We start from the raw sequence: 57,996 nt of genomic DNA on the forward strand, positions 1-57,996 counted from the left end.
AAAAAAATCAAATGAAAGGGTTACAAAAAGGGTTAAACAAATCAATCGAATATACGAGCGAGATAAATGAAAGGTGTTTTCGTTTTTCTGATAATATTTAAATCTGAGATCATCTTTTCGGACAAATGCTCCCCAAACGCTAACTATTTGGTTCTAAATTAGACAACCCCACCCCTACTTCCTATACAGAACTCATATCTTGAGTTCATTCTTATTTTTCGTCTTGCACTCCTGTAAAAAGTTTTTATTTTGATCTGTTGACTGTGTGGTGACCTGCCGTGGTTGACTTGTTAATAATTGCATATTCACTTTTAAAAACTATTGACATACTTGAGACTTGTCACAATGGGTGGCAGCGTGTGACAGTTAAAGGGCAATTCCACCGTTTTTCGACGTAGACCTAATATTCTCAACTTTTCTGCGTGTGATTGATCCTCTCTGACCAAATTCGTATCAAAACCGTCCAGTGGCCTTGGCCCTAAAACATTTAGAATGAGTGTAACTGGCTTCTTTCCATTAATAAAACAGGAAGAACAGTTACTCCAATGTTCAAAAGAATTGTAGTCAACACTCAAGAATTTTGTTTTCGCCTGCGAATGGTGTGGGTGTGCGGAAGTGGTCGCAATTCATAGTTCTGGCAAGTGTGCTTCACAACTAATACAAGACAGCCATATCTTAGAGATCTATATGTAACATTGCGGAATGATTTGACATGTTACGGGCCATTTTTGGATCATTTTGTGTTTTTTTGTGGAGATTCAGTCACTATGAATGGAAGCTTTTTTGTTATTGTTTGGTCCGATGCGGTGCTATGGTTGGGAAATAAAACTGCCAGATTTATCATTCAAAGATATAGGACCACTGTTTTGAGGGTCAAGGGTGTTTACTTATTTTGCCTAAGATTTAGAGTCTTTCCAAACACAGCAGGAAAACACAACTCTAATTTTAATGATATAGTGTTAATTAACAGTAGTCACCCTCTTCAATTTTATTTCATGACACCAAATGATAAGTCCAAACGAATACATATATTCTACGAGTTATCTTTTTTTAATGTATTCTTGTATCAAAAGTATTTGGGGAGTAGGTAGAATAACTAGGCTGCGATCAAAGAGTTTGTGAGTGTTTATGAAGTGTTTAAGGATTTCTATAGGGGGGGGGGGGGGGTGAGAGTTAAGCAATAAACTATTCAGTACATCATATGATTAGTCATTGAAGGGGCACATGGAACATCCAACCAGACCCTAAGCGTACAATTCAATTCAGGACATACATTTTTTCTCTCAGAACTGGCTTGGCCAAACTCACTCACCAACTTATCAGCTGTCCTATGATAAACATCAACACAAAACTTGAAAGGACATATGCAAGTGTAATACATGCAGTTCTAGGGATCAGTGATTGACTTATATAGAACTGAAAATATATTATTCTACCCAAAAATAAAAAAATAACAATGCTGAAGAGCTCTTGACTGAACAAAGTTTTTTTATGGTTCACAGTAGATGGACATTATGAGTCATGCTTAATATTTTCCAAAACCAAACAGAAGCGCTGCAGTGTAGCCAACCACACAGAGCGTTACCCACACACTTTCAACCTAGAGAGATGTGATTTAGTCAACAAACTTGACTTGAATTTAGCGCTTTAAGGTACGAATACCTTTTAAGTGTGAAATGTTTAAAAGATTCTACAAAATAAACATTGTTTAAAAAATTTGCAGGGTTTCAAAATCCAGTTGTCCACCAGAAACCTGATAGCAGATCAGAAAGAAAAAAAAAAAAAGTACTAGTGGTCACCGTAACCTTATTTTTTTGTCAAGTGATTACAGCGAGCATATTCCATCACCCTATTAGGCCACAGATATGTTCTGAATATGTGCTTCTGCATTTCCTATTTATCGAAAAACATTGGAGGGGTGGTGGGGTTTCCATGCCTTGGCAACTACTGCCCTAGTGCCATTGAGTTAGTCCTCAAAAGTACCCTCAAAGAGCTCCTAAACCAACAACTTAGTGCTGCAGCTCTGGAGTCAGCTGCGGTCATTTGAACCCAAAACCTGTGACGCCACAAGTACCTCTCAGAGCTGAAGATTGAAGGTCTTCGTTAATATGCCAGGTTAAAGTAGGAATTTATCCCTAAATTCTAATGTGGCTAAATCGCAGTACTGTATTTTTAAATACGAGTCGTACTTCAAACTTTTTTTTTTTTTTTTTTTTAAAGCATGCCTAGTGTGGTATTGGGGTGACCCGACATGACATGACTCGAAACTTTCAAACAGGAAGCTATGACTCGAGAAAAGAAGGACAAACCAGGCCAAAAAGGAGAAGACAAGGAAGATAATTAATCCCGTTTGTCCTGTTGAGTAACGTGCCGACGTTACTCAACAGGACCTTTTGTCAAAACTTCCCGGGGTGTGGGCCGTCACGTGACGTTTTCTTGTGTGAAAAGATACATAGAGGGTGGGAGGTATAATTATTATTGCGATTATCAACCGCCTGAAGAGGGGGAAAAAAAACGTCAGAATTATTAGCTTTGCATCCGCTTGTTTCTATCTGGGCGGAAGGGGGGGAAAAAAACCAAACAAACAAAAAAAAAATAAAAAAAAAACAGGTTGAAGAGTTTCAGATGAAAAGTGCTTTTGAGGACGACAGACTCCTGTTTTTGTTGTTTCGGTGGCGCTTATACGCACAGTCGTATGCACCTACAGTAGAAACAGGACAGACACAGACAGTCGTTTATTTACACCGTTATTAGCGTTTTATTCTCCGTTCCTCCATCGAAACGAGTGTCCAACAGTCTCTGAGCTGTTTCCTGCTCGGGTCCCGCCTCTTCCCCCCCCATCCCCCCGGCACCTCTCCACACACACTTCTAGGTCGTTACTGGTAGGAGGGGCTCGAAAAAGGCCTAATGTTATTGGGTCAGTGACACGCGAGGTTGGGAAGGGGAGGGGATGGGGAGGAAGGGCGGAGTCGTGCGGCGCAGTTTTTTCAGCCAACGGCGTCATGTCTCCGGGAGCTGGTTGATGTCGGTCAGGTTGGTGTCGTTGAGGATGGTTTTAATGCGCTCTAAGGAGTCCGCCTGCCGTATCCTCTCCAGCTGCACCTGAGGCCAAAAGATTTGTTTCAGTTAGTTAGTTCATCTTAAATAGATTGTTTGGACTCTTAAGACGGATTGTTCGATAGATTTGTCCAAAATATCAGCTTTGAAAGTAATTGCGAGAAGCAAACAGATTGACCGTTGCATCTCTCAAACGTTGGGACTTCCAATGTGCCCAAGTTACCCTGTTCAGCTTTTACAGAGCAACTATCAGGTTAAATCTTTGAATTAATTTACAATTTTGGGCTTATGGAGAAGATGGTTTGAAAAAAACAAAACAAGCAAAAAAAAAACAAAAAAACTTCACAGGCAGCAAGGGAACGATTTTCCTTGGGAAAACTGTGTGTCAGAACGTCTTCGTTTTTGTACATCTCAGCCGCTGACGTCACACAAGGCAAACAGTCTCACTGACTGCCACAGCAGAGTAGCAGGGTGGTAGTCAGTCAGCTTCACAGCTATACTCTAGCTTTAATAATGGAAAATAAAACGTTTTTTGTTTTTTTTTAAAGATCGCTCCGTCTCCTCTCTTTTTCTTCTTTTAAAATCATTTTAAAATTGAATTGCAACATATTTCCCCACACATTATATCACTGGTGGTGCAACCTGCAAGTTTCTCTCTAGGGGCCAGTTCCAGCCAATTTTCACTTCCTGCTTTCCCCAAAATTTAAGCGGAAAACGTTGGTAGCTAAGCCCACAATAAAAATGCCATGGCAACCCATGATAAACAAAATAACCATAAACACTCGACCACTAGATAGTTTCAATAGTAAAGAGTGATGGTAAATGAAGCGACAAACTAAAGTTTTGAGGTGGAGGACTTGCCGCCAATGGACTTGCCGCCAAAAGGATGTAGTTGCCCAATCACAAAGAGGCAGAACGAGTGTAAAGACATTTATTCCAAGTTGAGTGGAAGCGAGGATAATCATACCCAAGTTGAAAAAGGGCTTCAAATGTTTGACTTTTGGTGCTAAAATCAGTTATTCGTCACAAACGTACTTCTGTCGTCGTCTCAACTCATCAGTTAGACCTACTTAACTCGCAACTTAACCCGACAGAAACACCGGGTAGTCGGGAAACGTTGTCACGGCGGTCTGATCGTTTACCTGTAGCGTCTGAGACAGCTTGACAAAGTCCTTCTGCACCTGCTCGCTGACGTCCAGCTCCGTCTGCAGCCGCTGGGCCTTGTCCCTCTCATCCAGAGCCTGGCTTTCCAGCGAGCTCTGGAGCAACACACACACACACACACACACACACACACACACACACACACACACACACACACACACACACACACACACACACACACACACACACACACACACACACACACATCAGAGCTAGCACCAAATGTGTGCGTTTGGAGTCAGTGTTCCAACGAGTCAAACCTTTGTTTCTCCAAGCTCCTTGAGTTGCTGCTCCAGCACAGCATGAAGGCCCTGCACGCTCTCCAAGGTCTCACTCCTCTCCGCCAGGCTGTGCTGCAGCTGCAGGCGGCAGACGCCGGCACAGATGTGGAAATGACAAAAATGGAATGAATAAAAAAAAATGGAAGTGGATTTTCCTTGTGTATATTTTCAAAGGAAGTTCTTTACTTTTACTCATTTTTGTGATTTTACTCACGCCATTTCCAAAATGTGCTTTTTTTCCTTTTCTTTTAACTGCAGTTACTGTTCACGTAGAAATAAAGCTTGTCCCCCACTTTTGATTGTTTGTTGTGAATGGTATCTGGGTGAAAGCCGCATTACACACTACAAAGTAAACAATGCTCTTACCTGCTCCTTTTGTGCCTTTACGCGCTCCAACTCAGCCTTCAAACTGGAACAGGACGCTGAAGAATGGTGAGATTATGGGATTGTTTACACAATTTGGTCAGAATGTCAAAGCTCAGCGAAGCTTTTCTGGCATATAAATGCGCAATTTGTGCTTGTGTGTGCGGGTGGTATAATTCAGGTGAGACAAAGTACTTTAGTTAAAAGTCCTAACGTGTACACGTCTGTGTGTGTGTGTGTGTGTGTGTGTGTGTGTGTTGAGTTTGAATGAGGCATGAAGAAAACTATTCTGTAACATTAAAAAGCTGTTAGACTTGACACATGAAGCTGTTAAAAAAATACAAAGATGCAACATGGAGAAGTCTCTACATCCGTGACAACGTTTAGCTTCAGCTTAACTGGTTAAGGTTAGAGCGTCTGATCCCACATACACACACAGCTGCCTGCCAAATAAATCTTCTATCAATATGAAACACCAGCAACTGCGGATTAAGTCTAATCTTTAAGCAACCCTCCAGGTCCAATTTTTTTGTTAAATACTATTAAATTAGTAGTTGGACACTATTATAATGTACACATACAGCTAGACAGTTAAAAGTCTATTTACGCCAAGTGCTCATCCTTCATTTAGTCCTCCAGTAATTATTTTCAGGTTGTGAGTCGATTGACAGTGACTCCCGAGTCATTTCAACAATTTGTTCACTTTAAATGATGCAGTTATGTCATAATAGTCTGTGATGCAAGTCTTGCATCTCTGACTATTAGTAGGCCAGAATAATAAGCACAGTTATACATGTTTTTGATGTTTTTAGTGAAATAAAATTAATAAATATTAGTCGGGTGCCGTGGGATTATTTCATTGTAAAAAGTAAAAGAAAAGTAGATATTATTGCCAGGTCCCAACAGGAAACATAATTTCCTCAAAGTATAATCGTCTTATCTACGATGTTAGAGGGAAATTTGTGTTTTTTTTCTCATTATTATTATTTTTTTTTCTTTTCCTCATTTGGAAGGTGTGGTACAGAATTTCAATGAGCTTAATTTTATGGAGATTTCTTATTGGACTGAATATTTGTAACCCACAGAAGACAATCAACAAATGTGTACCATGATCACAAATATCTAACTATCCACAAACATGTATTATGTTTTGGTTGTAAAGTCATATCCACAAAAATACAGAGCAGTTTGCAAATATGCATAACTTACTCTGTAAACACATATGTTAATTTTACATAAAATGTTATAATTTTACAAATGTAAATAGTTTTACCACAACAAATACATGTAAAGTCATATTTACGCATTTGTGGATCCATTTGTAAATGTCCAACAGGTTTTGCACAATTGTTGATGGCTAACTGTCAGTTTGTGGGTCACGTGACATTTTTGACTTGCCTCTTATTTATTTGTAGAATTTTGTCCAATTTGTACCTCAGCAGATCTGCAGAACAAATCCAAAAATGTAAGGTGCAGTTACTAGCTACATCAGCAGGTGGTGATCTCACACACACACACACACACACACACACACACACACACACACACACACACACACACACACACACACACACACACACACACACACACACACACACACACACACACACACACACACACAACTTTTAGTAGTCTTGTATGAACAAATGATAATCAAAATTATCATAAACTTCTACTTAAGTTGTAGAGTATACATTTATTTATATTTAATATATGTTACACTTTCCTGTTGTAAAGTTTTTCAAGAAAGCTTTGTAAAAGTATATAGTCTATTAAGTATAAATTAAGTATATTAACTTACAACATAGTTTGATGTAAAATGATTTAAGCATTCTTAAAACAAATGCACCTTTTGGTATTTAACATAAAATACAGTTGTAATGAACACATTAAATTGCAACTCAAATACTAGCCTACTGCATATTGAATTATTTTTTATGAGTGCAAATAAATACTAATGATTAGAATTTACATTAAGTTCATTTATACAGTGCATTTAATAGTGTATCACAATAAATTCAAAGTGCACTAATGTTGTATTTATTTACATTTTCACATGAATTCCATAAAGCCCACTTCAGAAAACTGAATTCCAGTTTCCTTATACTGTAGCCATTAAAGTATACGTAATGGTATTGCCCTTGTACACTTTTTTGGTATTAAAAAGTAATACACTCTTTAATGAATACATTAAAGTATAAAGGTAATGCATATTAATGTACTTATTATAAGAGTATTTAAATACTATTACTCTTCAAGACAGTACATTAAAACACAAAAGTGATTACACATTTTTTCATATTTAAATGTAATACAAAAAGTAATTATGTGCTTTAAATGCATTTATTGCTGTTTTTTTTACACTTTTAAGTACACTAAAGTGTATTATATTTTTTGCTCAGGCAAAGCTGAGGAAGAGTCAACTATGTGTGTGTGTGTGTGTGTGTGTGTGTGTGTGTGTGTGTGTGTGTGTGTGTGTGTGTGTGTGTGTGTGTGTGTGTGTGTGTGTGTGTGTGTGTGTGTGTGTGTGTGTGCATGCATCACCACCTGCTGGTATAGCTAGTAACTGCATCTCACATTTGTGGATTTGTTCTGCAGATCTGATGCAGTTAGCATATTTGTAGATTGTTATCTGTGGGTTACAAATATTAAAGTCCAATAAAAATCTCCAAAGAATGAACACACACACGCACACGCACACGCACACGCGCACACGCACACCCCCCTCTATTAACATCATAGATGACACGATTACTACTTTTCTTTTACTTTTAACAATGAAATAATCCCACGGCACCCCACTAATATTTATTAATTTTATTTCACTAAAAACGTCAAAAACATGTATAACTTTGCTTATTATTCTGGCCTACTAATAGTCATAGACTTAATAATAGTCATAGACTTTTATGACATGACTATCATTTGGAGTGAAAAAAAAATTTATGAAATGACTCCGGAGTCACTGTCAATAGACTCACAAACTGAAAATAATTACTGGAGGACCAAATGATGGATGATGGACCGTAATTCATATTGAATGTGACTGATTTACACTTTGCATTCCGCCAGTTCTAATTAAAAATTTCTCCGTTCCACACCTAGCAAGCTCTCATGGCACACTAGTGTGCGACGACACAGTATACTGTCCTAGAACACACTTTTATAGTCTTTCCCTAACAAGGACGATGATAGGACATGAATGACTGGGAAACAAAAATAAGTAAATAAACAGCCCGATCAATGTGGGGGACTCACCAATCTCCTCCTTGCAGCTCTCTATCTCCAGCTGGAGCGTCTCCTCCAGGTTCTCCTTCAGGCACTGCTCGGCCTGGATCTGCTCCTTCAGGAACAGGATCTCCGCCTTCAGTTTCTCCTCCAGGTGGTCGGCGGCCGTGCGGGCTGCCACCGTGTCCTCTCGCAGCCGCAGAACCAGAGGTTGGAGCTCCTGTATAGTTTGCCGAACGGGGTCAAAAAACGGACACGATTGAAGAATCTTTCAATTGTTTATCGTGGGGGTTTTTTTTGTTTTTTTTTCTCCTCCACGCAGTGAAATGATTGATAATGGATTTGGGGTTTGTATATTATGGAAAAGTACAGAAGAAAAACTTTCCATCCACATGCTGCTTTCTCAGTAAGTTTTATTTGAGTTGACAATCAGACGCTGTTTTCCACACTGATTTCCAGTTTGACATTGTACTCTAGGGTTGCACTCTCGGATTTGCCTCGGCTTAGTTTTGAGCCAAGTTGATCACAGATCTTTGGGGTAAATAAATAAATGATGCCATAGATGAGAAGACAGTCCCATTCCCTGTTCTGATGGGTATACTAGTTGAAATCAGCCGGTGCAGTGTGGCATCATACTTGCACAGTGACGGGCATCCTGAAGTCCTCTTGCTGCTGCAGCTCTGTGTGCAGCCGGTGTTTTCCCTGCAGACTGTCGTTGTCCCGCTGCAGTCGGCTCAGCTCGTCTGCCACCCGCTCCCTGGACTGCAACAGCACTGCCTACACGCACGCACGCACGCACGCACGCACACACACGCACGCACGCACACACTTTTTAAGTAACTCATGGATGGAAAATAAATAAAAATAAATCGGGTCACTTGTGGAATGAGTGGCCTCTTTGGAGGGTGAGTCACAAAGGAAGAAGCGTACAACAGCATCCTGTTTGTGGGGGTGTGGGCCTCTGGGGGGTGCGCCACTTACCATCTGTTCCTGTACGTTCCTCTTAGTGTGGCTAAACGCCTGCTGAAGTGTGCCGAGGAGCGCTTCCGACTCCTGGACCCGCTGCACTAGAGCAGACACCTTGAACGGCAAAGACAGAAACCACGCTCTATTTAGATCAATAAAAAATAATAATACACCAACAGTGAAACATGGAGCCAGCCCTTAGTAAGTACCCAAGGACCAATTACTTACTCTATGGAGTGTGCAAATAAATAATTTAAAATGAGGTGCACTACATGCGTTTTTTGTATGCTAAAACTTTGGCACACAATATAAATATCTCAAAATTATTTAGAATGCTGCAAGCACACCATAAGTCACTTGACATGAGGTAATCAAACGGCCACACAGGTCTCTCAAATCGCTCGCTTTCATTTTACAACTCTGCAACAAACATCATGACTTATACGTTTGTCCTACTGTCCCTGCACGACGCAAGGCATTAAGTAAAACCGGCTAATTGCGGCGACGGAACAGTCTGGGTAAAAGAGAGGAAATGCAAAAAAAAACATGTAAATGTTCCGTCATGCTCCAACTACTCTGCGGCTTCTCTTGAATTGACTGTTTATTATTGACCAATTAAATGTGTGGTGTATTTTTAAGCGTTAGCTTTAAGGATAACCAAGCCTTATAAAACTTTGGTTCATTTACTGCTGCTCAAAGTACAACCTGCTGAAGTTTCTCTCTGTGCATAAACGCACTCAAACGGGGCAAATGTAAAAAAATATATATACAGTGGGGCAAAAAAGTATTTAGTCAGCCACCAATTGTGCAAGTTTTCCCACTTAAAAAGATGAGAGAGGCCTGTCATTTTGATCATAGGTACACTTCGACTATGAGAGACAGAATGGGGGGAAAGAATCCAGGAAATCACATTGTAGGATTTTTAATGAATTGGTAAATTCCTCAGTAAAATAAGTATTTGGTCACCTACAAACAAGCAAGATTTCTGGCTTTCACAGACCTGTAACTTTTTCTTTAAGAGGCTCCTCTGTCCTCCACTCGTTACCTATACAAATGGCACCTGTTTGAACTCGTTATCAGTATAAAAGACACCTGTCCACAACCTCAAACAGTCACACGCCAAACTCCACTATGGCCAAGACCAAAGAGCTGTCAAAGGACACCAGAAACATAATTGTAGACCTGCACCAGGCTGGGAAGACTGAATCTGCAATAGGTAAGCAGCTTGTTGTGAAGAAATCAACTGTGGGAGCAATTATTAGAAAATGGAAGACATACAAGACCACTGATAATCTCCCTCGATCTGGGGCTCCACGCAAGATCTCACCCCGTGGGGTCAAAATGATCACAAGAACCGTGAGCAAACATCCCAGAACCACACGGGGGGATCTAGTGAATGACCTGCAGAGAGCTGGGACCAAAGTAACAAAGGCTACCATCAGTAACACACTACACCGCCAGGGACTCAAATCCTGCAGTGCCAGACGTGTCCCCCTGCTCAAGCCAGTACATGTCCAGGCCCGTCTGAAGTTTGCTAGAGAGCATTTGGATGATCCAGAAGAGGATTGGGAGAATGTCATATGGTCAGATGAAACCAAAATTGAACTTTTTGGTAAAAACTGAACTTGTCGTGTTTGGAGGAGAAAGAAAGCTGAGTTGCATCCAAAGAACACCATACCTACTGTGAAGCATAGGGGTGGAAACGTCATGCTTTGGGGCTGTTTTTCTGCAAAGGGACCAGGACGACTGATCCGTGTAAAGGAGAGAATGAATAGGGCCATGTATCGTGAGATTTTGAGTGAAAACCTCCTTCCATCAGCAAGGGCATTGAAGATGAAACGTGGCTGGGTCTTTCAGCATGACAATGATCCCAAACACACCGCCCGGGCAACGAAGGAGTGGCTTCGTAAGAAGCATTTCAAGGTCCTGGAGTGGCCGAGCCAGTCTCCAGATCTCAACCCCATAGAAAATCTTTGGAGGGAGTTGAAAGTCTGTGTTGCCTAGCGACAGCCCCAAAACATCCCTGCTCTAGAGGAGATCTGCATGGAGGAATGGGCCAAAATACCAGCAACAGTGTGTGAAAACCTTGTGTAGACTTACAGAAAACGTTTGACCTCTGTCATTGCAAACAACGGGTATATAACAGAGTATTGAGATGAACTTTTGTTATTGACCAAATACTTATTTTCCACCATAATTTACAAATAAATTCTTTAAAAATCAGACAATGTGATTTTCTGGATTTTTTTTCTTCTCATTTTGTCTCTCATAGTTGAGGTATACCTATGATGAAAATAACAGGCCTCTCTCATTTTTAAGTGGGAGAACTTGCACAATTGGTGGCTGACTAAATACTTTTTTGCCCCACTGTATATATATGCATCTACTTTTTGAAAACGGAAAACTCACATTATAGTCACACGTGTCCTATTGACAGGTTTTAAATGACAGCACTATCACACTATATTTAAAAGTACCTTTTGCAATTAACACAGTTAGTTGACTAACTAACTAATAACTTCTCGATTCTGTAGTTACATGTAAAACATAACCACTGTCTCACAACATCGTGAGCTTCCTGTTTTTTTTTGTTTGTTGTTTTTTTTAAGGAAAAGGAGATGCAAAGGAGGTGCAAAGGAGATGCACATTACACACTTATTTTTAAATTTAAACATTCACTCTGTTGGACAGTGAGAAACTGCAGCAGAGCGGCTCCTCAATGGTAAAGAAGGGTTCAGAGGGTTTTGTCATGAGCAGTTATAAATGATGGGAACCAACGTTTTATTAAGGCCTGGATTGAAAAATGGCAAACCTGTCCTTTTAAAAACGAGTGAATTTTTCGGGAACTTTGTGAATCTGCTGTTGCTGACTTTCTAATTAACGCAGAGATCCAGTTCACAATAATTCTCAGTTTTAACCACAACACTGTGCACACCACTACCTCAACTGATAGGAATTATGAGAAAGTCATGGTGGATCTGAAGGAGAATGATTCATTGACTGCTAAAAGTGCTTTCTGTGCTAATTCTGCTTTTAGACAAAAACCTTCAATACCTATAGACCTCAACGACAGTTTGTGGGGTGGGGAACTGTTTTTGGCATCCGAACCTTGGCGGCACTTTCCTCGTTGACCAGCTTCACAGAGTCCTCCAGCTCCTGTTTCTCGGCCATCGTTCTCTCAAGCTGGTCGTTTGCCTGGCGGAGCATCACCTGAAGTTTCTTCACCTGCCACACACACACACACACACACACACACACACACACACACACACACACACACTTCCGTCAGCTCCTCCTCCCCAACTGATCTAGAATAGGTCTAGAACAGTAAGTCTGATGACGCATTCGGCCACTGACACCATTTGATATGATTTTTTGTAATTATTGTACATTCTCTAAACGGTGCAGTATGGAACCTCTTGAACACTCCGTGGGAGTTGTTGAGAACCACTGGTCTAAACTAACAACAGACAACTTAGAAGACATGGAGCGTTCTACCCCCTCTCTTCAGCTCACTCGACATGGTTTGTATCTAAATTGACAGTGAGGGTGTGTAGGATACGAAGAGGCCGACACGCTGGTTTCTACACCAAAGCAACCAATGGGTAAAGGCACCGTACGCCGTCTCAATTCATAGATGGAGCTCCAGGTATTATACGGCTAGTCACCTACGCCGAACGGAAATATCACCTGATCTCTGGTCTCGGCCTCCTGGCCCTGGATGACTTGCAGCTGCTTCTCGTAGTTGGAGCACATGTCACAGCGGCGGCCCAGCTTCCTGCCAGCGTTCTTCACCTGGAGACAGACGGCCAAAATTATCCTTCTCTACTTCCTGTTATCACTTTCCCTGTAACCAGCAAAAAACCCTTTGTAGGTATATTTTTTTTTTCCCACCATGCGCGATTCAATATCACTGTATATTTCAGAGGTCAGAAGACCTTCTGCCTTAAAATGTATTTTGATATACTTCCTGTCAAGGGTGTCTCTTACAAAGAATAAAGAAAAACACATGAAAATAAATTAAGATAAATGAATGAAGGCACAAATTCACAAATAAATGTGAAAATAAATATAGTGAATATATAACAAATAGAAAAAACAATAACTTCAAATTGAACATGTTCTGTATTCATTTACTGATATTTCTGTATATACAGTATGTTCACATGGTTTAAGTTAATTCCTTTTATATTTCCACTTGGGGTGCAACGGTACTGTGTGCCCACGGTTTGATATGTAACACTGTTTTGGGGCCACCGTAACAGTACAGTATCTGTATATTTAAGAACATTAATTGAAAAAGAAATGAGAAAGTGAAAAGAAAAACAAAATAAAATCTCATAGTAGTCTGCCAAAAATAACTAGCAGGGCCGGCTCTCCCATTAGGTGAGACAGGCCTTGGGCGCCATACCGAGGGGGGCGAGGAGAGGGAGCGATTGGGTGGCTCCCTCTCTGACAGCACTGACGTTGTGCTCGCCAGTGATGGGGTGCCTGCGATCAGCGCGCCCAAACAGTGTGTTTTTATGTTATTTTACGTCTCCTTATGGAACGCAACAACTGTGTATGGAAGGGTATTGAACGAAAGCGTGCGTAATGGGGACACTTTCTCCTTGACTCTCTCTTAGGGACCCAGCCATCGCAGGGGGTTCTTTTCTGACTGGACACCTTAATTGATGGCACTCTTTACAGAAACATTTCTATGTAGTTTTATCTTGTGTTTCCATTGAAAAGGCTGCTTTCTCAGATGAAAAAAAACAAATTGACCTTTCGCCCAAATAAATACAGAAATGCGGACTCCACGCAGCGGCTAAGACGTGGTTCATGGGTGCGTATTGAACAGTTCGATACTGAACGGTTCGATAACTTTGCATCCCAAATTTCCATTTAGTATTATGGCGCTGCTCAACTAGCTGGCCAAATTGCTAGTTAAGAAGCCATAAATCATAAATTTTCTTTTAACAAACAGAAATTTGGACTTAGCCATGCCAGTTTATTTCACTGGACTTGGTTTGCCAATTATGCAAGCGGTGAAGAGGGTGAAATTCTTCAAGCCTGTTACTTATTCAAAGTGTTTCCATTCACTGCACCAAGGGCACAGTACAGTAAATGTAATTAAAACAAATAAAATGTTGGTGTGTTTCAATTACAAAAAAAACGCTCCAAATTTTAACCAATAAATGCAAATCTTTCCTTTTTTTTTTTACTCTCCATCATTACTCATAACTTATATCCTTATTGTAAGTTTTCCCTTCTCTTGAGAATATTCACAAATAATCAATTTGGTTAACTTGACATCTTTGGAGTGCTAACAGTATTTGATTCCTAACCTGACCCGGGAAAAAAAGATAAAATAATGACACATTTTCTAAATATATTGTGGCTGGAATTCCTTGGAAAAAAAAATGCCATCGGGCTCCACCTCTTGCTGAAGCAGGTTCCACTCGCTATCGCTAACCAGCCGGTAACCCGAGGGTGGCAGGTAGGCGGTGTCGGGGGCTTGGGAGATGCTGGACAGCAGCGAGGCCGTCTCCTCCTGTTCAGGCGTCATGGCCTTGATGGCCTTCTCCTGGTCTTTGGTCAGCAGGAAGTGGCTGGCCGTCAGCTTGATGGAGCTGACCGAAGCAGTGTCGCTGAAGCCCTCCCCAGCCCCACAGTCTGCTCCAACCAGGGGCCCGAAGTCTGACTCGTCCAGGTGGCTGGCTGACTTGGCCTTGTGGCCGCCCAGGCCCAGCTGGGCGCCCGGAGAGGAGCCCAAGCTGTCCGTTGACTGCACCCGTCGCAGGCTGTCCCTGTAGGGGTCCGACAGGACTCCGGCCACCACCTCTGTGTCTAAAGAGTGCATGGATCCTTGGCCACTGTGATTGGTGTGTGGCTGAGAGAGAGAGAGAGAGAGAGAGAGAGAGAGACAGAGAGAGAGAGCATTGAAACCAACAAAGAAAAGGCGAAACGAAAGAATAAGGTACATGCCAAGAGTAAACGTCCTAAAACTTCCCATCAAATATTTCTTGGGTGGCTTTCTGATTCAAGCTGTAATATCAGCGCCACTGGAGAAATGGCAGTGAAAAAATGCACAAATTTGCTCTGCTAAAGGTTTAGAGATAAGGCCCATTGTTCTTTGGGTGGTTTGCCCGAAACCCTGAAACAATTCATTTTTGAAACTCACAATGTGTAATACAACAGAACAAAGGTTAAGGTTTCAAGTTGCCTGCATTTTGAAAAGATCCCGGATGAAAGATGGATATATGATATGACACCAGCCCACAGAAGCCTTTGTTCCCTCCGGCGGGGGGGGGGGGTGGGGGCTAATGAAATGACACCATCCTCATACCTCTTCCACACTCAGCCCTAAGAATAAGTCGTCCAAGGGTTCTGTGTTGTCTCCACCCTCTTCGTCTTGGAAGTCCTGCACCTGGCTCAGACGCTCTTTCTCATCCTCCTCCTGGGACAGAGGAAGAAGAATAAATAAATAAATAAATGAATATAAATAAATGAATATAAATAAATAAATAAATAAATAAATAATGCTCCTCAGTACCATTCCCCCACTCCTTAGGGGAATTGCACCCACACACTTGGTTGTTTACTAATAAATGGAGGCTTCAGAGCGCAATTTATTTTGTTTATTGTGAAATGCGGGTTGAAAACTTAATGGCTCTTTACATTATGAATGAACATCTTGGATTGAGTAACACTATGCAACTTTACCTTAAAATAACAGCGTCAGTATCATTTTGATGCTACAATAACTTGTAATATGTAGAATGGCAACTCTTTCATTCCTACCCACCCCCCAAAATGCCTCTTCTTACATGATGTAAATTTGGTGTTCAGGTACGAAACCGTGGTAAAGGTGTGTTATGCTTTATGGCACTACATCACTTCCTTGATGTTTGATGTTGTTGGTAATTACCATTTTTTAGCCTGGTTAAAAAAGCGCTGTAACCTAGGTGTACATCATATCTGTGATTATAACAGATTGTTATTTAAAGGTGACGGATAAGGTTCAAATTTGTCCCGTAAAAATAAATTATTTGTGGACACTGGACCGAGTTTAATGACAATGGTGTAAAAGTGCAATTGCACTCTGCACACTTTTCTCTTGAATGACTGCCTTCCTGTGGGTTTCAGAGAAACATTTTGTTTTGCTCTGCGACCGGCACACAGGACTTTCAAATAGGGGTGCAAAGGATCACAAAACTCACGGTTCGTATCACGGTTTTGAATCACGAATCGGATCATTTTTCAGATTAGCCAAGAGATAAAAAAATAAAAATAAAATATAAAAAATAAAAAAAGCCGGGCAAATATGAATTTGCTTTTGATTTATTCAGTAAAACACTGACAGTAAGGAACTTTTGGTCCTAAATGAAAACAACATTCAAGACATCCAAATGTTTAAGTAAAACCTAAAAATACATAAAATAATATACAAAATATTCAATACTCAGTTGTTAAATGAAAGTGCAATATGAGGCACTTATGATACCTTCCTCCTTTAAACATGGCAATGAATGAAAACAAACGAGTAGATCCGACCCAAGTAACTGGATTTAATTCTAATAAGTAACCAGTTTCATGTTACATTTTCACGTTTATAGCACACCAAATTTCATGAAAATCAGTTCAGACGTAAGCGAGTTACAGTCTATTTTGTAGAGAAGTCTGCATCTCTCAATACGCTGGTATTTGTTTACGAGCGATCTTGATCACTCCAATGCGGCGGACTGACAGACGCATAGCGGGGGCATTGACTGTATCCACAGCTCATTCCCGACATGTCATAACGTAGCAGCAACACAGCACAGCGTACCGTAAACCAGTCATTGCGCTTCAGAGTAAAACACAGCGCACATCTGTTTTGTCTATCTTCTTTTCACTGACACTCTGCATCAAGATTAAGAGAATTATTACTTTAAAAGTGACAGCGGCAGTAAAACTGTATTTCACTATGACAGTTCCATTTTGCATCTTCGGTTCAGATGTATTTCGAACCATGGGGGGGGGGGGGGATGATCTGCATCACAGATCATCCATGTTCCGTTACACCACCAGTTTCAAATGTTGGTTGGCTGTCACTTTTGGACACTAAACATCACATTAGACGGAAGCAACCCGAGGCCCAGGCCAACCTTTTTGTGAACGTCAGCGTGTTCGCTGAGAAGTGTTGCAGGCCTGCAGTGTGTACACAACAGCAAGTTGTCTACAGACATGTATGATTCAGCCCCATGCCGCCAACCCCCAAAAATATCCATTTGCCATTTGTCTGTCAGGCAATTCTGCTTTGTTGGGTGTACTTCAGTAAATACACGTGAATAAATATGAATATTTGTGTACCTGGTCTTTTTTCTTGATCTCCTCCACCTGACGGAGTTGCTCCGAGGAGAGCACGCTCTCTATCCGCTGCATGTCTCGCATCAGCAGGCGCTGGGACTCCAGGAATTGGTCGTTGGCCCGCTGCCACGTGTGCTTGAGCTGGTTGTGCTGCTGGCGCTCCAGCTCCAGCTTGTGACATACTGACCAGCCACCCGAGCAAAAAGAAACGAGAAAAGACAGCGAAAAAAAGAGAGAGAGCGAGTCAGTTATGATGGTTGAAAGGACACTAACCGGTCCACTGAGTTAAAGCTGTATTAAGTGATATTTTGGCTAATGAAATTCAATCACAGGACTTTTATTGTTATTTAGGTGTCCGTGAGAAGCTGAACACATAGTTCCTTATTTAGTGCAGCCACAACAATTTACATTAGAAGAACTCGTCAGACAAAACAGATCTGAATATGATGGAGCAAAAATGTCTGGATCACAATATTAGCCCGAGACGGAGCCACATTCCTTCGAAAACCATTTCTTGTTATTTTCACAAATCGATAATACAGTTTGAAAAATCTGAATCCCAGTGAAATCCACATATGAAAATAGATCTCATATATATATATATATTATATATATATATATATATATATATATATATATATATATATATATATATATATATATAAAAATAAAGAGATTCATAGATTTTAATTACATCTTTTGCACTGTTATCCAGAAGAAATTGCGGGTTGGAAGAACCTTTTCTCTTTGCAAGAATGTGCATTTTTAAAAACCTGTATTAACTATATAAAGATAAATGGGTTGAAAATGAAGAGATCGGCGATACCCTCATGGAGCTCTTTGCGGAGTTTCTCAGCATCTTCTTGCAGGACAGACTTCTGAGTGTTGAGCACGGCGACATACATCTCCAGGTCCGTGCGACAAGACTTCTCGGCTTCCAGAACGTGGTTGAGCTCCTTTACCTGTTAAAACCAACCAACCAACAATGCGCAAATGTGCAAAACATTGCACAAGATTCCGGATTTTTTGCACAAGAACTTTAATCTGGCTTGGGGATGTAATAAATGGGAAGGCAATGATGTCAACTTTTGCGTGACAGTGCCCTTACGACACCTTACGCATCCGCTACATATGCTGCAGTGGCAACAATAAAGTAGACTATTGTCAGACATTGTCGTGCATCTATTGTATTACACTACAAATTCAGATTTGTTAAAGAATCTAGGGGCATGAAATGCTGTGGCTGTAAACATATTCCAGAATGCAATTAAGTGTAGGACAACATCAAATAGCGCGATATTTTTGACAGATATAGATAATTTGGTGATACTTTGGGAAGACTACTGGTGTTTTCATAAGATACAAGAAATATGTGGATATTATAACCCAGCAGGTAGAGGCGGTGATTAGCACAGTCTATGAAGTTCAGAGAACTGCAATATTTTACTGAAATTTTGTCTTGAAGACAACATTTAACTATATCATGACATTACAATCCCAGACTATATATGGTCTCATATCACAATATATATATTGAGATGATATCGATATATCGTAATTATTATCCAGTGAAATACAACTAGAACAGCCAGTTACAAGTGAAACAAACTGTGTCAACTCAATTCAGTTAGTGGTTGAGCTTCATCTTTTGTTTTATTATTGTCATAATTTTTTTATGCACCTTGGAGGCCTCAAGCTCCTTCACTCTGTCCTCTGAGGTGATAAGCCTAGCTTTCAGGGCAGCGATCTCCTTCTCCATGGGCATCACCACAGACCGCAGCTTCTCTGCGTCCTCCTGGGCCTTTATAAAAATTTAAAAAACGATTTGTTTCATTAAAGATTTTTTAATACTTGGCCATGCTTCAGGTCTATATTTTAATCTTAGCACCACTAGTAGGCAGTGGAAAAGGTGGCCTACTTTCTTCATCTCGTCCTCCAGGTTCTCCTCCTCCTGGCCCTCATCAAGGCAGCGCCTCAGCTCCCCCATCTCCCGCTCCATCGCCTCGCGGTACTGGTTCCACTGGGCACGCTCCTGGTCCAGACGCTGGTGGAACTGCACCTCGTACTCGCACACGGTGTCTGAAGTGTTTGGCAAAGTGGAGTGAGGGGATTCATTGACAACAGGTTCTTCACGACATTTTCAAAAACAAAAACAGAGCATAACTGTAATTGGTCGTGCTGGAGCGGACCTTTCATGATAGCCTGCAGCGAGGCCACCTCCTCCTGCCATTGGCTGCGGACCTGGTCAATGGCCTCTTGCTTAGTGCTCTCCGATATGGTGGCCACAGCCTTGATGTTCTCCATATCGGCCTGCACCTGGGCCAGCTGCGCCTGAACCGCGCACAGCTCTGCCTCGGCCCCCTCCAGGGAGGTCGCCTGCCTCTTCAGCTCCTCTGGAGAGAGACAGACGGCGGAGAAATGGATAAGGGGGTGGGGCAAGAGGAATCCAATAAATGGCAGAAGAAACACCACAGGACAGACAAAGCTGCAGTACACCATGCTTGCTTGGTCATAGTACCCTGACAATGAAAAGCACTTAAGTGCTTTTCATTGAAATAGACCTGGCCATCATGCCTTTGTTAAATGGTTTAAAGAAGTTCATTTATTTCCCCCCTGTGTGTATGGACAGTCGTTTTATATACAATGACATTATTTTGTCCTGCATATTTTGACCAGGAACCAGAACAAGAAATTCTTAATATCAGATGTGTGTGTAAACAGGTTCTAGACTGCAGAGCACTCACCCTCCTTTGACATGAAGAGCTCTTTGAACTTGGCCCGTTTCTGGTTGAACTCTGCCTCCAGCTGCTGCTTGAGTTTGATGAACTCAGCCCTCTCCTGCTCCAGGGCCTCCACCCGCTGCTGGAGCCGCCCTGGGTCACACAAGGGGACAGAGCAGGCTTTGGTATGAGTTTGTTCACTAACCCCAAAATCTTCATTCACCTTATAGACGTGTGTGTGTGTGTGTGTGTGTGTGTGTGTGTGTGTGTGTGTGTGTGTGTGTGTGTGTGTGTGAGAGAGAGTTAATATCCAACAACAAAAGAGAGTACAGTACATTCTTGTTGAGGTCATTAAAGGCAAATCCTTACGAAGAGTGTTAGATTTACATGTATGGATCATTTAAATTCATAGTTCACAACCTGAACACCAACAACATTCTATTTATTTTTAGTCAGCAAAGTAGTTTGTTATCCAAGTGAAAAGGGGCTGTTTTTTCCTAAGAATTAAAGTTGAGACGGAAATGAGGCAGGGCAAGCCTTTCAATATCAATAGGGTTTATTAGCACAAAAATAATTAAAATAAATTGGACTTTATTTTGCTTCAGGTCTAAGCCTCTTCATAAAGAGAGAGTTATGAAAAGGAACTCCCTCATATTGTGATCTCTCATTTGTGGAAACAGAATGCAGTTTTATTTTCATATACAGTATATATCCAACAGTTTGATTCAATTACGCCTTTAACGAAGGAATGCACAGATAACCTTTTTATCATTTGGAGCAGGTACCAGCACTCACTCACAACCCAACAACAGCTCCTGACTTCATGGAATACTTTCCTCAGAAAAATTACCTTATTAGAGAAGAGATTAAAGGCATTCAACCCCAATCGAATCCTGCCAGTAGTGAGACGGAAACAGGCACTAAGGCAGATTGTATAGAAAACCTCTCACACCTTGATGCAGTACATCTTGAAGCTCATCACAGTTGGCAAGTGCAGCCAAACAGACAACGTGCTTACTGGACCCACTCCCTAGAAAACTCGTTAAAGAGCTGTTTTTCCCAATTCTAGGACCCTCTATTCTTAACATTATTAACTCATCTCTCTCCTCTGGCACGGTACCTTTGGGTTTAAAGACAGCCATGATGAGATCCTTACTTATAAATAAATAAATAAATAAATAAATAAATAAGTAAGTGAATTAATTAATTAATTAATAAAACCTCGACCCTTAGAGTCTTAGCGACTATAGGCCAATCTCAAATTTCTCTTTAATCTCCAAAATGCTTAAAAAAATAATAGCACAACAGATTACCGATCATATGTCCTCCAGTGATCTATTTGAATTATTTCAGTCCAGATTCAGAGAGCTCCACTCCACTGTGACGGCCCTCACAAAAGTGGTTAATGACTACTGATTAATTAGTGAGTAGTACTATTACTTGACCTCAGCGCTGCCTTTGATACGGTTGATCATGACCTAGTGCTAAATCGCAGTAGGTTATGCATTGGCATTCGAGGTTTGGCACTTTTGTGCATTGCAATTAGAGTTTTGGGACTTTGCTAGTTTAGATCTTATCTTTCAGAGAGGACACACCATGTAATTCATGGCAATGTGACCTATGAGTATTGTAATGTTACTTGTGGGGTCCCACAGGGATTATTACTTGGTCCTTTGTTGATTAGCATCTATATGTTGCCACTTGGAGATATCACACGCAAATATGGCATTAGCTTTCATCGTTATGCTGATGACACCCAACTATGCCCTGAGAACTAACTTAGCCGCACAATTGTCGTACCCGAGAGGTGTGTCTTTGAAATGAAACGGTGGATGTCTTGTAATTTCTTGCTTCTCAACTATGAGAAAACGGAGATGCTGGTTATTGGTTCTGCCAGACACAGGCTCCTGTTTAAGTATGCCACTCTGAACTTTGATAGCTGTACTATTACCCAAAGTAACTCAGCAAAAATGCTAGGAGTTATATTTGACCCCACTCTCTCTTTTCAACAGCATATTAAGGACATTACCAGAACTACATTTTTTCATCTTTGCAATATTGCTAACATACGACCCATTCGATGCATGAGTGACGCGGAGACTGTAGTCCATGCATTTGTAACATCCCACTTAGATTATTGTAATGTGTTGCTCTCTGGCCTTCCTATGTCTAGTATAAAAAGCCTCCAGTTAGTAAAAACGGTGTGGCAAGAATCTTGAACAGGACTAGAAAGTTTGACCATTTTACCCCAATACTGGTTACCTTGCAGTGGCTCCAGGTTTACCTCAGATGTGAGTTTAAGGTTTTGCTACTTAACTGTAAAATACTACATGGCCTAGCACCTTCCTATCTCACTGACTAAGTGGTACCTTATGTACCATCTCAAACCTAATGCTCACAACACACTGGTCTTTTCACGATTCCGAGAGCAAAAAAGAAGTCTGCAGGTTCCAAAGCATTCTCACTCTGGACCCAAGTACTGTGGAATGCCCTACCTGCAGAAATCAGAGCTGCTGTTTCTGTAGGAATGTTTAAAGGAATGTTTAACATTTGAGATTCATTTTTACAGACTTGCATTTGGTTAACCACACCCGTCCTGTTAGCTTGCTTCACACCATGCCTTCACCCCTTAGCATTGATACATGAAGTCTGGATATTAACCCACTGTGTTCTACCCACCTTTTTGCTCTGAGAGAGAGGTGGGGCGGGCGGGGGGGGGGGGGGGGGGGGTGTCAGGCTGCTGCAAGCTACCTGGATGGTGCCTGATGACCACTCCACTGGAGGCGTCTACCTGCGGCGCTCTGCACCAGCAAATTCTCTCTCATATTGTCTAGCTTTGAAATTTCATAGTTCAGAAGTACAATATCCTATGATTTGTCATATTATTATAGTTGTTGCCCACTCGGCCTCTACTGCAGACCGGTCATCCTGAAAGGGGGATCCCTCCTTCTGGGGCATCTTCTCAAGGTTTCCTCCTTTTTTCACCCCCAAAGGGTCTTCTGGGAGTTTTTCCTTGCCCGGATAAGGTCAGACTAGGGGACACCATGATTTCTCTTTAAAATGTGGGTTTGTGAAGTCCTTTGAGACTGTATTGTGATTAAGGGTTATATAAATAAACTTGACCCGACTCACGGTTACTTGCCGATATAGAACGTTATGAATACTGAAATTTTAAGTCACCCTAATAGTAAATCGCTGATTTTGAAGACACTACATTTATTATTTTCAGTTACAAACATAAAAGAGGAACAAAATTCCAATTTTTCAGAATTTTCTTACATGAGAACAGTATCAGAAGCCAAAACAGAAACCTATGCTTTTATGGTCCCTTCTACCAGTGGAAAGCTACGAATTTGTATTAACATGAAGTTTTATCATCACATTTACAATTAGAAATAAATAAATCTTGCTGTAGACAAGTGCATTTGTTAGGCGACTATTTTTTATTTTTTTACCACTAAGCTTTGTATTTCAGCAGTCAAACTCCGCATTCCAAACCACGCAACTTCAGCTCAATTTAGCCTGGAAAGATAATATACTAAACTGACTTTAACTTGTGAAATTAGGAGACACACAGTCGAAGAAATATCATTACATTACAATACCTTCGAAGAACGCTCAATACAGATACCTTATCAAAAACTTATCTTCACTTAGATTAAGCTACAACTCTATCTTATGTCTTGATTTCAGCTGTGTTTTTTTGTACCTTTGAACTACATTATGCAACAAAAATGCATATAAAACTGCATGTGCCAGACATTTATTGCGGATTTATGTAATTCAGAAGAGAAAAACTAAACAAAACAAAAAAGCCACACAAAGAATAATCTTACAAAACACAAAGGGCAAAGCAAAGGTCAAGTAGCCAAGGATTACAAATGATCCTGCCCTCATAACCATAGCCATTACCATACTCACCCACCCACCAACCCACAGCGAAATGTGAGAATGCTGAAACTGCATAGTGCAACAAAGGTTCACTTTACTGTAGCATAAAATTATAGGTTTTGCAAGAGAATAATCTATAGATCCCCGATTATTATTTTGTCCTCAAAATATCCATATCATTAAATAAGCCATTGTCACACTTGCTTGGAGTTTAGAACGAATCCTATAGCCTACATGTGTTAAATGAACCAACTGCACATACAACAGAGTTGATTTAGAGGGGAGCTATTATGCAAAACTCCCTTTTCAGTGCTTGTGCACATGCATTTTTGTCTCTGATGACTAATAATGCACAAACTGTGAAATAAGAACTGTGTGTTTCTTTCTATGTATGTGTGTGTCCACGTTAGGTTGACTGTATTGTAGGCTGCAGCGCGCAATGCACTCTGTGGATTATCACGGTGGGGGGGGGTGACACATTCCTCATGAATATGCATATCCTACCCAGAAAATACGCTACCTCGATGCCCATTTACACTTAAAGAAAAAGACAAAAAAAAAAAAAGACAAGAAAAACCCCACGTCTGATAAAAAGGCCATCATGGGGGCAAAGGGGCAGGTGCTCAGGCACCCTCAGCCCCCTCCTTACACCACCCCTGCACCTGGTCCGCGGTTTGTGAGTGAGGCCCATTGTCACAAGTTTAAATGTACAATTTTGACATTCTATACCAAATAAATGGCTCCCCTTGGTCTGTATTTCATGTAGTTATAGGCCTATCCTACATAGATATTTTAGTCTGTAGTACAACTTTCTAAGTAGATTGCATACAAAGAAACCCCCGCAGTTCCAGAGCATATTGCCTTATATTGTGCCGTGAAAATTGGCATGAAAGGTGTATACAATTTTCCCACAATCCTTTTAACATAACCACAATTAACCTCCCAGATTTTTATTATAAAATTTTTATTAATTGCAATTACAGCAGCACATAAACAATACAATTGCATCTTCTCTGCGTGTGGCTGCAATTCCTGTCTTGCAGTGGAAATTCCTCTGAGCGTTGTTGGCAACATTTACACAGAAACAACTCTGCTGATACAAACACCATAAAAGCAGCCGTGTTGCAGACGTGGTTCCCATTCGACTGGTGTCTTTAGTGGTCTTTTCAGGCTACAGTATTCTTTGTTGGCCCTTTAGTGAACCAAGTCAACTTCGCCCAACACGATAGGGACCAGGGACGGATGAACCCTGATATTTCACAACATAAATAGGACGATCTGCATTGGTGAGCAAAAAAAATAATACAAATAATCGTGACACTGAGGATTTCAAGCAGAGCCGGCCAACTAGTTCACAACTTATTAATGAACACAGCCAAAGGGAAATACTGCCACACTTTAGCTACAGTACAAGACAGCGAAAAAGACAAGCCTCTGAAACGACGCCAATTTGTAAACAATGCTTCGAAGTTTGTCTTGCCACACGCTTCAATACATCCAATCTGGCTAAGCAGCTTAACTTATGCACAATCCATCCTCTTCAGTAGATGTTGGATGATAAATGACTCCTCGTCAGGAACAGGAATACATGAATCCACAAATGAGGAACACATAGCCGATTACTAGCATTAAGCCCCAAGTATAGAACCATAATAAACTGTGGTCTTGCAATTCCTCTTACTAATTACAATTTGCAGACACCGCATTTTAGGGATTATTAGGCCCATTAGATGCGTATGAGAACCTATACCGATTTTTTTCTTAGGGCTAGGTCCTTATGAAGGAACTATAAGGTCCTTTGGGTTAGTGTTAGGAATGATTGGGTCCATACTGGGACCTCATAATATATGGACCTAACCCTCAGAAAATGATTTTTGTCCGGGTTATGTCCGTGTATTATGAGAAGGTAGCAGAAAATAACTTCAGTTCAAGGTGAGGTTCTTATAAAGGAACTATAGGGTCCTTAAGGGTTACGACTGATAAGGTCCGTATAAGGACCTCATAATATAAGGACATAGCCCAGAAAGGTTTTAGTTAGAGTTAGGTTCTTATATTATGCGGTCCCACAATGTCCTTTGGGTTAGGGTCGATTAGGTCACAACTTATCGGGGTTTTTGGCCGGGCATCCATTTGAGTAGCTCACAATACTAGCGCCAGTGCCATTTCTTTCCCATCAGCCTGTGGGAAAATCACCCTGTGAGGTGACACTTGGGAGAGCTGCAAGGCCGTGGACGTTGGGACACATCGACCGGCTTCCAAAAAAGGTTTCGACACTGGGATCCGAGGCTGTAAATGACATTAACGTCAGGCGGCCCGTGATGACACCAGTTTATTTGGACTACACACTGCCTGGGCTAACGTCATCGCGTAGCTAGCAGGGCGAGTGCTAATGCCAAAACAAGCGAACATCTTGCGAACACCACGAGACGACACCGCGAGTGCCAAACAGAAATTTAGCAGAAATCACCAACATCTGCGTGGCTGCCACACAAACCATACACGTTATTGAATAAATCCCCCAAGTAGCGCGGAAGCATCGCGGCTGACAGGCAGTGTGACACGTCGCCCGGTGATGCTAGCTTCAGATAAGTCGCGGCGGACGCGGAGGCCGCCGGCCTCCGCTTCCCCCGGCCAAGCGATAATTTACCGTCACGTTGGGACGACCGGGGAGATCCCGAGACCTGCTCGGCCATGGTTCCTCGAGTGGTCGTCGGCGGTGGCGATAACCGGAGGAGGGGGGGGGGGGGGGAGGAGAGGGGGGCGGGGACGAGCTAGGAGCGTCCAAGAAAACAGGCTAACATCACAACTGGCGTCAAGCTAGCAGCGGGGCAGCTTGGCTTTCCGGTCTTCAAAGTAAAAGTCTTAGGAGCCGAACGCATAAAACCCAGACGGGACAGCGCGACAGAAAGGTCCGACGTTTTGACAGCAAGGCTTTGACAGGCTCCCGAGGGTTATCTTGTCTTAAACAGAAAATTTAAAATAATTGATAATCCTCCAACATCAACCATGCATACTGTACAGCATGCATACAGTCTTCCCCAGTTTTACTCTAAGATACTTTCGTAGTCAGACACACACACACACACACACACGCGCGCGCAGGCACACGCACACACCCACGCACACAGACACACGCACGCACGCACACACACACACGCATGCACGCACACACGCGCGCGCGCGCGCACACACACACACACACACACACACACACACACACACCCTGAATGAAGTCAACGGAGCATAGCAAAGGGAGGGGATGACGGTCAGCCCAAAGTGCCTTCTGTTTTCTGAGGAAATGAGCTCATAACAGAGGCAGACACGATTATAATGCTCTATCTCTCAATACACTCTGCCACGCCAGGGAGTAATAACCCAGTCCTCTTTTTGGCCAAAAGGTAAGGCAGAAAACAATACAATACAATGATTTATGTGGCTGTATGGTTGCACGGTCTCAAATGAGATTAACTTGCTGCCAGTTTACATGATTGTACTAATCCTCAAGTTTTGTTGTGGGATTATACAGTTCCTGAGTTAATGACAGTGAATAGCTCATCATTTGATGTACAGGGGCGACAGTTTACGAGAGGAAACTCATATGAGGTGTGTGTCCAGCACATGGTGTTTTGTCTTTTAATTTCCTTCTCTTGGATCTTGACAGGAAACTCTCGAGGCTCTTTGGACAATTTTGCCAGGAGGAATAAAAGATAAACAAAAATAGTCCTTTTGTCATTCTGCCAGAAGAGATAAGGGTAAATAATAAAAGCAGCACAGTGCACAGCGGCTCAAGTAAGTCAGTCCAAACACTTTGTACAAACAAAGCATATTACTGGCTGATAGGCTTGATTTTTATTTCTATAGCGATGAATAATATTAATGACACCAGAGACCTCTACATCACAAACAGTCATTACTGTTTCTCTCATGGTTAGTTTCCTTCTGAGATAGCTTCCACATTGCGAGAAAAGAAATCCTGAGAATTCGTCAGCTAATAAAAAAGGAGAAGTGGCAAACTATCTTTGGTAAATTTACAGAACTATGCCGAGAAACAAAGTTTCCATCACCTTTATCTGTATTAACAGTTTGTTCAACGGTATAGTGTTGTTTCGTATGTTCGTTTGTCATCCTGGGTGTGATTTATTTTTATTTATTTTATAGCGTACATCGTTGATCAGCCTCATGGATCTTTTGCGGAAACACATGTGGTTATGCATCATAATCGCATCACTTTTTGCATCTTTAGTGATCTGCATTATCTTCGTTTTAATCAACAAGTGTATAGCCAAAGAAGGTAGGTTGGATTTTCATGAATCTGGATCACAGCAGCAGCCAGATAACATTACAGTGACATACTGTATAGCATAGATAATTCAACAAATTTCAGCCGAATATATATATATAAATAACATTATTTTATATAGTCTTATGCATCAGAGCATCTGGATTTGCCATCCCTAGGCTGTGTCATTGGTAAATTCTCTGACTTGTTACCTGGGCTGTGCTGAGTCCCATGTCTAAACCACAACACCATATGATCTCCACATCTTTCTAGATTAAAAGCAACAAAACCATTTTCTCATTAGAATTTATTCTTTCCATTTCAGCTTGAAATAAAACACGCTGCCTTTTTTTTCACAGGTGAATTGAGAGCTCTGAAACCAGACGACAGCCCGGAATTTTATGCCCAGTGAGATATATTCATTATATATCCTGAATAGAATAAACACAATTCTATATCTGAAACCCCAATTAAGGTCTTGAAGGTTGAATATTTTTTTCCCCACTCATAATAAAACAGGAGCGAATACCTTCTGAAAGGCCTTGAGTTCGGAATTAAAATTATGAATGCAGGCTGGCATAATATATTTTCCATTCAGTGTTGATAAAACGGTTCTCCTTTCCTTCTCTTCCCAGGAGTAACAAGTATCACCTGAAAGATATTGAAGAGGATTTGCCACCTTTACCTCCTCGGACCCAATTTCTTACCTCTGGTACAGTCCTAAGTTTATCAATATACAGAACTCACCATATACATAATTTAACCCCTTTTAGGCAGGGGAATATAATGTGATTAGGTTTGATGGTGGAGCAATGAAAAAGCAACAAGTTTCATCATCAAATTACAGATATGATCATTTGAAGTTGCATGACTCGTGCAAAACACATTCATCCAAAATATTTTGTGTACAGTTCCCCATACCTCTATCTCCTGGCTTCATACGTTTATTTTTTCTGTTCAAAAAATTAGCGAGTTACGAGAACCTCGCTGAACAGCCAGACTATGTGAAAATGGAAAAGGAGGCGGCTTTGTTGTCCCGACCACCGCCAGCACCGTTCCTACAGCCAGAGAGAGCGAAAAGCTGCCGTTCAGACAACGTCTCTGCGGAGCACTACGACAACCTAGGGACGGATGAAAACTGCCAAGACGAAGACTACGATGATCTAGGGGCGGATGAAAACTGCCAAGACGAAGACTACGATGATCTCGGGGAGGATGAAAAGTGCCAAGACGAAGACTACGATGATCTCGGGGAGGATGAAAAGTGCCAAGACGAAGACTACGATGATCTGGGATGAATCCTGAGGAAATCGCGCACAAGATTCTGATCCTCAGAGGCGGTGTTCTAGATATCTTATCTGGAAAAAAATGATGTAGACGGAGAGATTTTTGATCTCAGAAAGGAAACTCTTTATAAACTCTCAGTATCTATTTTAAACTGTAGGAAGGCAAATATTTTGTCTGGTTTAATGACAAAATGAATTGATTGTGTCAACACATCTTGGATAAACATACAAGTACTGAACAAAATGGGTTTTGTTGGTGTATGGATTCATCAGTGGCAGTTGGAGCACAGGTACTTTCGATGTGCATCTTTGGGTTCAAGTGGAAATGACAATTGTGACCTTTTAAACTGGATTGATATTCATTTATTGGCCATGTGAGAATTAAGTGTTGGACTTAGTCGCGGCAATGAGGCTCTATGCCTTTTTACTAGATGTAAATACAGATATTTATTTTAATATTCCTACCAGATTCTTGATTTGACATTAAATAAACCGAGAAACTAACTACTGCTATAACTGGTAAAATGGTTATTTTGAGGTGACCATCAATGAGTATAATGTCGAATACCAGCAAGGGGCCCTCTGTGATCAGGGCTCAGACACAATGAGATACTAATACCACTTACTTTGGGGAACACTCAATTTCCTGAGTCTGCAAATTACATCTACAAAATGATTGTCTCGTCTTCTAGGATTACATTGGAGGGTTGGACGGGACTTTGCTCACATCGTGGCAGAGGTACCGAAAAACGGACCAAAGGATTAGCGTTTAGGGTTAGGATTTAGGGGGCGGTTTGGCACAGAGGGATGAGACTCCGCTAATGTTGTATGTTATTGAAGGTTTTGTTGACAATGACTGTTTAGTGTGGTCGACCACCACTGATAAATGTGCTTGGTATGAATCAGTTTGGATTAAGGTGTCTGCTCAGTGAAAATGTAATTGCCACTCATGGGTGGTAAAAAAAATCGCCACCCAAGTGGCCTTTTCAGGACCCTCCAACACAGAGACACAGGCGATGGAGTAGAAGAATACCAGGTTATTAGCAGTGAGTGGGCTAGGTGAAACAAGCAAGTGTACAACACGTCATGGCAAGGGCTCCTCTCCTATGTGTGTGTGTGGGGATGGGGGTTTTACCTGTTGCTCGCTGATTACTGTAAGGGCAACAGGCGTACAGCCTCAACCCACACCACAGTAATATAATGTTATATATGAATAAGAAATGTTGTGTAGAAGTCCAGGTGTCGGTAGTAAGAGCTTTTTCAATGTATCAACGCTATGGTTAATCGGACATGCTAAAATCCACAGTGTATAATCTGCTTGGTATTATCCATGGAGTAAAATCCTGTCCAAATCAAAGTGTTTCAAAGCCAGTGTTAATGAAACATATTTTCCAATTTTACTCATTCCAATTAATCTTGTTAATCTTGTTTCCTGCTCTGGGCGTACTTGGTGTTCAATGGAGGGGGGGGCATTTTTGCTTTTTTTGCTTGAAAAAGTGACAGCGGAAGAAGAAGTGTATTATGAGTTCAATGGCATTAATATGAAATAGGTAGACATTTTAATCTGTTTTAATATGTTTTGGAGTCAAAATGTGTTATTAATGGTGGACACAGCCTTCAAATGATGAATAACTTCCTCCAAAGGAAAAATTACTACGTGTGTTTCGCGGTTCCATAGTCAGTTTTGCCTAACACCAAGTTTCCAGAACATTTGTCTCATTCTCTTTTGTTTTGTTTGCAGACACTGCATGCCACTGCAGCGGTGGTTAACTGCTGCATCTTCGTATTTGATATTATTGTATTTTATGTTACACCTTGCTCTGGTTAAACTGCCATCTTTGGCAGAGGGCAGTTCAATGATTTATTAATAGAGAACTTGCACGTAGTTCAAAACATAAGCGCTGTCACATAATACATTGCGAACAGCAGTCAGTGTGTATGTCCGTATGAGTGTGTGTGTGTCTGTGTGCATTCGCACACATTCACCGTTGGTGTAACCTGCTCAACCAAACCATTTGGCAGGGTTGGGGGATTGAGATGTCAGGATTAACTGTGTGGAAAATGGTTTACTCGGGTCAAGTTGCAGATTTTTGTTTCAGGGCCCCAGGGAGGTCAAAACCACGCTCAGTTGATTTTGGATGTTCCACCTCTTCTCATGGGCCAGTGCTCGTCACTAATGCCAGTGCAGTACAGCGCATGTACAGATGCTTGTAGAATTCAGAGTGGAACCGTGGAAATGTAACCCTATTCCAATGGACATTAGAGAACTCAACACATAGCCGGTCATTTAGCTCTCATCTGAAACACTGGCTCATTAATACTCATACGTTTCTGTGCTGAATAACTACTCGCATTCTGTCCTCACATGAACATTGGCTCCAGTAGGTTGCCAGGAGGAAACGGCACAACTTCCTGTTTCTAGTCTCTTACGTTGGTACGGGTTGAGCAAAAAGAACTGATAAGACACACGGTTGGATACTGTATGAGCCCCGAAAAAAGGAGATTTAAATGGGGCTTTTCAAAGCTTAAACATTTAACCCGGCGGACTGCATTTTCAACCACAGCAAGAAGCTGCGGCAAAGCCTTAGCTTTCTCAGTAGCAAAGCCAAAGAGAGGTTGTTTGACGGACATCTATAAATGACGGGAAGCAACATTTGAATCTGGTCTTGGTTGAGAAATGGCGAATCGATATACACTTCAATGTTGTCCTGTAAAGTTGTAAATCCTAAGTGTAGGTTAAATGTATTCCAGCCTTGTTGTGATGGCTACAGTTGAACAATATGTATGTTTTTTTATATGATTTAATAAAAAATAAAAAAAAGGGTCCAACTCTGTTTGCTATTTACCGTCATTTGCACTGTGCTCGTGAAATATACAAAATTAAAAAAAAAAAAAACCAATAAAGTGGGGAATGCTGTACCGAAGGTCATTGATATTTTTAGTCGGGCGTCGGAGGCGAATCTCCCGAAAGGAGGCGAACTTCCCGTCACTACGGACAAAAACTCTTACTTTGAAAAGCCCCGAAGCGGCACGCCGGGACTCCCGGGGACCCGGATGTCGGTGGCTCCAGCCTTGACGCTCGCGGACTCCGCTCCGCCCGTGTGACTGTGAGCGGCGCGCGGCTCCGGCGCACTCGCCTTCCGCCGCGGACGACATGTAACCGGGCGGGCTCGTCGTTGCCCCGAACCTTCTTTCGCCGCAGCGGAACGGGCGGGCGCCGCCATGTCCAACTTGGTGACGGAGGCGGGCGCGTGCCCCGACGGATACCGGGCTCTGAGCGCGAGCGAGCTGCGCGAGCTGCTGCGGAGCGACGACAAAATGGACCAAGTCGTGCGGCTCAATGAGAAGGTAACGACCGAGCGCCGTCTTCCGTTTCTCTCGACTTCTGGCTTATTTTCTTTTGTCCCCCCCCCCCCCGTGTAAAAACTGTCTGTCGGCTGTCTGTTATCAATACGTTACGACTGGATTCACGTTGGTGAGTTAATGCAAAGAACCCCCCCCCCACACACACATGACGAGCAATGTGTGTATAATGAGCAACGGTTGTCTGCGTGGCGAGCCTTGTGATTTTATTTGATTTAATTTTTTTCCCCCAACATTTTTTTTTTTTTTTTTTTCCCCAATATCAAAGATTTTATATGGATCGAACCCATCGTCCGCTTTTCGCACGTGTGCGTCCTGACTGACCCCACTCACGTGGGACGCGTTGGGCGCGACACCCCCGACTCCGCCGTCCAACTGTAATGTCCTTCACAGCAGAGAAGATGAATCGCGTCGTTACTCCCCGTCGAGGAGGCGAGTCCCCCCCCCCCCCCCCGCGTCTCAGCCCAGAGCGACGGGGAACAGTTGGCAGCCTCAGCCTCCAGCTCCCAAGCCAAAGCCTTGCCCAAGGGCACCGGCAGCGGCGGGAAGCTAACATGCGTGTCTAAACCGCGGCACCCGGAGGAAAAGCCCACGTGACCCCCACGGTGGGGTTTGAACCCAGAGCCTCCTTGCTGTGGGGCAGGCAGCACAAGCCTGCTGAGCCACGGCCGAAAGGCTCTGGGTGACCGTCCGTCAGAATCCACATCGAATGCAGTTGAATCTAACCGCCGGACGAGACCCTTTCCAAGTTGTCGCCGAGAAAACCCGCGGCGAGAAAAAACGCGCCCCTGTGGACGTGACCGCGCTTTTACCAAAAGCGGGCACATCTCCCGAAGAGGCCGACGTGATATGCGACTCCCTCCGATGGAAGGAGCCGCAAAATTACCGGCGGCCGATAAACCAAGAAATGCCTCAGTCATGTTTCAGAGACGGCTCTCACGGGCTGTGGTGCAATCTAGTCAAACAACCATGCGCGGCAGAGACATCTCCCCCTCAAACAGGCCGTCCCCGCTTGTTTCCACATGGAACGTGAGTGTGGCGTCAGCTGTCTGTCTCTCCGATTGACAATCCTGCAGATGACACCGCAGGGCCTCTCCCCCCCCCCCCCCCCTCCCCCATTCTCCCCAAGCTCACATTATTGCTGCTGTTAGTTTTGTGACTGCAGCAGTGGTGGTTGAGCTCATTGTATTCCCGCCTGGCTCCACAACCCCCCTAGGAGCCGTTTGAGCGCTGGCCTTCATTAACGTTCTGGGGTCTCTGTGGGCAACCGCGGCATCATCGATGGAACAATTAGAAGAATGTCTCTGGTCGGCCGCTGGCACTGACTGAGCTGGTGTTAAGGCATTGGGGGGGGGGGTTCAGCAGTAATGTAAAATGTATGAGCTGTCGAGTCAATGGGCTAAAACTCAATTGGGCATCGCTATGGTCCTGGGAAAACTTCTCTTGAGTAGCACCAGATGTTTATTTTATTTATTTTTTATTTAAGCTTCCTGCATTTACTCTGCCGACTGAAAACCCCTTTTCAATTTTCTGAGTGTACTGTGGACTGCATAACGAAGAATTCACTCCCTGGCAACTGTCTAAAATTGAGGGCTTGGGGTTGCACAGGGCTAATTAGGTGTGGACCTCAGTTAAGAGAAACGGTCCTCAAGCTTTCAAAGAGGGAGCCATAAACGCCACTTTACTGCATTTTCTGTGGGCACACGCACGCCGAGGGACAGCAGAAAACCCTGTCCTGTTATTGTCCTCCCAGAGAGACCAGCTGGTGCTATCGCTAAAGCTCTCCCCAAATGTCATTTGTCAGAAACTGTAAACACTGTCGGCTCAGCGTCGCAGTGACTACATCACATTGCACGCCTTTTTGTCCCAAGGGCTACAAAGAGCTCTGCCTTTTGATAAATGGTTCTGAAGTGGCCGTAGCCAGACAGGAAATGGAAGGGCCTGCTTCAGGGTCGCTTTACTTTTGGATTTAAACTGTCCTTGGCTGCTCCGCAAAGAGCCTTTTTCCAACCCGGAGCCACATCCTGCAAAGTGATACAATAATCGATATATTCTATTACACCACTCCGTCCCGCTGGCGCAACATGGCTTTTTATGCTTTTGATCACAGCTAACTAATGAAGGTATTCTGTGCAAAATGAGAGCTTTGTCCCACAGCGTCGAAAGTGTTTCTGTTTGGGGTCTGGAGAATGTGACTGTGTGGAGGGAAGAACATGGCAAGAAAAAGTATCTGACTCAGCGAAATCCATGGAGTTTCAGATTTTACACTCCTACTCATCGGACGTTGACATTCTTTCCTGCTTAATTCAAGGGAAAGGCCATTCACTCTTGAGAATCATTGCATTTTCCTTTTTTTTTTTTTTTTTTTTTTTTTTTAACGTCAAGAACAATCCAGGCAACAGATGAGGTTAACTACATCCATCCACAGCTGTGTTTTGAGTTGCTGTGTGGCGATGTGTGCAAGCCGCCCCCCCTGCGCAAACTATTGACCAGTTCGCAAACTGTTTGCTGACCCTGTCCCCCCAGTCTGCAATTGGTTCCTATATCACATGATTGGTTGCGTCACAAACAATCGGCCGAAAGGCATAGTTCAACTTTCCTTTTTCATTCCTTCCCTGTACCGTCATGAATACATTTTGCGGTGATGGGGGGGGGATGTACACCGGCGGTTCTTTTATTTGTGCCAAATTCTTTCCTTGTTTTAAGTATATTGCCTGAGTTATACTTCCATTTGATTTAACTTGGTATTTAACAGGGAGCTAACAAGCCATGCATCCTTTCAAGTCAAGCATTTGTCAAGTCGAGCATTCCTTTTTTCCATTTATTCCAGGGAGGGCTGTGGCAACTCGCAGATGTTGGGCACATGCAGTGTGCTGCTTATATACCACTTCACGTGAATGCACATGAAATGATGAAAGTGAGCAGAGTAGTAGGGCACTCCTTTCATGCATGTTGCGCAGAGAAGGGGCCACGCGTGTATGTTTTCAGATCTGCGTGAACCGTGGACAAGCTTGTATCTTCAATGAGGGGGATCAAACCTCCCAACAGCAGAAATCTATCCAACAGACTTGTTGTGTTCTGTTTAGGAGCACAATTTCCAAATCTATTACAAATGCTGTTTGATTTAATTTCAGTATAAATTTTTATTTTAATTTTTTTTGTATGTGGTTGTTAAGAGTTAAGAGTATTTGTTGTAGTTACTCTTCAATGAATATGCGAGACAAACGGAACATTGCAAGCTAATTTCCATGTTATGTAAGTGTGGTCATTTCAGGCCATAAATTGAAATTACTCCAAAGTCTTTAGCATTTGGGATCAGCATTTAGTCTTTCCCTGTATCATGACTAGAAAATCAGCCATGTTGTGTTTATTGCATTTATTTATTAAAACTAATCCTGTTTATCTGACCACACTCAATCAAGATTATTTAAATGTCACAATTTATAGTTTGATAAGTGTTTAGAGTGAATGTTTTTTTTTTTTTTTTTTCAAGATTATCCTGATAATGACCCAAGCCTGGAGAAACCAAAGGGTTGGGTCAACGAATGGTTTAAACTTAATGTATTTTATTATAATAAAAAAGGAGAACATCTAAATGATCAAGTAATAGTAAAGTCAACATTGCTTTGCGCAAAGAATTGCCTTATTGTAAACTTATTGGATCTACTCATTCTTATTTTTCTCTCTTCATCCTGTAGTCCGCTGCCCACTTATTTTTATTGGTATCATGTTTGTTGTAAGTATTGGCGTACGTGAGCACCTACAGCCTAAAACATGTCGAAGAGAACATATCGAATATCGAATAATCTCCAGAACTTTATCATTGTTATCAAGTTTATTTATTGTGATGTGTTATCAATGTTGTTTAATCGCCCAGGCCTTCTTTGCAAACAAAATGTTTTTTAATTTTACATTTTGAAGTCTCCATTCAAGATATGGTTATTAAAAGTTGGCTCTTATTTAAAAAAGTAAAAAGTATATGATATATATATATAAAATGTTTATGTAAATTGTTTTGTACGCATCACACCAATGGACATTTCACTGTTAAGCAGGGCTTAACAGTATATAAGTATATAAATCAAATTATTTCCACTAGACGGCTGATGAAATAGGATTTTTTTGAAATGCCTATTCTTGTTTGATGTATTTATTGCAGACTACAAAAATCCCATCAAATCAACTATGCAGATATATTCCTGTCCTACCATCCTGTTCCAAGACAGGCTGTTTTATGTGGGTGGAGCCCCTCTCCTGAGGCCCCTAGTTCTGAGCCAATGGGGTTTCAGCACACGTTCAGGGTTCTCTGAGCCAATGAGGTTTGAGCTTTACTCCAGGTTTAGTCTGTAAACGTTCACTGATTTCAGCCATCAGTCCACCGAAATCTGTTTCTAAACAAATTTGAGGTGAGAAATAAGCAATCCAGTTGCTGAATCTTCACTCATATTAGATCTACAAGGCCTCATTTAAATGTTCTTTTCAACTTTCGTTGCCGACACCACACTGGAGATTTTTTTTGTTTCATGTAAATGTCGGAAAATGGAAAAAATCTCCAATAAAAACACACAATTTTTATTTGTTTTGTCTCAAGAAACACAGCCTGTGGGAGCCTACAGTCTATCAAATGTATACTTTTTCTTTTTAGAAAGAAACAGCAGAATTATTTTTAAAAACTTCCATCATCTGCAGTTTCTCCATGGACAGTTGTTCATAATTCCTCTTTTAAAAGATTTGTGCAGGTCTGCATTACAACAGAGCACTGCCCATGCTTAGCTCTTAGCTTAGCTCTTAGTCACCGGACCCGCTGGCAGTGGCGCTCAAGCCGTGGGTGGAGTTACTCAGATATGGGGCGGTTCTTATTCTCCTGAAGCCCAACGTGACACATGGTTGGGCTGCAAATGTGATTGGGTTGTTTCAGAACATGTTTTCCGAACTGACACCTCACAAAAAAACGGACTGGGTTTTCTTATTTCACAGTTTGTGTGTTAGTAGGCCCATCAGAGACCCACATGTATTTGCACAAGTACCGAAAAAGTGAGTTTTTCATAATGGGTCTCCTAGATACGTTCCTGTCCATGTCTTTAATGTTTGAACATGCCAAAATTCTTTATTGTGCAGGTAGAGACATTTCTGTTGTTCCCTGCCAAACCTCTTTATTGGTTCAGTTTCAGGAGCTGCAGCTGCAGAGGGAGACACTGCTGACCTCCAACCGGGGCGTGGCTGAGGAGACCCTCGCCCGACGGCCCCGCCTCAACAATGGCAAACTCAAGCTGGCCGACAAGTACAGCGAGCTGTCCAACCTGACAACGGCGTGCTGGGAGAAAAGGAGTCAACTGGGTAAGTTGGGAGGAATTAATTGAGAAGAAGGTCGTCTGGCTGATTCTTCAGTGGCACCATGGTATTGGTTGAAAACGTTTAACCTTGCGTTTGAGTAAGGATGTCGGGCTCTTCATTTAAAGGCTGTAATATATTTCATGGACATACCTTGACGTATTTGGAGTGTTTGTGGGCTAGGGTTTGTCTTTGACTCCCAAGTTTAATACAACATTGAGTCAAAAAGCTTTCATAAAGCATCAACCATATTTAGAAAATTATGGAAATCAGGGCAGGGTGGGAACCGGGTCCGCGTGGCCGCCGCCGGACCTTCTGCAGCCCTGCGTAGATCTGGTTGTGCTTCGCCTATCTCTTCCAGTGCCAGAACTCAAACTCAGTACATACACCACACAATAGACCTAGGGTTTGCGGGACGGGTGGGGTGCGAGCTATGTGGGTGGGGATGTGGCCGGGCGACTGTGATCTTGCCTGTCACGCTCCTGTCCTGGCATGCTTCGCCTCTGTCCTGCAGTTTTAATACCACTCATATTAGCTTCGAACACATACACTCCCACTCCTAATCCTACTCCAAGCAACACTCCACCAGACCAGGGCCTGCAGGGCAGGAGGGTTGGTAGTAATTTGGGTTTGACATGCTTGGAGGACTTGCACCCCCACAACCTACAATTTTAACTGCAATTACCAACAGTGCACATTGAGCACTGGGGTTTCCGGGGTGGCCGGGCGCTGGTGGCTTGGCCGGGGGGCGACCAGGCGTTTCCCTGCCAGCTGGGTCCCCCTCCCAACTGGGTCCTCTGCCGGCTGGGTCCGGGTCCTGTCGGCTTGCGCCTGGTGCCGGGGGGTTTCTGGCCTGCTGTGACTCAGCGGAGCTGCGGGGAGTGCCACCAGATGCTCTCTAGGGCCCCTTGGAGCCTACACGCCCTTGTGGGTGTGGTTTGGGGTGTGGGAGGCTGCTGTCTGCCTTGCTCCCGCAGTATGGCTTCTCTGCGGCGGGTGCCGGGAGTGGTGGAGGGCCCACATATCTGGCTGTCTGCGGGCATCGGGGGTCGGGGTCTGACATCCGGGTGTCCTGTGGCAAGCTCACTCGGCCAAGTGGGTGAGTGCCTGGGGCTTGTGGCCGGGTGGGGCATCTAGCCGGTTGCGGTATGGCGGCCTCACCTATGCGCAGGGTGTTCGTGCATTGGGGCCCTGCTTACGGGGTGGACGGTCCTGGGGGTGGTGTCTGTCGGCCCAGGACCTGGCTCCAGGCCTAGGGTCTGTGCCGTTGTCCGCAGCCCAGGTCCTGCGCCTATGATTGCGTCTTATGCCTGCGTGTGAAGGTGGGAGGTATGTGTGCGCTTCGGGGTACAGGGTCTCCTTGCGCTGGAGGGGGGGGGCTGCGGGACCTTTTCCACTGCTTGGGGGCGCTACAATATAATTCTGACCTCATACACCAGAGCTTATTGGGACAAGTCCCGTGCACTCACTGGTTTCTGTGTGTCGCTTTAAATGTAAATGAGCAGCTAGGCCCCTAGTTTTGTGAGCCAATGGGGTTTGAGTTTTACTCCATGTCCCATTGTATTATCTATTAATAATAATTATAATTTCATCTCTAAACTTTGGCTGGTTTTACCTTATCAGTCCACCAAAATCTGTTTCTGAACAAACTTGAGGCGAAAATAATCAATCCAATTGCGGAATCTTCACTCATATTAAATCTACCACGCCTCATTTAAAAGTTTGTTATACTTTTGTTGCCATGCTTCAAGCTTGTGGGGGACACTGCACGTTCCATATAAATGTCAGAAAATAAAACCTACCATACTGATGGAGGGCCGTTCAAATTAGAATGAAGGACTTCAATGACATAGATCAGAGCAGCAAAGCTGAACAGCATGTTTTGCGACATGTTTTCTGACAGACGGCTCACAAAAAACTGACTGGGTGGTCTTATTTCACAGTAAAGAGCGACATGTAAAAAATATCTCCTTACATCAGGAATGTAAATATTGCTCACCCTCTCAACATCTCACCTTCACAATGTGAACAAGAAAATAAGACTGACATGCTTGATTTCCTCCACCCTGTGGTTTCTTGATTTAACCCCTCCTCTATAACTCCAATGTGTAGGACTTCTGTGGGAGTTTATTAACCCCCCACACACCCACCCCCATCAGGCTGGTATTCAAAACTGGGAAAGAGCAATGAATTATTTGTTTACTCTTGCCACCCGTCTACTTTCTTCCCCCAACATTGTATAGCGTCATTTGAATGGTGCTACACTGATATTTGATCAAAGCCCCTTTTGTCCTGTCGTGTCAGTGAGGGAAGGCCTCACAAACCACTCTGCCTTATCTCCAGCTCTGCCTTGACTACCAGTCATGGGAAAATATCAAATGCCAGCAGGAGACTTGCAGCCGTTGTCAAGGAATTTGCAAGGGGGGAAGGGGGTAGGGGCTTTGTCTCTGTTTAGGAAAGTCATACTTTTTTAGGGTACAACTGTACAGCACCACCAGAACAAGCCCAGTAAGCCACTTACCAAGACTGGGTGATTCAGCCTAATACAAGGATAGGTTTCACATTAATGGCACAGATTTACTTCAGAGTATTAACTCTCCCAATTCAAAGCACCCAACGACATCCAGGATGCACATCAAGATACCATAATGATAGTATCGCCAATGTGCATAACTTTTGCGTGGATTCATACCCTCATAATATGACAAACCACCAAGCTCTAACTCATCTGTAAATTCTTGCAGAGATTCTTTAAATTGCTTGTTAGAGTCATTAAAAGCTGGTAGTACAGAAAAATCCAGCTGCTTTAATTTTGGCGGTGAGCATTTGGCACGAGTTTTATTTTTTATTAATTTTTTATCAAACACAGCTTTATTCAAGCCCCCGTTCTTTTAGTCTGAATGAGCTTCAGAGTTTACTGTTCCAGCTGCTGTCCAGTGACTGAAGCTGGGTGGAATGTTGCACTTCCGCTTAACTCGCTCTCTCTCACACACACACACACACACACACACACACACACACACATATACATGCATACACACACACCACATGTGCTATCCCAGGGTCTCAGCTCCCCAGCAAAGCAGGATGGGTGCGGAGCGCCTTCCTTCCTCCCTCCATACCATCTGATTCTCATTTTGGTGAAACATGGAAAGCGTGGAGGATAAACTGGTCCATATATCACACCAGAGAATCCAGCTGAGACACACGGCCAATGTTAAAGGAAAGAGGCAGGCAGTTGTATTGCGAAATGCAGACAGCGTGTCTGACATTTTGCAGGGGAAAAAAATCACATATTTAGGATAGAATTTTGGTCAAAAATAATACAAATCTGCCAGAATAATTGTAACCCTGGAATGTGTTTAACACCTCAACACTCCAGGGAACAAGGCCTGCGCCACTACCCTTCACTGGTTTCAGAATCTCGGTTTTCTGTTCTTTTTCCTTGAACCACTGTTGCTAATCAGTGGCATCAACTTGCAGGCTTTGGGCTTCATTCCTGAACAGCTTAAATCAACAACTTAAATCCTGTGTACACACGGTTTAAGCAAAAATTTGGGATTCAAGAATGTGTTCATACTTGAATTAGTTCCTACTTCAGGAGAAAATTTAGAACTGCCTCGGACAACGCGTACCATGCGTCAGATTCCTGTGAAATGATATTGCGGAAGTTTAACTACATGTCAGTGGCATTAAAACCACAATAAGAATATAGTTGTTGTTTTTTTTATTTTTAGCAAATTAAAAAATGAGTAAATATTTAATATTAGACTATACATATAAAAATAAAGATTTACTACCAATAATAATCCGACACCTATTATTTATCTTTTTTGCATATCTTGATTTCTGTGTGATTTTCTATTTGTTTAAGTCTAGGATCCTTAAATTAACACAGATGTATGTGCAGTTAAAAAACGCAAAAAAAGACGCAACCACGAGTCACAGCGGTTCAGAGTAGGCTTGGGCAGCGCTCTGTACCGTTCCCCAAAAAAAACAAAAAAAAAAACGTGTGTCCCCACCGTCAGGACAGCAGAGAGCCCAGAGCGATAACATACCAGTACAGGACTGTGCTTGTTGCATCTCACTTTTGCACATGTCAGGGGCTGAGTGTCTTTTTCAAAGCGGGACTACGGCTGCAGAAGAACAATGGTTGAAACAAAGGCTGTGCTGCAAAGCTTTGATGCTTGATTTCCACAGGGCTACTGCCAGCAATCTCCATCCAGACAATGTCCTCTACCTCTTGAGCTGTACAACAAAAGCTGTGGAAACAGTCCATCAGGAATCAACGCTGCTTTTATAATTTTCTGTTTGAATGGGACCTCCTGATGCCCTAGCATTCAACAATTTACCTTTTTGATTTGGATCTAAAGTTGAGAGTTGCATATACTGTATATTTTTATCACCATGACAAATTCCTAGTGGGCTTCGTTGCAGTAGGATCGTGCAAAATTTCAAGAGCGGTTGGCGATTTTATGGGGGGGCTTATGTAACATAACGTAATGTAATGTCGCAAATGCGGTCTCCCCATTACAGAAGTACAGGATTTATTATTTACAAGTAAAGTATTTATAGTAAATACTTACAAAGTATTTGTAAGTATAACATCCAGTTTTTACCAAATTAAGTGCCATAGCAACAGGGAGACGTGTCACCACTGTCACATTTTTTTGGAACGGGACAGTCCCTTAACTCAGTTGTCTTTTAAAAAAAAATAGAAATTTAAGTTTCATACATGTAGGAAACAAAAAAAAAATAGATAGATCTAAAATAAACAAAGGCACGGGGGCCGGGAACCGGCGTGCACAATGCACCGCTCTCTCGGAGTTAGGTTTATGTCTTTCATTTTCCTTACAGGTAACGCACACGCTCAGGCTTCCGACCACTCTGAATGCTCTGTTTCCAAAGGTTTGTTCTACTTTCGATACAAGCTGACGTCAGCTCGTCACATATTTCTTTATATGGCCATCTGATCCGCTGGCCGTTCTCCAAACAACACCAATAAAAATGTGTTTTTATTGTAGATGTATTTACTTATTTTATTTTTCAATGTTTACATGAAACAAAACCCCTGCATGCGAGAGTCCCGGTGCGTCGGGTGCGGTGTCAGTCTCCCCCACAAGCCTGGAACTGGAGCATGACAACGAAACTCGGAAATAACTTTTACATTAGGCCCTGCAGATCTCATGAGTTAAGATTCAGCAACTGGATCGCTTGTTTCTCACCTCAAATTTGTTTGGAAACAGATTTTAGTGGACTGATGAGGTGAAATCAATGAAATTTTACAGAGTAAATAAAACGGAGCCCGGAGTAAAGCACAAACCCCATTGGCTCACAGAACCCGAATCTTGAGCTCAAACCCTGTTGGCTCAGAACTAGGGGCTTGGTTGCTCACTAACAATTAAAGCTACACAGACTGAAGCAGCCCATTTTGGAACAGTATGGGTTTAGAGGCATGTCACAATGGCTCAAATGCATAATCTGAGTGATATTTTCAGCAAGAAACTTCAAAAACATGATTTGGGGGCCTCAGAGACCTATATTAACATGTGTAAAAGGATCATAATAGGTCCCCTTTAAGTATGACTGTGCTTGTGTGCCATATCCCTATTGTTCACACATACATTACTGCACCCAGGCAGTTAAAAGTTTTTTTTTTGTGTCTCCCATTGTCGTCAGTACTCTACTGTAAAATATTTCTATTTTGCTTTGTTCCCTGGTGTGCTTTATTCTGTCTCACAAAGTTGTCCCAATTCTAGGGTTATAGTCACTCTGAATTATCAATATTACGGTTAAATTTGTTGACGGTATGAAAATCACCTTCCCTCCATCACTGCCTCACTTTCAATGCAAAGACCTGTACCATTGTCAAACATCAGCATTTGTGATTGTATCAGTCATAGGCCCTATTGCCTACCGGCCAGGGTTCCTCGACTTTTGCCAGCATGGCACAGGCCAGGGTCAGATCAAACCTGATCCACCATAAAATGATAAAATTCAATGAGCTTAGGTCTTATAGCAAAGATAGGCTGTGGTCGTATGTTTCTTCTCCCTGTCCTGTATATCCAAACTAGTCTAACGACCTCCCACTTCTTTCTCTGAACTGATTATCCATTTTACAAGGCTACAGCTAATGTTAATTGATTTCTGCTGGATCATTGTGCCTTCATATTTATGGTAGCCTCATATGGAGCATGATTTTTTTGAATAAAGCTCTGTATTTGTCCCTTTACACAGAGCCTGGTTGCGAGGCAGCATAGAGCCGTATGCAATCTTTGTCTCCCATGTAATAATGCCTTAACACCATAAAATCCAACAACGCAAACAGTTTCTGACCATTGGCATGTTCACCACAGGGAGTGCAGATGGGTACATGAAATCCAGTCAACATATAGAAATCCCACATGAGGTTGGACTGAATAATGGTTACATTATAGCCATGACTGAATTCAAGCCTCAGATTCTAGAATGCATTTCACAGATCATCTGCAGACGGGTGACCTACTTGTGTACGATCAACAGCAGATAGCATGTGCAGTATGTTTTACAGCTATTCTTAACTTGAATCTCCATGGCTGTTGTGCCTTAAATGCCAGTGAGGATGTTGGTGCTGCGTCCGTCGAAAGCAGTGAAATGGGCATTTTGTTCATCTGGACTTTGACAAAAGCAACATAACCAGTAGTTCCACCATTAGAATATGGATAGTTGTGTTGCTCATTAGCTGGCATGGATGCTGTAGCATAAGCCAGACTTTAAAGATGCCACACAACACGTCCTCCTTATATCTGTCCCAGGGTCTGCTTGGTTGTGTCACCAATCCATTCCGAGACACCATTTACACACACTGTACTAGCTTTCATTGGCCTGAAGGGCCCACTGAACTATTTCCACTCTCACTCCCCCGGGCCCTAAAATGTAGGTCACATACAGATGCTCCAGGATTGTTGTGTTTGCCTGGCTGTCACCTCTCATTACACCCCAAACCCCTGCATCTGCGGCCTGAGAGGTCATGCATAAGGCCATTCCTTCACGCATGATTAGATTTAGTTGTGTATCCAAAGTGCGTAACAGAAGCCGGAACCTCCAATCCTTACTGTGTAGTGCAAGATTATTCATGTGTAAATGATGGAAATGTATATGAAGTTGGCACAGAGCTGGCAGTGCCAATCTGAGACGTTACCACGTAAATTTTCTTTTTTTTCCTCGACACAGGAATCACAAGGAATGTCAGTTTTTTTTTATTTAGAGGTCCATTAGTTGGTGGGTTGTCTGAATGACAAATTGACTAGTATGTGTACTAGGGGTGAGCGTTTTGAACTTGGAAATCACAATCAGGTTTGCGGTTCTCCTTGTATTTTTTTGGGTAATGTTGTCATGGTTGCCATATTGGGGCGGTCAAGATCCACCAGTAAACAAATGTAGCCTCGGCTGGGGGGTGTCAACTGCGTCTCACCCGGCTCCGAACCGACTTTCATGAAGTTTGGTTCGGATTTGGGAGAGCTACGGTCGGCTCCGTGGAGAGGTCAACTGCGTTTCATCCCTCAACGCACACTGCACCCGGCCACCATGTGCTAGGGCCGGGGGAACAAAATTCTAAATAGAATTTGAATATTACAAAAAAAAATAATACTAATAACAAATTCCCGGTAAAAAGCTATGCAAAGTGGGCGGGGAAGCACGAGTACACCAGCGCGTCTTCCTCTCCCCCGGCATTTCACTGTGTGTACAAGGGAGAGTGTGCCTTTGACCGGAATGTTTAGTAATTCCACAGATGTGGCGATGAAAGTGGGGAAAATAAATCTGACCATCACAGAGGGAATGTCCTCTAGTGCAGAGGTTCCCAACCACCTGCTCGTAGACTGTGCTGGGCGCGAGGTTTATGCCACCCGGCAGTCAGAATGCGGGCGGGATTTTTTTCAGGAGCGCTCTGCGATCTGCTCCACAGCAGAGCAGCGGCAGTAAAAGGAGTGAACTGCTTTGTTTGAAAGAAAAGATCGCTCTGATCAGAGCTGCAGGTACTAGTTTGCCTTTTACTACCAGCGTTCCCCTCTGGCAAAAATATTATCAGTTTTTCTCCACTTATTTTGGTCAGTAACTTAAAAGTATTTTAATAATTAACTTATCGTTTATTATTCTAAAGTCTAGTTTTGCTAAAGCTCTTAACTTGTTTAGGTGTGTTATTTAAATATTCTCATATTTTTGTTATCTATCATTTTTAATAATCAAATACAACTTATTTATTGAGAACAAGTGTTTTTCTTTACAAATCGAGACTCGATAGTCTAACAATGGCATAACCGTCGGTGCTGGAAAAAGAGTCTAAATTGAGAATCGAATCGTGACCTTTAAATCGAAAGTCAAACCAAATCGTTGATTTGGAGAATCGGGACACCCCTAATGTGTATGAAAAGCCAACATTTTAAAGCCGCAATCGGTTAAATTACAAAATTTGTGACAAAGGGCGACAAGTAAAGAAAGCCACAGAAACTACACCAAAATGACCTAACGTGATGTTCCATCATCCTCAAGGCAGCTTAGTTTTTGTAGCAAAGGGGTTTGAAGGTGCATATTCATCCATGCTTGCGCAAACTACAATGAAACCGGTTCGGGGAGTATAAGTGCCGTATTTCAGAGACCGTATTGAGCAGAAATGTATAGGTCTAGGGACAAGGGAAAAGGAAAATAAAGGGAAAAATGGGGGGGGGGGGGGGTACAGGTCTAGGAACTGGCTAGCATAGACAATTGCAAACCCCCACTGATATGGTCAGTTGGATCAAAAATCCCAAATGAACTGTCCTGTTAGCAGGTGGGGCATACAACAGAAAGGATTTGTATGTCATTGCATACAAGACAGGTCAATAGTTCTAATTCTTCCACTGCAATCCAAAGTATATTATTACTCTATATATTACAAACTTATTTTGGCTGGGGGTAAAATAACAAATTAACTCAATGGGTAAGTGCTCCACCCCACCTCAGAATTTTATTGTCGCCCATCTCTCCATCTGTCTAACCCCCCCCCCAGGATTATTAGTGTCATCACAGTGACCTCCCCTTACCCCTCACTGCTGATTGAACCGTCTGGCTCCTGGAGTGGAACGTGACTGGCTTCCCCGGGGAGCACAGCAACACATTTCAGTCAGCCGGGTCACACTAATAGATTACGCCTGGCTTCCTTCTCTCGTGCCTATGTGGACATCAATTATTTAGATATGCGTTTGTGTCTCCGGGGAATCCTTACCAAGGCCAGCTTCCGACCTTTTCCCCTTCTGCTGGTGTTAGGACAAGGGATCATTGAGTTGTACAGTAATTCTTCTGACTGATGTCAGATGAAATTGGGGGGGGGGGGGTCAACCTTTCATTTTACATCTATTTTAATAATAATTTGTCACCCCCTCTGAAAAACATCTATTTCTTTTTCCGATTTGTTTGTCTGTGGTGTTTTGTTATTTTGCCTTTTTCTCAGTTTTATTTCTGCAGTGATGTCATCACAGCGACACACACACACACACACACACACACACACACACACACACACACACACACACAAACAACCACACCCTCCGGACAGCATGAATGAGTAATGTTTCTTTGTTCTCGCAGAGGCACACGATCAGAAGCACAGCCTGCTGACGGCGAAGAACCTGCTCCAGGAGGAGGTAGCACGTGCTGAGGAGCAATCAGAGGTAAAAAGAAAAGAAAAAAGAAAGAAAGGTGAAAAGGGGGGCAGAGTGTCGCGTGTTGATGTAAACCCAGATACCCCGGAAATATTGCTCAATCGGTTGTCCACCGTCCAAAAATATCAGTGTTCAAAAAGCCTGAAAAGAGACATCTGCCACTGACTTACTTACTTACTCACTCACTCACTCACTCACACACTCACATTCAATCTGGTTGGTTTCGACCTGGTTCAATTGATTGGGTAGCTAGGTACTGTTGGAGCTTCTCCCATGCTGAAGTAGGGATTTCCCTGTTTTTACCATTTGGAGAAGATTTCCATTATGACTTCGGGTATCAGGTGTATTGTTCTTAAATATTTCTTCAAACAGTCACGTTAGAAATGATTGTCTCTCATTAAAACCCCTGGAAATATGCATATATGCAAAGGCCACATTCAGGCAGCCTGTCAATATTTTCCAAATAATGATAAATTAGATCTGTGATGAATTACGAAGAGGTTGAGAGAGAGATTGTGAGGAGGGTCATCTGACCAAAAAGGTAGAACAAGACTTCCGTAACAAGAACGTTGAATGGCGAGATTCAGGGAGGCCACGGTTGCGCCCTTAGATGTTCAGGAAGGGTATTTTGTGGGGGGCGGGGATAGAGCCGACTCTGTCAACAGTGAATAAAGAAATATAATGTATAGTGGGTACTAGCAGGGATCTGCCTTCCATCCATCTTTTTGTCAAATTCAAACGTTTGCAATAGTAGTGCACTTTATTTTGCCTTGGATTGGCTTAACATAATAAAAGGTTCAGTTAGGGATCGGGTAACACTTTTTAAATTTTATTACAGAGTAATAACTCACAGGTACCAATACAAATAATGACATTTTCAGTTAGAATAATAGCAAGATCTTTGTGTTTATTATTCTATGATTTATTTTATTCATTATTTTATTTTGTTTACACAAAATCAGATAATATGAAGCTGTGACTGATTTACCAAATTCTAACAGGAAACAGGTAGTCAATGCACGTGCGTCTCATTACAATGGTATCAGGTTAATCTGAGAGTATCTCAGAATTTTTATGAGAACATGAGCACATGACCTGATACCTGTCTATCCATTTCAATAAATATTGACTTATAGGAACTCTTTTCTGTATGAGATGGTAGCCAAATCAAATTCCATAACATGCATAACAAGTTAAAAAACAATCTTAAAAATGAAAGTCCCACAATTGTATTTTTTAACTGAAATTGTAGCTGCAGAGTTGCCAGTCCCATAAAGTGGTTGTGGTCGCTTTTCTCAACAATTTTTGCATTATTGCGTTTGCCTCTCTCAAATTTCAAAGGTTCTGGGTAATGATGTGGACTCTGGTTATTCTAGCTCGGTGGAAAACCTTTCCCCGCAGGAACTGTACTGGACTGAACTTGTCCTGCAACGTGCACGACAAGCATGACCGACCTGCCTCTCACAGCATCTTAAACTTCATGATGTTCTACCGTTGTCATATATAACCCATCCATATACTCCATCCACAAATGCATTCATGCATCCATTTTAGGGAGAAAGATTTGGCTCGAAGATTGAATTTTGTCTACGATACAGAACATCTAGAGGCACAGTGTATTTTTATATTTTTTATAAAACTTAGTTAATTAAGCAGGCCTACCAGTCTTTTCCCTGGATCAGTCGCAGAAAAACCTCTCCCTGTGGACTTTTTCCTCAAACCAATAACCAATATTCTGGACAAACATGCGGCCACTAAAAGGAATTTCGAATTAGAGCCTGGGGTAACCGCCTAGCCAACGGTTTACATAAGACCCAGCTCAAGCAATTTGTGAAGGAAAAGGAGGCTGAAAGACAGATGTCTGTCATTGGATTCTTCTTGGTTACATGGCAGCCCTCGCAACACTGGGAAGAACAAATTTGTTAAAATTCTGTCTTACTCTCCTGCAGCCAATTGCAGTGTGCACTGAAAATCTTTAGGTGACTGAGCTTTCCAAGAGAATAGAATTTTTATTTTTTTATTTTTTTCCCTTCATGTATTTTATGCCGAGCTTTTGCTTGGATCAGGGTCAAACTGTCAGACAATACAGTATGTATTACAGGATATATACAATACAGGTACTCCTCACTTAACAACCTACCTGCTTAACGACAGTGATGACTTACGACCAGCTCTCTGACCAGTCTGTATTGTACTGCAGACATTGTACTACAATGTACTACAGCTATTAATTCTTAAAAATAACAATTTCATTAGTCTTTATTGAAATTCCACTAGAGTTGCGGCGAAGAACATACACCAACAATCATTTTAGTTATGCTCTTTTGTCCTGCGAGTCTTGATCTTAAGTTCACATATGGCACACTAGTAAAGACGGGCTGTGCCGGTGGTCCTGCTAATAAAATAAACTGACCATTACATTCACACCTCCTTCCGAATCTCCCGTGACAACTGAGGATGTGTTTTCCAGCCTCAGTTCGCACTGGCCTCTGTAAGCCAGTGCAAGCCAGTGCATTCCGAGGGCAAGCAGGACGCGAGTGAGAAGCTGTAACCAGCCCCTCAAGTGTCTCTCCGCCAAGCACAGCTGTCTGCTCCTGGCGGCCACACCGCCCACGCACAAGATCTGGTTATGATCCTGCTTTCAGGTCTGGCGATGACCCTGCTTTCACATGGACTTCATTGGTTCTGTCTCCCAATTCTTCACGGAGAGAGACTCTGCAAGGCTAGAATGTAGAAATACGTATGAGGTAAACAGAAAGAGAGGGGAAGAAAAAAAAAAAGTTAAAGCATTTGATCTGGTTGGCCTGTATACTGTATGTGCATTGGGTTAATGGCATAGAAAATACATTTGAAATACAAGGAATACAAAAGTAAAATAGGATTGGGAATTATTTGTTGCTTTGCAAAACTCGCCACAAATGAAGACAGGATTGCAATGCCTTCAAGAATTTAATTCAATTATTTCCCAACAACTGAGCTTTCGAGATATGCACTATGTGCGTGAGTTTGAGGAGTGATTAATAGGGATTGTGCAAAAGGCTGTCAAAGTGTGTGGCTGGGCTGCAGCCAGCTACGCCGGCGTGTTTTACAATGATGTGAGGAGTGAATTGAACAGCCAGCGTCCTTTGCGATGGTGCTTCAGGTAATTTTGTACTTCTCCTTTCATTCCCAACAGGTGGTGGCAGATAGAATTTCAATAAAGTGCCATTAAGAGCTGTGCCAGCTGCTTGGTTCAGATCTTAATGGCATTGTGCAGATGTTCTAAAGCAGGGCGAAGAAATGATGTGCAGAGCCAAGTGTATGCTTGTTTTCTTTGCAAACCATCACTACAGAATCTACTCTAATGGTGACCTCATTGAACTGAATAGAGAAGAATGATGGATTGGGTCAAATGAAAAACTCGAAAGCGTATTCTTGTCACGCCACAGTACACTATCACCTGGCCCAGTTCTATACAGTAGGAAAATAACTCCCAGACAGTACAGAGAAACAATGGCAATCAGCCTCAAAATGTCAAAAGTTTTACAAAGTGTTTACCTGACTTATAAGTAAAACTGCAAACTGATTGAAGTGATTAGAAAAACAAATTTATTTAATTTTATTTGCCCCAAGGGCACAATACCAGTCAGATTTTTGGGCGTAGTTAGCCTTAAACAACACAGAAGCTTAACAACTCAGCAAGTAAAAACACAGTTTGATGGTCTTATTGCTCATCATTCATGTGTGCTGGCCAATGTGAGCAAAGCTTTTGAATGACCCTAAACACTGTGGAAAGCGGTTCTAAAACTAAACAGTGCACACAAAAAAAATGCAGACCAGGTCTAAATAAAGAACAGACCTGAAGTGGCAACCTAAATGTGTGCAACTCCACTGCCTTGAGTCGGGCCCTTTGGCGCTGATTAATTTACATTTACATTTAGTCATTTAGCAGACGCTTTTATCCAAAGCGACTTACAAGGGAGAATAACATTCAAGCTACATTGCGACAGAGATTAGTGTAACAACAACATTAGTGTAACAACAATAATAATTAATAAGGCGATGATTCAACGTGATGACAGAAGTTGCCCAAAGTATGCCATGGGTGGGAACATTTGGATACAAGATGGAATCATTATGGAATCAGGCCAGGTTTTTAACTACACTTCTAGTGCAACTATATAGTAAATATTGTCTGTTTAGAGCAAAAAAAAAGTTGAGACTTATTCAGCATGAACATTTTTTTATAGTATTTTTAACTTGTCAGGGTTAGTTTTTCTTATTTTAACCATATTTTGGCATTTTCTAATACCCTCTTTGCTATCGTTAGAGGCAAAATGACGGAGGTTTGATTGCAGTAGGTGTTTTGGAGAACACAAGTATATCTCAAGTCCCTTTAAATCGATGAGAATGAAACTCATACTAGTGAGTGATACTGAGGATGTTGCAGTGCATTTGCCTGTATGGTGCTTGGCTCCAGTGGAATAACTATTCTCAAAGCTTTCCCAAAGGGAAAAGGAAAAAATAACAATTTCTTTGTCCAGTCCAACAAAAGGAACCTCATTTGGAAGCCTCCTTGCTAATTAGGTACTAGATGTCCAGAACAGGTTTGTGAACCCTTCTGTATTATTCATTGTTGCCTTTAACAAGATGATCACTTGTGCCCAGACCTTTACCCATTAAGGCTTCAGCATCAGGGGAATGTAATTGCATGGTTTGGTAAGGGGATGGTAGCTCAGGCGGTAGAGCTGGTGGTCTAGTGTTCTAAAAGGTTGCTGGTTCGATCCCAGGCTCCTCCTGCTAGCATGCTGTAGTGTCCTTGAGCAAGACACTTAACCCCTAATTGCTCCTGATGGCTGCATCCGTCGGTGTTTGAACAATTGTAAGTTGCTTTGGATAAAAGCGTCTGCTAAATGTAAATGTAAATGTAATGGTTTTACTATTTACCTGAGGTCACTCCGTGCTTTCTAAAGTGTCACACTGGGGTGGCCACTCTGTTTGGAGTTGGCAACCATGGGCTCCTTCCTCTCAAGAGTTGTCCAAGGACATCGGAATCAAGACCGTTCACGTCCACCGACAAGGCTACAAAAACGCTCAATGTTTGAATATTTATTTCCACTGTCAGAAACATCATCAGAAAATGTAATGTAAATGGAACAGTTGAATTCAAGCCGAAGTCTGGAAGACCCAAGAACTATTTCAGATAAACGGATCACAAAAAAACCTGAAGTCCACACCAAACTGCATATAAAAAATGTGGTTTCACACTTCAAGTCTTTGGCATGTCTTATGACTTAATGGTGTCAGACTGTAGCCTAAGAGTATGAAACATTCGTCATGACACTCGAGGGGGACTACACTACTTTTCCCTACTTAATTCTAGTAGAACGAACATACTCTAGTTGGCTTTGAAAAACGAAACCACTGACATTAATCCACCAAGTTCCACCAGCCCCAGTTCCAGCCCTCCACATTGACACAATGGGCCTTCCTCCAATCTTTCATATTTCCGGGCGAATGCCGAGCACTAACGAAAATGTAAGACTTAAATAATGTCAAAGTTCATGGCTAAACTTTACAAGCCGAGTCAAATCCCTTTTTTAAACTTGCAAGTTTGTTTGGATAAAGTTTGAGCCACCTTTTTTGCACCATTGTCTTGTTTGCTGACTCTTTTGCTGTTTTTTTACATGCACTCTTTCCTTCAAAGGAGCTGCTGGAGAGATTCATGGAGGGGACTGTGACCCTGGAGAGTTTCCTGGACTCATTTCAGAGCTCTCGGAAGACCTACCACATCCGCCGGGCGCAGGTGGAGAAGATCCAGGATCTTAGCCGGGCCAGTCAGCTGCCCGGCAAAGCCAAGGCCACGGAGGAGCGGGAGGACAAGGCCTGTGAGGTGAAAAGGGACTCGGAGCTGCAGCGGCCAAACGGCTTTGTGACCCAGGGGCCCCTTCGAGTCTTCCAGCTGCGCTACGGCCTTACGCCCGCCATTCTGCTGCCCCACTACCCCGTCTCCCCGCCGGCTTCGGCCTCGAGCCCCCTGGGTGCCGGTACGCCCCCACCTGAACCGCCTTCGGGGCAGAGCCACATCCTAAGCCCTAGCGGCCCCCTCCCTCCGCACGGCCAGCCTGTGGGGCTCAGGGTCATCGGACAGCTGGCGGGGGGATGGCCGGCCGGGGGACGGCCCGTGCGGGTGCAACAGCTGTACCGGCCGAGCCCTCATCAGCACGAGCCGCCCTACCGATAACCGTTGCCCAAGGACGCCAAGCTAATGTGTTGGAAAGAAAAGGAAAAAAACAACAAAAAAAGAAACAAAAAAACGGGAGATCCGCCTGCCTCCTCAGCCGGGGAAACTTCCCCGGACTTCTGTTCTTCGTCCATGACACACAGATGTAAACATGAGGAGTCAAACTCAACTGGAGAACGGAGAGAGCAGTCCGGACGTTTTTTATAAATGGCTCTCGTGTTGTTTTTTATTTAATTCTATTCTATTTAGAAACGTGTTACACTGTCGTGATGACAAAGGGTCGGGAAGCACAAGTGAAGATGTAGAGTGATAGCTGGTCAGGTCACCTCAACGTCCACTCATGCAGCCCCCCAGAAAAAAGAAACCGATTCCAGAAATGTCAACTATCATAAAACTGCACATCATCTTCACTGTAGAGTTTCACACAACAGTTCCTTATAATACATCATGGGCTGTCATATTGAAGTCCTATTCATATTTGGAATGGTTCTCAGCAATATCTGACGGGTAAAGTTGGACAGTAACAGTTTTCACATTTTTAGCTGATAGTATAATTGGATCCACAGAATATGCGCCAGCAACATTGTTGCAAGTACATGCAAGCACATGTATGCAACAAATCCTTGTAAGACTTCTTCCAAAGAGAATATTTGAGTTTCAGCCATTTTCTTGCCCAGTGTAGATTAACATCACTGATAGAAACACAGCGCCTGAAACAGTTTGCCACTAGCTCTTCTTTGATTATTATAATTTTTTTCTCCCTGAACGTTGCTGTCGCTCGTGTGTGTGGCGGATTTTATTTATTCATGTAAATCCTATTTTAAATGCCTGACTTCAAAGGTTCCTGTTTACCCCAGTAAACAAGAAGCTTGCCTTTCCTTTGCGTGTGTGTGTGTGTAACCACCTCCTTTCTGAAGCTGGGTGGCAACTGCAGGAGATTTCATTTTTTATTTTTATTATTCTTGTTCTAGAAAATTGTAGTTCCTCATTTACCATTGATTGTTTCGAAGAAGAAAGCCTTAGATTGCAGTCATAAAGTGTGTGTGTGTGTGTGTGTGTGTGTGTGTGTGTGTGTGTGTGTGTGTGTGTGTGTGTGTGTGTGTGTGTGTGTGTGTGTGTGTGTGTGTGTGTGTGTGTGTGTGTGTGTGTGTGTGTGTGTGTGTGAATAAGAATTTCAACATCATCAGCAAAACTAACGTCATCCTACGCCCATCAATGTGCAAAGACGTTGTCTGAAGAAACAGTGGACCGCCCGCATCTGAACTCAAATGTTAGCGGTCAAAGCTGATACAACCTTTTTGAGCAGTGTGTGCGTGCGTGCTGAACATGCCTTCTGTAGGTCAGGACTCTTACCAAACATGCCATAATGTATCCACTCAGGGTCGTTTACAAAAACAAAGAACAGATGTAAAGTACAGCTCCACTTTACCACAGTTGGACTCAGACTGAAGGTTGACTCGCGCCCGCAGCTCTCACGGCGGGAAAGCCGCGCTGGAGTGTATCAGAGAGACCATTATGCATTAATGTCCATTCCCTTTGCCTCAAACATGGTTCGTTTTTTTTTATATACATTTTGAATGATTGATTGTCTGGGAGAGAGTATAGATATCAAATATATAACAGTATAAATCTTTGTCGTCCGGCTCAAGTCGAGACTGTAAAATCGGCATGAACAGATTTGCTTTTTTGTTTTCTCCCCCAACCGGACGATTGATTTGACTGAAGATACAACGGCCATGTGCTTTTGTGAGATGGATATTTTGTAAAGCGCTCGACTCCGTGACATTGGTCTTGCTTGTCCAGTCCAACCTATTGTCATATCTTTCTATTTGCGAAGGGCTTGATCTTCCGCAGCAGTCTTTGTAGCTGCTACATCTATTCCCCGGTTTCAATATAAACGCAACGCGTCGCCATGGCGCCCCTTCCACGACGGGAATGGCGGCTGCAGGCGCTGGGTTGATCGGAGCACGAGTCGCATCACGGCGAATCAGTCGCCACAAGTGAAGCCGAGCTAATAATATCCCTCTCCGTGCCTCAGTTGTCCTTCCTCATGCGTGTTAACTGGTGGACTTCCAAAGGTTCAACATGGAAGGTGGACGCTGACAGGATTTAAACTTTTCAGCATCCTCACAGCATCCACGTACGCCAATTAATAAATGGTTCCCCGCCCTGTACAACAATTATTGTGAAATTGCAGACGTGTAAAAGCCATTGCCAAATCTCTCAATGGATCTGGTCATTTTGCAGGTTACATGATTCATACCGTGGCAAATGGTTAATATCAGGAAACAGAAAACCAATGTCGATTTTTTTCACCGCTATGCAGTGTTGAACCAAGTGACATTGCAGAAGTACAGTACATATCTGATGTGTAAAACATGGAAAAGGATTTTCATTGTCCTTTGGAATACATACACAGGACTAGGAGGGCTGTTTTTTTTCAATAGGTTCACATGATTGAGTTAAAACCGTGACCTATTTGAGCATTAGAATTTTAGGGGTATTTTATATTATTTTTAGATAAAAAAAAAAAAAGGACAGCAAATTCAATTTATGATTTTATGGAGCGATGTAATTGCAGCAGGTGTTGACCATAAGTTGGAGGTGTGTGTGTGTGTGTGTGTGTGTGCGCGCGCGCGTGTGAGTGATATTCCAAGCACCAAGCAGGTCTAGTCGGGAGCCATGGTTTCACAATAATCCTGAATATATTCCGTCCGCATAGCCCCCGACGAACCTCAAGGAAAAGCATGAGGAAATGAGTGCCTTCAGATTGGTTTCGTCGACGTAACAAGAAAATCTCAACTTTAAGCAACTGAACGGCATTCTAACCATAATTTGGATGCTGGCTGTTAACCACTCTGTTGCTCTTCCGAAAAGATAGATGAACGCGAGGCAAAATACCTAAAGGAAAGGTCATTCAGACACGCGTGTGACTGAGATGAGCTTCTTGTTTCCGCGGTGGAGGCGCAGAGGACGCCGTCGGTCCCGTCGCCCACCGCTGTAAAGGGGGAGAGCTGTGTGGGAACAAGCCATGTAGCAGTGGAGTTCACGCGAGTAGAGATGGGATCTCCCGCTCGAAACTCTGCCACAGTCCACCTCTTAAGAAATACGCTGAAGTATTGCACTGGCTCTGTTGTCTCTTGGGGAAATTATGCAGATTCATCTTCTGCAATTACCCCAAATGCCCCCCGAGGAGGTACACTACAGCAGTTCAAATTGACCATAACGCAAATCCTCATATGCCTGCCAAATAAAACTGTTTTTGTCATTAATCTACTTTTATTCATACGTAATTTGTGTATATAATTATATCTCAAATGAAATGCAGGGGTGATGTGTAAATGGTCAAAGTGTGGTCAAAGCCTCCATGGGGTTCGAGTCCCTTCACTATACGGGGTCTTCCAAGCATGCTATTTGTTTTGCCGAGTTATGCATGTCACTATGCAGCGAGTGTCGGGGAGTGACTTTGTTTACAATGTGTGACGCAGAGGATGCTGAGCCCGGCAAATGTCGTGTCAACCTGCCGCCCAAATCCAAGCTGGCGTGTTTCATTCTATGTTCGGTGGACGTTATTATTACCGTAGCCTTCTGCAAACCTAAAGTGACATTTTACTTTCATCATGATCAACAAGCGTAACTATGGCTTGAGTCGGCCTTGTAGTGCTCCCCCAACTCAAGGTGTAGGGAGGCTGCTGTGGAAAGTTCTTGTGCATGCTTAAATTATTCTCGGGCGTTCTCTGAAACCGTGAGAACGACATTGAATTATTAAAAAAGAAAAACAATTTTGGCGGAGTGTTGCTGTGTGACCGGCCGTGCTCTCCAACGTTCAAGTGACC

The 57,996-nt window shown here is 42.6% G+C and overlaps 2 protein-coding genes across 2 annotated transcripts; one reads left to right on the plus strand and one right to left on the minus strand.

The window, feature by feature from the left end:
* Positions 1-1,112: 1,112 nt before the first annotated feature.
* Positions 1,113-26,733, minus strand: rabep1 (rabaptin, RAB GTPase binding effector protein 1). The gene is made up of 18 exons (XM_080014024.1): positions 26,649-26,733; positions 20,135-20,263; positions 19,580-19,783; positions 19,309-19,469; positions 19,072-19,191; positions 18,217-18,352; positions 17,394-17,572; positions 15,388-15,498; positions 14,479-14,931; positions 12,750-12,854; positions 12,168-12,284; positions 9,075-9,173; positions 8,730-8,870; positions 8,124-8,313; positions 4,869-4,924; positions 4,482-4,580; positions 4,200-4,316; positions 1,113-3,102 (listed from the first exon to the last, which is right to left on the minus strand). Exons 1-18 carry the CDS (start codon positions 26,692-26,694, stop codon positions 3,001-3,003), a joined length of 2,565 nt encoding a protein of 854 aa, XP_079870150.1. The 5' UTR covers positions 26,695-26,733; the 3' UTR covers positions 1,113-3,000.
* Positions 26,734-32,687: 5,954 nt separating this feature from the next.
* Positions 32,688-55,318, plus strand: vps37d (VPS37D subunit of ESCRT-I). The gene is made up of 4 exons (XM_080014101.1): positions 32,688-32,914; positions 38,095-38,266; positions 47,864-47,946; positions 53,624-55,318. The coding sequence occupies exons 1-4, from the start codon at positions 32,789-32,791 to the stop codon at positions 54,158-54,160; spliced, it is 918 nt and encodes a 305-aa protein (XP_079870227.1). The 5' UTR covers positions 32,688-32,788; the 3' UTR covers positions 54,161-55,318.
* The last annotated feature ends 2,678 nt before the right edge of the window (positions 55,319-57,996 follow it).

This window comes from Zeus faber (genome assembly GCF_960531495.2).
Source record: "Zeus faber genome assembly, chromosome: 14".
Classification (NCBI taxonomy): Eukaryota; Metazoa; Chordata; class Actinopteri; order Zeiformes; family Zeidae; genus Zeus; species Zeus faber.

Bases quoted from the DNA above. Each gene is read 5' to 3' on its own strand.
- rabep1 (XM_080014024.1), bottom strand. From the start codon at position 26,694: ATGGCCGAGCAGGTCTCGGGATCTCCCCGGTCGTCCCAACGTGACG. The intron at 15,499-17,393 runs GTACACAAATAT...CCTCTGTCCCAG, and splicing joins AGATCAAGAAAAAAGACCAG to GAGGAGGATGAGAAAGAGCG. The intron at 3,103-4,199 runs GTAAACGATCAG...TTTTGGCCTCAG, and splicing joins AGCTGTCTCAGACGCTACAG to GTGCAGCTGGAGAGGATACG.
- vps37d (XM_080014101.1), top strand. From the start codon at position 32,789: ATGTCCAACTTGGTGACGGAGGCGGGCGCGTGCCCCGACGGATACCGG. The intron at 32,915-38,094 runs GTAACGACCGAG...TTATTGGTTCAG, and splicing joins TCGTGCGGCTCAATGAGAAG to TTTCAGGAGCTGCAGCTGCA. The intron at 47,947-53,623 runs GTAAAAAGAAAA...TTTCCTTCAAAG, and splicing joins GTGCTGAGGAGCAATCAGAG to GAGCTGCTGGAGAGATTCAT.